General features: G+C 35.4%; 8 protein-coding genes across 8 annotated transcripts; 6 read left to right on the top strand and 2 right to left on the bottom strand.

The window, feature by feature from the left end:
* Window positions 1–9,375: 9,375 nt before the first annotated feature.
* Window positions 9,376–10,200, bottom strand: LOC129875675 (transcription factor MYBS3-like). Its single transcript, XM_055950949.1, has one exon. It carries the CDS (start codon window positions 10,121–10,123, stop codon window positions 9,524–9,526), a length of 600 nt encoding a protein of 199 aa, XP_055806924.1. The 5' UTR covers window positions 10,124–10,200; the 3' UTR covers window positions 9,376–9,523.
* Window positions 10,201–17,294: 7,094 nt separating this feature from the next.
* On the top strand, window positions 17,295–17,936 carry LOC129870426 (transcription factor MYB1R1-like). Its single transcript, XM_055945218.1, has one exon. It carries the CDS (start codon window positions 17,295–17,297, stop codon window positions 17,934–17,936), a length of 642 nt encoding a protein of 213 aa, XP_055801193.1.
* A 1,782-nt stretch (window positions 17,937–19,718) lies between these two features.
* On the top strand, window positions 19,719–20,342 carry LOC129875685 (probable transcription factor At5g61620). The gene has a single exon (XM_055950956.1). The coding sequence runs from the start codon at window positions 19,761–19,763 to the stop codon at window positions 20,265–20,267; it is 507 nt and encodes a 168-aa protein (XP_055806931.1). The 5' UTR covers window positions 19,719–19,760; the 3' UTR covers window positions 20,268–20,342.
* A 9,565-nt stretch (window positions 20,343–29,907) lies between these two features.
* LOC129870434 (uncharacterized) lies at window positions 29,908–34,472 on the top strand. Its single transcript, XM_055945231.1, has 5 exons — window positions 29,908–29,995; window positions 30,950–31,056; window positions 32,306–32,671; window positions 32,754–32,763; window positions 33,817–34,472. The coding sequence occupies exons 1-5, from the start codon at window positions 29,908–29,910 to the stop codon at window positions 34,470–34,472; spliced, it is 1,227 nt and encodes a 408-aa protein (XP_055801206.1).
* Window positions 34,473–36,254: 1,782 nt separating this feature from the next.
* Window positions 36,255–36,878, top strand: LOC129875692 (probable transcription factor At5g61620). The gene has a single exon (XM_055950962.1). It carries the CDS (start codon window positions 36,297–36,299, stop codon window positions 36,801–36,803), a length of 507 nt encoding a protein of 168 aa, XP_055806937.1. The 5' UTR covers window positions 36,255–36,296; the 3' UTR covers window positions 36,804–36,878.
* A 9,565-nt stretch (window positions 36,879–46,443) lies between these two features.
* Window positions 46,444–51,010, top strand: LOC129870442 (uncharacterized). The gene is made up of 5 exons (XM_055945244.1): window positions 46,444–46,531; window positions 47,486–47,592; window positions 48,842–49,207; window positions 49,290–49,299; window positions 50,355–51,010. The coding sequence occupies exons 1-5, from the start codon at window positions 46,444–46,446 to the stop codon at window positions 51,008–51,010; spliced, it is 1,227 nt and encodes a 408-aa protein (XP_055801219.1).
* Window positions 51,011–52,773: 1,763 nt separating this feature from the next.
* Window positions 52,774–53,416, top strand: LOC129875698 (probable transcription factor At5g61620). The gene has a single exon (XM_055950967.1). The coding sequence runs from the start codon at window positions 52,835–52,837 to the stop codon at window positions 53,339–53,341; it is 507 nt and encodes a 168-aa protein (XP_055806942.1). The 5' UTR covers window positions 52,774–52,834; the 3' UTR covers window positions 53,342–53,416.
* Window positions 53,417–63,636: 10,220 nt separating this feature from the next.
* On the bottom strand, window positions 63,637–69,256 carry LOC129880382 (F-box protein At1g70590). Its single transcript, XM_055954380.1, has 3 exons — window positions 68,545–69,256; window positions 65,422–65,555; window positions 63,637–64,145 (listed from the first exon to the last, which is right to left on the bottom strand). The coding sequence occupies exons 1-3, from the start codon at window positions 69,092–69,094 to the stop codon at window positions 63,792–63,794; spliced, it is 1,038 nt and encodes a 345-aa protein (XP_055810355.1). The 5' UTR covers window positions 69,095–69,256; the 3' UTR covers window positions 63,637–63,791.
* Window positions 69,257–72,089: the final 2,833 nt, after the last annotated feature.

Consider the following 72,089-nt stretch of genomic DNA (forward strand, 5'->3'; position numbering starts at 1 on the left):
GCCACTTATTTCTCAAAGATAGACCTAAGATCGGACTACCATCAGTTGAAGGTGAGGGAGTGTGATATCCCAAAAATAGCTTTTCGGACCCGTTATGGCCACTTTGAATTTTTGGTCATGTCCTTTGGGTTGACAAATACCCCCCGCAGCTTTTATGGATCTCATGAACTGAGTTTTTAAACCGTATCTTGATATGTTTGTGATTGTATTCATAGATGATATTTTGGTTTACTCCAAGAATGAGGAGGAACACGCCCATCATCTTAGAGTCATCTTGCAAACTTTGAAAGACCAGGTATTGTATGCAAAGTTCTCCAAATGTGAATTTTGGCTTGCATCAGTGGCTTTGCTAGGCCACATTGTATCTGGAGATGGTATTCAGGTTGATGCTCAGAAGATTGAAGTAGTGAAAAATTGGCCCAGACCCACATCCCCGACAGAGATAAGAAGCTTCTTGGGTTTGGCCGGCTATTATTGAAAGTTTGTAGAGGGATTCTCATCCATATCATCACCCTTGACCAAGCTGACCCAAAAGAAGACTAAGTTCCAATGGGCTGATGCTTGTGAGGAGAGTTTCTAAAAATTGAAGACCAAGCTAACCACTGCTCCTGTTCTAACTTTGCCCAATGGAATAGAGGGTTTTGTGATCTATTGTGATGCATTTAGAGTTGGTTTGGGCTATGTGTTGATGAAGAGGGGAAAGGTGATAGCCTATGCTTCAAGACAGCTTAAGATTCATGAGAGAAATTACCCAACTCATGACCTTGAACTGGCAGCTGTGGTATTTGCTCTTAAAATTTGGCGCCACTATTTGTATGGAGTGCACGTTAATGTGTCCACCAATCATAAGAGTTTACAATACGTCTTCAGCTAGAAGGAACTCAACCTGAGACAAATGAGATGACTTGAGTTACTCAAAGACTATGATATGAGCATCCTCTACCGTCCAGGTAATGTTGTTGCTGATGCTCTTAGTAGGTTGTCCATGGGTAGTACTGCCTATATAGAGGAGGGAAGGAAAGAATTGGCTAAAGAGGTGCATAGATTATCTCGATTGGGAGTTCGTCTTGAAGAGAATAATAAAGGTGGAGTTAATGTTCAGGATGGGTCTGCGTCCTCACTCGTGGAAGAAGTAAAAGAGAAGCAAGACCAAGATCCTATCCTTCTCCAATTGAAGGAAGTTGTTCACAAATAAGAGTTGATGATTTTTACCAAAGGGGGAGATAGTGTGTTGAGGTACCAAAATAGATTGTGTGTCCCAAATGTTGATGACGTTCGAGAAAGGATTATGGACGAAGTGCATAGTTCTAGGTACTTTATTCATCCTGGTCCTACAAAGATGTATCATGACTTGAGGGAAGTTTATTGGTGGAGTGGAATGAAGAGAGATATCGCATAATTTGTTTCCAAGTGCCCGAATTGCCAATAGGTTAAAGTTGAGCATCAAAGGCCATGTGGGTTAGCGCAAAACATTGAAATTCCGGAATGGAAGTGGGAGATGATCAATATGGACTTTATTATAGGTTTGCCGAGGTCCCGAAAACAACATGATTCGATTTGGGTGATTGTGGATAGGATGAAGAAATCAGCTCACTTCTTGGCAGTTAAGACCACTGACACTGCAGAAAATTATGCAAAATTATATATTCAGGAGATCGTCAGATTGCATGGAGTACCCTTGTCTATCATCTCAGATAGAGGAGCTCAATTCACTTCCCAATTTTGGAGATCCTTTCAGAAGGGACTGGGTTCAAAGGTGAATCTTAGTACGGCCTTTCATCCCCAAACAGATGGACAAGCGGAGCGCACCATCCAGACATTGGAGGATATTTTGAGGGCATGGTTACTTGACTTCAAAGGGAATTGGGATGCTCACTTACCTCTCATAGAGTTTGCATATAATAATAGCTATCATGCAAGCATTCGAATGGCTCCCTATGAACCTTTGTATGGGAGGAGGTGTAGATCACCAATTGGGTGGTTTGAAGTTAGTGAAGTTGAGTTGATTGGGCCCGATTTTGTTCACCAAGCTATGGAGAAGGTGAGAGTTATTCAAGATAGGCTAAATACAACCCAGAGCCGTCAAATATCTTACACCGATTTGAGGAGGAGAAACTTAGAGTTTGAGGTGGATGACTGGGTGTACTTGAAAGTGTCACCCATAAAGGGCTTCATGAGATTTGGAAGTAAGGGAAAGCTTAGTCCTCGATACGTTGGTCCTTACCAGGTTGTGAGGAGGATTGGGAGTGTCGCTTATGAGTTGGAGTTACCCTCGGAGCTAGCCGCTATTCATCCAGTATTTTAGGTCTCGATGTTGAAGAAGTGCTTGGGTGATCCCTCATTGCTAGTCCCCATTGATAGTATTGGAGTTAAGGATAACTTGTCCTATGAAGAGGTTCCAGTCCAAATTCTTGATCGCCAAATTCGCAAATTGAGGAACAAAGAGATTGCCTCGGTCAAAGTCTTGTGGAGAAATCAATTTGTTGATGAAGCCACATGGGAAGCTGAGGAAGATATGAAAACTAAATATCCGCATTTATTCGTGCCTATCGATGAGAATGTTGAAGGTAATGTCCACTTTCTTGATTTGAATTGGTATGTCCATTCTTGAGTTTGAATAGTAATTTATTTTAAGCATTTGATTGGTTGAATGATTGAGTCTTGATTGTTATTTATACCTCGATTCCATCTTTGTTTTACTCATCATTCGAGGATGAATGATCCCAAGGGGGGGATATTGTAACACCTCAAAATTTCTACGCTAAGATTTGAACCATTCTTCTTATGCGTATAGGCTTGAACTCGAAGGCTTCAAATTTGTATATATGAGTTAGGATCAATTCCTAAGTATTTAAAGTATATTATATATGATTTCGGGTCATGAGGGATCCCTAAAACCAAGCCAAGTCCAAAGAATTTCTCTTGGCTATGTTTCCGAATGAGTCCGTATAAGGGTCAACTTCAAATGACATATCTTCTAGAATATAATAAATTGGGTGTCCCATGACCCATCAAATTAAAGGTCTTTGAGTCTTCTTTCCAACGCCACCAAGATTGCATTTTTTTTAGTCTGGAGATAAAAGTTATGATGGGTCGAACAGAGAGGTCCGCGACAGGTCCGCGTCGCGGACCTGAAATGAACTTTGACGAATTATTTTTTTCAGATTTCATTTTGTCGACCAGAAAGGTCCGCGACACGTTTGCGTCGCGGACCTGAAGCGAACTTGCCCCAATTTCCAGATTTTAGAGGTGCATTTTGGGAAAATTTCCTAACACCTATATATACAACTTGGTCACGTTTTGGGATGATATTGTCAGTCTTTTGCCCCAATAAAGAACCCTAAACCCCATCCTTTTCTCTCTCAATTCATCTCCAATAAGAAATTGTCTCAAAAACTCAAGGATTCAAGTTTCCCATTGAAGACCTAACATCAAGGTTCCTTCAAAATCTACTTCCGAGGTTTGTAAGGCTACTCAAAACATGCGTTGAGTCCACCCATGTGCCCTACACTTTCTTGAGGTTAAATGTTCATAAGAATGAAGTTTCTTGATAGGTGTATGTTCAAATGAGTCTTGTCATCTATTAATTTGATTCTTATTGTGTTGATGTTGTTGAATCAAGGAATTTATAAACAGAACCTTCATGTTAGTATGAGTTAATGAAGATGAGTTGTTAAACATGCTTTATTTACTTCCTTAACTATGTGGATTATGACAAAAATGTTAACTCTTTTAAATAGGTTGTTCATCTTGAATTGTTGGTTTAAAACCTTGGAGTTGTAATGAGTTCCAAAGATGTGTTGAATGAATAGAGGAATGATTGGATATGTTTGTATGTTGCTATAAACGTATATTTAAATTTGCTCTTGAAAGATATGATTGGGATTGATCAAATAGTATGATTGGGAGATGTTTGATTGTGATAGAGTTGATGAGTTGACAAGGTTCTAAATGAGACTTGTCGATATGATTTGATTGAGTTGATTGGATGGAGTTTTATCAGCATTGAGTTTTGGAAGGAGTATCGAGCACCTAATTGGGTAAGAGTATAGTCCATACTCGAACCTAATAACTACGTCGCCAAACGTAGGAGGGGATTGAACCATTAAAGTCGGATGCTTCCCCAAAATTATTGTCCTGAAATTATAGGACTTGGTTGGATTGGATCCATGATTGGTTGATTCGTTCATACCCTGGCAAAGTATGAACGGACGCGGTAATAATATCGGTTTGTTGTATTGTCACTGGCTCATAAGTGATGGTTGTCGGATAAGAGAAACTCCCACATAGGTATTGATAGTACTCTGAGTCGGATTGAGTTGAATTGTATGTGATTTGGTCCTGTCTAAACTATATTCTTGCTTAGACTTAGGGCGCTTGTTGAGTTGTACTTCTTTCTGAGTTGAGATCCCTGAATTGATTTGGTCCTTTCTGATATTGTATCATTCGGCCATTTTACATACTCGTACATTCCATGTACTAACGCCATTTGGACTGCATCGTTTCATGATGCAGAGACAGGTACTAGAGATCATCAATCAGCGCACCATTGAAGATCCACACACTCCCAGCTAGTTGGTGAGTTATCCTAGTTTTCGGAGGATGTTGAGTTTCCTGTATAGTTTTGTGTTGTTTCCCTTATTTTGATTGTTGGTAGTCATGGACTTGTCATTGGCACCTCCTAGATTATTGATAGAGGCTTCATAGACCGGAGTGTAGAAATGTTGGATTGTTCTTTTGAGTAGTTCTTCTATAACTGTTTGTTGATTGGATAGTTATTTGGCCTTTGGCCCTAAATTATGAATATTATTTCATTGATTGAGTCTTCCATTGAGAGAATGTGATTGAATGAATGTGTGACTGGACCAGGTGGTTCGCTTGGAGGCCAGAAATGGCTTTCGAGTGCTGGCCACGCCTAGGGTACCCTTCCGGGGTGTGACATTTACGATGGACCACAAATAGTCATGATGAATTATAATTGTTCTTTTTTTTTGCAATTGTGGATATAGCGGTGACGAACAACACTTGGTATATCTTCTTTTGCAGTTGCGGCTTTAGCGATGAAGCACACTTAATGTATCTTCTTCTATGGTTACGGCTTTGGCGAGAACCACACTTAGTGCATCTTCCTCAAAATTGTGGCTTTGACGACGAATCACACTTTGTGTCTCTTCCTCTATAAATTTGGCTTTGGAAAAAACGAGATTGTGGTGTACACCATTTTAGTTTTGGATAGAAACTACTTGGCACATGATCAACTCCATAAATCAGACTTCAAAATATGCCTCCATGCCAAAGATAGAGGCTCGCTTATGGTTGCATTGATCCATAAAATTATTTGAAGTGATGATGTTTAATGAAGAGATGATGCAAACTTGACAAAGGAATTCAAAACGAGTAGGCAAGCTACTTCTTAGTGTCGAATTTATTCTCTCTCTTCTTTTTACTTAGGATTTTTGTATAGGATGATATGTCAGTATTTTTATCCCTTTCTTAGCATTCTTTATGTATAAAAACTTTTGCAATTTTGAAGCAATAAAATATATTTACTTTACACTTCAATGCAAAATATGTGAGTTTTTTCTACTTTGCATGGGCCACCTATATCAAAGTTTTCAACCTAGTGAATTTTCTTGGGCCATACAGATTTAAACTCATGCAGGACAAGGATAACAACTTGAAGATTTACTTATTTTCATGGAGTTTTTGTGACTTTAAGACTTAAATTCAAAATTTAAGAGCTTCAAGACTTGAAAACTTGGATCAAATTTGATGAGTTTCATTACATGCATTTTAGGCTCATGCGTTGAAGAGCATTTCCCTTCATGTGCTATCTTTAAATAGTCTTAGATCTCCTTGGTAGACTCACATGCCGAGATTCGGTTGTGCTCATCAAGTCCTATGCTGCACACCAGCAAATCTTTGCTTTATAGCTCTTCTCGATCTTCTTTCTATTAGTTTTGTTGTACTCCTTTTGTGGTTTAGGAAAAACTTTGGTGATTTCTCCTTCCTTCACTTTCTTCATATCCACATATGGTCCATTAAGAATGGTGTCCCATAGCTCACTATCTTCAGCCATGATGAAGTCATACATCCTAGTCTTCCAACACCTATAATAGTATCCATTAAAATAGGTGGGTCTAGTGATTGACCGGCCTTCTTCCAGATTTGGTGGAGCATCCATCTTAGCAGGATCCTCTCTAGGTGTTAACCGTATAGAGAATTCTAGATCTGATACCAATTTATAGCTTGTATGAGTCCACCATGAGTCAGGGGACTAGGTCCCTTGACCCAATCAGTTAACAAAATTCTCAAGTTAGATGCAGAAGGTAAAATGACACACAATGCTTACGTGGAAACCTTCTTGCTCAAGGAAAAAAAACTCATGACCTTTCACAAAGGATTTCAATGAAAATCTTCACTAATAAGAGAGTCAAGATTCACATAAACAACTCACACCAACTAACTCTAGTTGATATAGACTTCAACAATACACCACAACTAACTCTAGCCACAACTAAGCAATAGCTCTACTGCCCACTACACAAACTACCTCTAGCTGATATAGACTTTAACGGCTAACTCTAGCCACACCACACTCAGGCTACCTCTAGCTAATAACTCATATCTAAAAAGATAAGAGAAGAAATGATATACTATTCTTTGTAACATAGGAGTAGATTTACCATATAAAAGCACAAGATAGAAAACTCAAAATCCAATTGAAAATACTACAACACTGGATTAGGTCCCTATTGAGTGTGAGCAATGTTTCTTCCTTGAAAATGGCTTTTGCTTTGTGTATGAACTTAATTTGCAAAAGATTGATGTTTTTTGTCACAATATTCTCTTTATAAGAGAGACAAAAAACCTAAGAGCAACGCTATTGGTCAAGGCAGACTGCTGTTGCAGCACCTCTGCTGTAGTGCCACCAACCTCTGTCGCTTTACAACTGTACTACACATCCTTGTGCTGGATAGACATTACACTTGGGACCAGGTCCCTCTACCATGTCTCATAGTTTATTAAATCATCAAACACGAAAATCTACATCTGTTGCAGTGCCCATCAACCTCTGTAGCTTTTGTAGCTTTATAGTTGTACTCAATTTTCTTGTCCTGGACAGACATTATTCATGGGACCAGGTCCCCCTATCATGTCACATAGTTTGTTAAAACATCAAAACACGAATATAACATTTTCCCCCTTTTTGATGATGACAAACTATATTCAGTTTGTTCCCTTTTTTCGATTATTGTCATTACTTGCATATTTCCCCTGTCAATATGCTTCCCCTTGTCTCCCATGTTCCTTTTTGCACCATTCATTGTACGATAGTTTGTTAAATCATCAAAACCCAAGATATCACACAAATGTTTGTACTCAATAACCAAAGAAAACCTTGGACGTTAATTGATCTTTGCCTAGATAAACTAGAGCGCCACAAGAAAGGTTATCGTGAACAATATGGGATATATCAACCTCCCAGCTCCCTTTGATGGGTGGATCATCAAGAAAATGCATACTATCCACATAATCGAGATTGCCTGGATTATTTTGATCCTCTATTTCATGCTCGTAGTTCATCTTTAGGGTACCAGAACATCATCTGAAATCTGTACAAGTAATTGTCTACTGGTCTTGGGCAGATTTAAGTGTCCATTTGTCGTATTTTACCCATAGTTACCTTTTGTTTTAAGAGAATTCTTTGCTAAATTGTGTCGGTTTTGATTTGTACTGTGATATTATGCACTGAGACACATGATTAGACCGTGCAGAGAATGTGATGGGAAAATTAACCAGTGGGAGCTGAAATGGAAGAGCAGAGCTTGGAAGCAAATCAAGAGTAGAGTGCTCGGGAGAAAACTAACAAGAAAAACTGGGCTGGGGAGCACTGTTGTCACGCTACCCCAGACCCAGAACTTCAGAAGACCAACATTGGTGCTTTAGTGGGGCGCCACGCCAAAAGCAAAACTGTAGAAGGACAGTGGAGGCGCATTGCTGGCGTGACGCGCCAAGGCTATCCCGATGAAAATTTCCAGCTTTCTCCTAGTCCGACTACAAGAAGGAAAATGGATTATTTCCCAATCCCTTTAAATAGAACATTGTGCATCTTTTGTAAGGGTTCCGTCATATTTTCCAGAGAATAAGGCAGAGGATAGAATTCACCATTAGGTTTCTTTTCTTCTTCCTTTTCTTAGACATTACTATGAATGAAAACAATTATATTTGTGTTCTTGATTAGTATGGATGGCTACAAACCCTTGATCTGGGGTTACAGCTACAAACGCATGACTAGTAGCATAAAGTTGGATTGATTAGTTCGTTTGTCATTACTAGTTTTTCTTGTATTCCTGTATTTCGTATTTTGATGCTTGACCGCCATTAGAATAAATCTATAATCTCGTTGTGAACTCGGAAGAAGGATCAATAAGATAGAACAAGGAATATATGGAGCAAGATCTCTCTTTTGTAACGTAAAGAGCAGATTTGCTGCTAGGAAAGGAATATACCTAGAACGCCTTGCTTGGTTTGAACGGGAAGACATATGAATGCATTTGGAATAGGCTATCACATCCCCTGTCAATGATTGTAGTTGTGAGGCTATTCTAGATAGTTGATTAGAGGTTCAGGAGACCATAATCATGTAATTAACCCTGAGATCAACAACTAGGCAGACGGACAAGTCAATTCAATGGATACTACTTATGATTGCAAAATAAAGTTGTAACCCTGGAATTGTCACTATATATTGGAACAAGAATCTTGACTTCTTCGCTTCTAGTTTTCTCAACTTGCCCTTTGCTTTTAAGCTATTACACATTTCTATGGTTTTTAATTGTTTACTTAGCGGTACTAGTTTGATTTAGAAAAAGTTAATCAACAAGTCCCAGTGAATTCATTAAATTTCTTCTACGGCTTCATTATTCAAGTATTGACAACTTGATATTTTTTTTAAAAAAAATCTACAGGTACAGACTTTGAATTTTCAGCACACTGGCAAAGATTAAAGACTTAGTGGAGCCACACCCTGAACCCGAAAGATTGTTTCATCAGAGGAGAAGGGAGGCAGCCCTTTACCTGATTCCACAGGTTCAGGCGGTTGTTCTTGATCCATATCAGCAGGTTGAACAACTTGAAGTTGGGCGTATAGAAATGGCAGCACCAAGGGCAGTAAGAGACGTGAAAATCCCACTCATGACCAATGTCACGTCCAGTATTCAGAAACCAGCAGCGGGTGGTCGTTTTGAACTCAAGCAGAATATGTTAAGTTAGTCTTGATCATTTCTATAGCTTTGATATTTGTAAAGCTAGTTTAAAACACAAATCTTTCAGGATTAGAGTTGGGTGGGATCAATACATTACTATTAAAACTACTAGAAAATATACTGCAATTGATACCCCAAGTGAAAAGTAGTTTAATAGTTACAAGCATAAAGCTGACAACTTCTACATACAATCTTAATTCAAAATTGGCTACATCTTGTGAAAACAAAAATCATTGGTGTCGTATCTTGAGTAGCTAGAGAGCTAGATCTAAATCATCCACGGACGCAGAACTAGAATGGACTACTGGAGTTGCATTAGTTGATGATGAGACAAAATTAAACTGATAATTGTTCATGTGAAAATAGGTATAGGCATAGCTTCCATTAGGAGGAAGTATGTAGCTGATTGGCATTGGTGAAATTGGACTTTCTTCATTCAATACTTGTTTGCCTTTCTTCTTATTTTTCGACACCAATTCAGGACAAGTATTTGAGGATTCTTGGTCCAAATTAATGTCGAATACACTGGACTTGTTACGTTTGAGTGCTCTCTTCTCTTTTTGTCTGTCAAAATATTTTTGGGCATGGCTCGCTACTTGTGTTGATGTCCTGCTTTGCACAAACTCTCTAGCAATTCGAGTCCAATTTCCTTTTCCAAGTTTGTCCAATCCAATCAAGAACGCTCTATGTTCATCTTCACTCCATCTTCTTCCCTTACTACTACTACGACAACTACTACCGCTACTCATGATCCCTCCCGTACCACTTGTTGATTCTTCTCCAGAAGAAGAAACATTGTTCACACTAATTTCAACCCCAAACAATTTGATGGTTTCTTGGATTTTCTTTGTCATATTTTCTCACTAACTACTCTTTCTTTCTTTTTTTGAAAAAATAGAACGAGTAACAAGTGTAGTTGGAGAAGCAATTTCTTCCAATTATATATATTTATATAAGCACTATTGTATGTCGTTAACTCGCTTTCCGATTCCTAAACTGTTTCGGAGCGCAACTATATGTATTATATTGACACAAAAAGGGAAGTAGAAACCGTGTATCCAAGTACCAAATACGACTTTAAAATATTACCATAATATACTCCTATTATTAAGGCAACAGTACAAAAAAACAAACTGTAGCTTACTGAAAATATACTGCTCAAGGAAAGGAAATTAATAGTTTTTCCAAAAAAGTATTTTATTTTTTTAAAAAAAAATAATAATTTGTGTTTGGCTAATTCATTTGAAAAGTGCTTTTTCACAAGCAAATTGTGTTTGTCTTATATTTTAAAAAAAACGCTTTTGAGAGTCAAGTGACGAAAAAGAATAATTATCAATGTACTTTTAATATTAAGATGATTTTATAGAGAGAAACTATTTTAGGTTTCTATTATTATTAAATTAAAATGTACATATTCAAATTTTCAATCAATATTATACCTTTTTTGGGAGGGCTAAAATCTTTAATTGTTATTTTTTTTTATAATCTTGAAAAATATTGTTTTTTTCTAATTCTTCAAAATAATACATAAAATAATATATAAAATATAAATTAATATATATAAATTTATTATATAAAAATAAAAATAAAATTCTCAAATAAAACTTAACCAAATCTAAGAGATATGCTAATGCTAATTAATTAAGGATATATATATATGCTCCTCTTTCTACTTTTTTAAAAAGCAGAATTTTTTAGCTTCTTCCAAACAGCAGAAAACAATGCTTCTGCTTCTACTTAAAAATAATTTTAATGACTTGTCAACTGACTTAATTTTTCAAAAAAAAATATTTTTTTCTCAAAATAAGTGTTTTTGGCCTCCCAACTACAATGCCAAACAAACTCTTAAAAGTTTGGCTCTCCATTTTTATTTGAGAAAAAGGCTCATCCATGCCATTATGGGCTAACAGAAAACTCATCCGATTTTGCTAAACCATTTCGTCCACATGACGAATGATGATTCGTCCACATCAATATTTTATTTTTTAAATAAGCCAAAATTCTAAAATACATTCGATTTAAAAAAAAAAATTATAAACCCACTCGAAAAAAAATTCAAATACACATAACTTTTTAAATATTTTTGCATTGTATTTAAAATTTTCTCAAACAAACGATAATTTTTTTTCTATGATTTTATCAATCCTTTAATTTCCTCTGTCTTTTCTTTCACTTGATTTCAAATTTAATTTAAAATGTCTTGTATTTAAAATAGGTTAATTTTGAACAAATACCACAAATAAATTGAATGAAATCAAATAAGACATAAGAAAATTTTAAACGTTAAAAATAAAGAATACTTTAAAAAAAACAGGTTTGTTTGAGAAATTTTTAAATACAAGGCAAAGAAAATTTAAAAAGTTATATTTATTTGAGAAAATTTTCAGGTGGATTTATAATCTGGGTGTTTAATTTTAAAAAAAATTAAATGGATTTTAGAAATTTGGCTGATTTTAAAAAAATGACATTGCCAAATCCTCGTTATCCAAGTGTATAAAATAAGTTTGTAAAATCGGATGGGTTTTCAGTTAACCCATAATGACATGGATGGGCCTTTTTCTCCAACGAAAAATGACATTGATAAGCCAAACTTTTAACGGATGACATAAATAAGCTTTTTCTTAAATTTTGATGTCATATTTGAGCTTTTTTTATTAAGTAAACTAATTAAAGAAGGAAGATAAAATATAGAGAGGAGAAGACTCGGGGATTTAAGTTCAATGGGACACCTCTATCTTTAGATAGTAACTATCAGGACCGACTTAATTAAAGAGAAAATTACGCAAATTGACAAACATTACTAGTATATTATTTAATATAGCTATAGTTTCAAAAAATTATGTAAATTGGGTATAGTTTAATGAAATTTGTTGTTATACAAATCTGGGGGCTCATATACAAATCTGGAAGCGAATATTCAAATCTCTAAATCAAATTTATATTTTCTTTGATATTTGTATATTTTGGAGCTCATATACAAATTTGTGGGGCACATATACTAATCTCTAAATATTTGTATTTGTATACAAAGCAAATTTAGAGGTTTATATATAAATTTCTAAAGCAAATTTGTATTTGTATATAAATATAAATACAAATGCAGTATAATGCAGCGAGCTATACAAATAAAAAGCCTAATTTGTATAATACAGCGAGACATACAAACGGAAATTGACATAGCAACTGAAACTATAGCTATGGAATGTAATTAGGCAAACTATACCAAAGGAGCCTAATTATCTTTCAAATCTTTTCTATTTTTGAGAGTTCCCCTTAATTAAATAAGACACATGCATTAGCCCCCAGATTTTAAGGGCCTCCAGTTTTTAGCAAGAATAAATTATCATGTGTTGATATTTTTCATAGAGAAAAATAATTATTTATGATAAAAAGTACATTTAAATATATATATATATATATATATATATATATATATATATATATATATATATATATTATTGTATTCTCTTTAACTCCATCCAAATAGAAGAAATCAAGAAAATATTGTTTTGTTTTGTTACACTCTCTCCGTTAATATTCACATTTTTTAACTGCTTTTATACTCTCTTTTTAATTGCTTTTATACTCTCTTTTTTAATTTTTGATAAGTTAGAGTATTACTCCTTCAAGAATATGAATCAATAGTTGAAAAATGTTGAACAAAATGAATTGTAAATTCTTTTTCCATTTCTTTTTAGATTTCCAAGCATTACAACAAGCATAATAAAATATGGAGTATACCAAGTTATCAACTTCTTGAATCAGATTTTATAATTCTAGCTCTTATCTTTATTTGAAAGTTATCTACTTATTACTAATAGAATTATGTTAACAATTCATGTAACGATTGCCTCCGTGAAATGATGTTTTCAATGTTGAATTGACAAAATTATAATTAAAACTAATAATTAAAAAAAATTGAATAAATCATTTATATCTCAAGTAGAAAAGGAGTACGTCACTGACGCCTCGTAATCTCAAAATTTAGTAAGTCAATTGATCTAGGTGGTACGACTCCCATTAAAACCAATTTAGAATAAAAACGAGTAAAACAATATTTCATCATGAACGATAATTATGTCAATGCATGAGCCGAGATCGTATCATAAAATCTGTGAGAATGAACAAACAATGCAATGCATGCCATCACCAGCATTCAAACAAGACACTCAAAGTCAAATAAATATAAGTCCATCAAGCCACACCATTAAAGTAGAGAGTACTAACTTGGGATCCAACTAGTCCTCGTACATAGCCTGGGGCACAACAATAAATTCATAAGCTCAAATAAGATACAACAGGCGTTTCGCTAAAAAAGAAGAGAAGGGATCAAAAAGAGCTTTCAAATTAATAAAAGAGGGAGCTAAGCCAAGTCATACCACAAGCTAGGCCACAAGCCTAAACTAAGGATTTCTCGAGACTATGCTAGTTAAGGCTCAACCGGAGTCAAGAAAACAGAGTAGAGGGAAGCAAACTCAATACTCGGTCATTACCAACCTATATCACATGTAATTCATACTTAAACATTATTTAATAAAGCTCGATCAAAGTAGGAAATTGTAGCCTACTTCAAAACTGATCACGCGCACTTTAAATCCACCAAATTGAAGCTTTTCACATGTGAATCACCTCCAATTTCCATCGCTAACAAAAAATTGATCACGGCGTCAATACAAATGTTTTGACACCAAAATAGCATTAATCGGAGACAGACCCAAAATTGGATCTAAAACGAGATTGTGGACCCGTGTTGAAAATTCCAAAATTGACTCCATAAAAAGATTTATTTTACCTCCCAAACTTGTGTTCCAAAATAGAATACAATTTGAAGCTCGAAATAGCCAAAAATAAGCTCATGCAATAAAAGCTCCATTAAGCTAAAGAAGGATAGTTGGGAAGCCCCTTCAGGGTAAAAATTACCTCAAATGAGTAGTCCCCGATGATCCCGGAGCACTCCAATGTGCAGCCACGAACAATACAAACATGCCGGATTTCGAATCACCCAAAACAAAGCTTCATAGCTCAAGATATCGCAATTTGAAAATGAGGGCTAAAGCTGATTTTCGGAATTAAAATACCAGAAATTTTGGTCGCCAAAAGGTAATTCTGGTCTCTAAAAAGCCTAAATTCTTATCACTAAAAGTCTGCACTAGCAACACCAGATTTTGCTATTTTTTAAAGTCTCCGAATGGACCCTTGGGATTCATTCGGGACTCGATAAGAATAAATCATATATGCTACCCCACTAAATTCAACATTCCGGACTCAATAGAATCTTCAGACTTTTGGAAAAAAATTGTGACAAAAATACCTCTCAAAACCCTTTTATGCCTAAAACTCAACTTTTTGTCTAAACACCCAAAATAAAAAAAAAAGACCTCGAGACCCGAACAAAATATCCTACTAGACAAAATTCAACATTCCGGAGCTAATGGCGCTAGAATAATTCTCATACGACAACTATTGTTCTGAACGTTGACCAAACTTTACTCTTAGCATTTAAGTTTTTCAACATCTCGTCTAAATGCTCAAACTCACACCGGAAGCCTCGGGACCCAAACTTAAGGTCCTTCTAGACCAAACTCATTGTTTCAAAGTTTACTGCGTTGACGAAATTCTCATCTGAGCACGTTTAATAAGAATGTTGACCGAGGTCAAACTTAGGCCAAAACTTAAAAGCTAAAATGCCTAATGGCACAAACTCGCACCGAAAGCCTTGGGATTCGAGCCGACCATGCCCCTAGCCTAAACTGACCTCGAAGGTGCTGGAACTGTCAGAATTCCATTCTGAGGCCGTTTTAATGTAGTTTTGATCGAAGTTGACCATTCAAACTCCAAGAGCTCCAAAACACAGAAACTTGCACAGAACCTAGAAGAATGACCAGACGATCGAACTGTTAGTTCCAACAAGTCATAAATGACTTGAGGTCGCTACAGGAAATCTTTAAACGCTGAAATTATCGAGAAACGAAAGTAATGACCTGGAGGGTCATTACACTCCTTTAATTAGTTTGATTAATTAATCTCCATTCCAAGGAGTAGTATAATTTTAGTTACGCTTTGTTTTTTGTACTGTTGGCTTAATAGGAATATATCATAGTAGTAATATTTTAAAGTAGTATAATAATATATAAGTAGTCTTTATTTATTTCCTTATTTGTTACTTGGATACGTGGTTTCCTTATTTGTTGCGCTCCGAAACAGATTAGGAATCGGAAAGCAAGTTAGCGACATACCACATTGCTAATATATAATTGGACATTTTCTACTTTGCAATTTTTTTCATAAAAGAAAGAGTAGGTAGTGAGAAAATATGGCAAAAGAAACCATCAAATTGTTTGTCGTTGAAATTAGTGTGAACAATGTTTCTTCCTCTGGAGAAGAATGAACAAGTGACACCGGAGGGATGAGTTGTACTAGTAGTAGTCGTCCTAGTAGTAGTAAGGGAAGAAGATGGAGTGAAGATGAACAGAGGGCCTTGTTGATTGGATTGGACAAAGGGAAATTGGACTGAAATTGCTAAACATTTTGTGCAAAGCAGGACACCAACTCAAATTGCGAGTCATGCCCAGAAATATTTTGACAGACTAAAAGAGAAGAGTATCTTCGACATTAATTTGGACCAAGAATCCTCAAATACTTATCCTGAATTGGTGTCGAAAAAGAAGAAGAAAGGCAAACAAGTATTGAATGAAGAAAGTCCAATTTCACCAATGCCAATCAGCTACATACTTCCTTCTAATGGAAGTTATTCCTATGCCTATGTTCCCATGAACAATGATCAGTTTAATTTTGTCTCATCATCAACTAATGCAACTCCACTAGTCCACCGGGCTTCGTCTCAGTCTAGTTCTGCGTCCGTGGATGTTTTTTGTTTTGACAACATTTACCTAATTTTAAATAAAGCTTGTATGTAACAGTTGACACCTTTATGTTTGTCTCTCTCAGGTAAAAGCTTGTAACTATTTTCTACTTTTCACTTGTGGTATGAATAGCACTACATTTTCTAGTTGTCTTAGTATTATGTTGATCACAATTCACACCCAACTTTAATCCAGAAAAAGGATAATCAGTCGCTGCAAATATATTCGTTTAAAGAGTCATGTATCGACTCACCTTATTATGCCTTCGTGGCATGGACACAAATTGAGTAAGAAATTTTTGAGGAAATTCTCTGAGTTTGTGTTAATCATGAAGATTCAGGTTGTAGTATTGTATTCTATAAGATTTGGAATTATTCTCCTTCAATAGGAACTGCTACAATGATGTGTGTTGGGAAAAGGGTAATTAATTAGGTGTGTTTGGACGGTTTAAAAGAAGGTATCCGCTAATTTAATTTAAGAAAAAAGGGTCTGATATATATATATATTTCAATTTTATCATTTAGAGCTAATATACCTTTCGTTACAAAAAATACTAACATATGCCCCTACCGTTTTAAAAATGGAAATCCTACACAAATAAAACTTCATTTAACAAAGTATATTTAAGATAATTTTCTAGCAAAAGAACTCAAAAAAAATTGCTAATAGTTGGTATATCTTATTAAAAAAATTGTATTTATTTTCATAAATATGAGTTTCAAATAATGAACGTTATAACAAATATGCATATCTTTTTAATTAAAAGCATGATAAACTTTTCTGTTAAATTCCTATCTAAATTTTAAGATTTTCATAAAAGTAATTCGGGGAAGATGTCTTATTTATAGTTTTAATTTGTCTTTTAATAATAATAATTAAATATATTTATTGACGAATATACATCTTAGGGGTATATGTGTAGGAGTGTCATATTACAAGGGGTGTAAGTGTTGATTTTAAAATACATGGAGCCTATCCGTAACTTAATGATAGTTGAAGAGTGTTTTAGTGTAGTTAACCCATTTGTTTTTACTAATATCAGTTTATAATGACGACTAAAGCCTTTATCCTTGTTTAAATTTTAGAAAGCGTACTCTCTGTTTTCCTCAACTGTAACTTTTATTTCCTAAAAATGAAAAAACAAACAGGGCAAATCAAGAAAATGGGGGAGAGCAAGCATAGCATTAAGCTATTTGGTGTTGATATCAGTAGTGATGATAATGGGGATTCGGTTGTTTCAGGATCAAGAAACAAGAGAAGTGAAGATGAAGACAAGGGTATATCTGAAGTTGAAAAAACAGGGGATGCTTCAAGTTCAAGAACAGAGGAACTAGGGTGCAGCAGTAATAGCATTGAACTATTTGATGTTAAGATCAATTATGGGGATTCGATTGTTTTACGATCAAGAAACAAGAGAAGAATATGTAGTGAAGATGCACAGAAGTGTACATCTGAAGTTGAAGAAATTGAAAAAACAAGGGATGTTTCAAGTTCAAGAACCAAGGAAATAGGCTGTAGCAGTAACAACAATGAACTATTTGATGTTGAGATGTATACTGAGATTCATGATGATAATGGAGATTCGGTTGTTTTAGGATCAACAAAAAAGGAAGGAGATTGGACTAATGATGAACACAAGGCATTCTTGATTGGATTGGAGAGACTTGGAAAACCAAATTGGACTGGAATTGCCAAAGAATTTGTGCCAAGTAGAACGAATATACAAGTTTACAACCATGCCCAGAAATATTTTGCACGACTCGAGGCTAACAATAACAAAGCAGCAAGTCGACTAGTAATGTAAACATGGAACGAGCTAAATACAAGTTGTAGCAACGAACTATTAAAGAATGATTGTGTTGAACTTTCAAATATATAGCTTGGTATTTTTAATTTCATGATTGTATTTCAGATTGAGCACACCATCCTTATGCACCCATCTTAAATTAATTAGGTCTAGCTCGTAGAAAAGGCAGCTTCTACTCAATGTTATATATGCTTCCTTAGTTAACTTTTAATTTAATCACGGAAAGCATATAAAATGAATTTGCTAATGAAGCTACAAATTCAGTTAAGAGGAAGAAATTTGGAATAGCATAGCACTCGAGAATCGTACTTGGAACCCACATGATTAGGTGTATCGAATGTAGGGCTGTTCAAAACCGTCCGCTACCGATAACCCAACTGCAAAATTGGCTTATTGGCTTATTAGTATTGAGTTATCGGATTAACGGATGGAGAATGAATTTAAATTTTATAATTAACGGCTTATCGGTGTGGGGGACGGATTACTCAATTTTGTTAATGGGTAAACCGTTAATCCGTTAAGAATTTATTATATTTTATCCCTAAACATATAAAATATGTATAATATTGATAATTTTTATTTGTAAACCTAAAATAAAATAAGGGTCAAACCCATTTAATTAAACAGGCCTAACCAATTTAATTAAATAGGCAGGCCCATAACCCATTTAAACTTAAACTGTAGAAACCCTACTTACTAGTTACTAGTTACTACTTCAACTCTTCTACAAACTTCTTCCGCCTACTTTAGGTTTAGGAACTTCCGCCTAAACTTCTTCCGCCTAACTCTGCCTCAGAAATTCTAGTAGCATCCCAGAGTTGATTCTACATGCATGTCTGAAGTTGATTTTTGATGACCATATGCAGATACTTTGAAGGTAGATGCTGCTTGTGGACTGCTGTTTTCTTATTATTGTTTCCCACCCAACTGTTACTTGGAGCCGAAACGTGTTGAACTGTAATAGGTTAAAAACCGAGTCATAACCCAACTCACCCAAACTTTTACTAAGTTTTTCATTTTTTATTTGTTTTCTTATGATTTATTCGAGTACCTAATAAAACTGTTTTTCTTGATTATAAATACATACAACATATCAAACATGCCCTTAGAATTCGTCCTACGTGACGACCTACATGACAATTTTGTGTCCTACTTGGCGTTTTATGTGTATTATACCACGTAGGGTATGTGTGTCTGCTTGTTCAATGTTATACAAGTTTAAGTGTCTACTTGTGCATACTCAAAGTTGGAGGGCATAAATGTCAGTCAAAACCAAGTTAAATGGCATATTTTTATATTATGCCATTTGTTTTATAATCTAAAAGTATGGGTCGGATCGAATATTTTATTTGTTTTTATCTAACTCATTTTCGACCAGTCCGTATCTAACTCGATCCGCCCGTTTGTCATCCCTAAAATTTTGTACAAGAACCCTCACGTGCAGAAGATGAAAGTGGCGAAGAATTCTTTTTTGCGATGAATGTATGAGCATATTAGGAGAGATAAAATTAAAAACGAGGATTGTTTTATCATAAAGGGTGTAGGTGTGTAAGTGCTGATTTTACAATTACTGAGTGATATTAAGAAACTTTGGTTTACCGTTGATGAGAAATTTAGAAATAAGTAATAAGCCGTTATCCTTGTTTAATATTTAGAAAGCGTATTCTCTGTTTTCTTGAACTACAGGTTTTATTTCCTAATTCTGGTTTCCTAATCCTAACATGTCATTCCACTCGAAATTAGGAAAGATTACCTGTTATAAATAATTGGATAATTGTTCTGCAACTACATACATTCTAATTGCGAAAGAAAAAACAGAAAATGGTGGGGAGTAGTAATAGCATTAAACTATTTGGTGTTGTCATCAATACTGAGTCTTGGATGAATTTACACAAGGGAAGAAGATGGAGTGAAGATGAACATAAGGCATTCTTGGTTGGATTGGACAAACTTGGAAAAGGAAATTGGACTGGAATTGCTAAACATTTTGTGTCAAGCAGAACACCAACACAAGTAGCGAGCCATGCCCAAAAATATTTTGACAGACAAAAAGAGAAGAGAGCACTCAAACGCCACAAGTCCAGCGTCTTCGACATTAATTTGGACAAAGAATCCTCAAACACTTGTGTGGAATTGGTGTCGAAAAATAAGAAGAAAGGAAAACAAGTATTGAATGAAGAAAGTCCAATTTCACCAATGCCAATCAGTTACAGACTTCCTCCCAATGTTCCCATGGCAAATTATTCGTTGAATGCAACTCCACTAGTCCACGGGGCTACGTCTCAGTCTAGCTCTGTGTCCGTGGATAATTTAGATCTAACTCTCTAGCTATTCAAGATATAACAAGAATGATTTTTGTTTTGACAACATTTACCCAATTTTAAATAAAGCTTGTTTGTTGTAGTTGTTTTTAGCTTTATGTTTGTCTCTTATGTAAAAACTTTCGTTGAATTATTCTCCTCTGATCGTAAGCTTTCTACTTTCAGCAAATCGTATTAATATCCTAGAGTTATTCTCCCGAATTAATTCTAGTTAGCAATTCAAACGACTCGCGCCAAAGCTTCATTAATATGTGAATTCACTTTTAAATCTTCACTTAATTTCTCAAAAGTGACCTTGTCCAACAACAATCTAATCTTGTCATCATTTCTAAATAGAAAACCGAGGATCCTTCAAGGTTCAACAAATACAATTTATAAAACAATTTTTAATTTTAAAACACCTCAAGATTTTTGAAGAAAACTAAAGAATAAACACAGGAAAGAGATAAGTTTGTAAAATTTGATTATAGGGTTTATTACTCTCCCTTTGTTTCAATTTGTTTGTCATGTTGTTTTTTTAATCCTTTCAAAAAGAATCTGACAATTTTTTGTACAAGAAGCTAAAGTAAGTATTGATTTAAAAATACAAGGTTGTATCCATAACTAATTGATAATCGTACAAGAATTTTTAATGTAGTTAAAATTTCAAAAAATATTTAGCGGAGATACATAATATAAAGATAAAGTAATAGGCTAACAATGACAAAGCAGTGATCAAATAAGTCCAGTCATTTGGAAGAACCGTCCACTACTTGTTAGTGTTGTTGTAGTTCCTTTGAAGGAAAATAACAGCAAACCCAAAGAAGCTTTGATTTCACCAATGTCAATCAGCTATATGTTTGCTACAACTAATCAATTGGTTTCTTCTCAATCCCTGCACAATTTTCATCTAACTCTTTAGCTATTTATTTCAGATATGCCTTTTTTGTTTGACCAATTTTGTATCTCTATTACAATTTTGACTTATTGTAAGTAGATGCGAAGTCAGAATTTTAGATTTGAATTCTGAAATTTAAAACATACAACGACCTCAAATATAACATTATCATTATAATTGCACGCACGACTTAACATGTTTTGAAAATATTTAATAACTGCATCATTAGGTACACTTTGAAGTTATCACTTCACCTTTAGTATACTAAGGCATAAAATACAATTTTTCTTCCTCAACTCTTTCTTTATGTGAACTAAATATACGTATAATAAGTTAACAACTCACTTTGCAAAATAGAGAAAAATAATTAGAAATAAGGAATAGCCGAAAAGGTGTGATTAAGGGTCCAAATATTAGTGAAATCGTGTATTTTTTTATCATTTTTCTTATAAAATTCTATGGAAGATGTACACTTTAAAAAGAAGATTGATACTACTAAATAGAAATTTGAGCAATGCTAAACATAAAAATTTTATATCCCTAATTAAAATATTTTTGCCTTTATTAACCCATATAAATATATGTATTGCAAATTATGAAACTAAGAAAAAAAAATCAAACATAAAAAAGGAACCACATATTTATCTTCTTGTCGGAAGTTTTGGTGTCAAAATTTACAAAAGCAAAATAACAACTTGATAAATATAAAAGGACAAAATGGAACAACTCGAACAATTAAGATTTAAAAATTAACTTTTGACAATATTATTACACATTATAATAGCCAAACAAATTGAAGGAAAAAAATAAGAGGAGGAGAGGAGAATTTGGCTGTCCTCCTTATCACTGAGCCATCGCATAATTTTATTACTAGGTTCACACGTTAATATATTTATATATCTATTTAATTTTCTAATATAAATACAGTGTTTACGAAAATGTTATTGAATTTGACCGAACCCCCACATTATACTGTAGCTTCGCCCCTGATTATAAGGTAATTTTTGTTAGTAACTCTTTTAATTTGTGTTTTCACTTGTAGCAGTCTAGTTTTGGCACTGGAAAAATAGTCTTTTTTATGTCTGGAAAAATCTTTCCATCTAATTTGCATTAATTAACTCTATTTTTATTGTTTCTTTCTTTTTTTATCCTTCCCTTTGTTGGGGGGAGAGAGCACCACAACTAAAGTTTGATATGATGAAAATAATGAAAATAAATTGGACACGAGAATTTTACGTGGAAACCCCTCTAAATGATAGAAGGGAAAAACCACGGGGTAGAAGGATCTCACTATAAAAAATGGAGTACATTGTTCTCAAATACAAGGAGAAAACAACAATTAACACTTCTCTCTTGTAAAAGAAACAACTACTAAAGAGGACACTTAAGACTACAATATTTATCTTGGTGTATAACTCTCCTTGTATTCTTACTCTCTCTTTTTGGGATGATCTTAAATGAAGGCAGAATGTCCTCTATTTATAAGGGATGAAAACGCGTTGCTGCCAAACTTCTACGCGTTAATTTTCTTAAAGTCAAAAAGAAAAAGGGGCAACAACTTGCTGCCAAATTTTCGATGCTGGGCAACAACTTTTGACAAAGTTGCTGTCAAAAATTCGGTGCTTTCTTGCACTTTGTCAAAAATTTCGGTGCTTTCTTTCTTGCCAGCTTTCTTTGACTTTTCATTCTCCCACTTGAAGATTTAATTGAGGATTAATTAAGTCTTCACACCATTCTTTCTAACCAATTACTGCAATATTACGTTTCTGCTAGGCCAATAGAAGATCGACACCATATAAACTTGTTACTGTTGATCGGCTTCATAAACATATCTGCCAGGTTGTCATTGGTGTGAATTTTCTGAATATCCACACTGCCTTCTTTCACCTTCTCACGGACAAAGTGATACTGAACTCGTATGTGCTTTGTTCTTGAATGAAATGCCGGATTCTTTGCTAGATGCAAAGCGCTTTGACTGTCACAAACCAGAGCAACCTTCTCTTGTTTGTGCCCGAGCTCCTCCAGTAACATCTACATCCATATTGCCTCTTTGCTAGCTTGTGTAGCTGCTACATATTCTGCTTTCGTCGTAGATGTTGCCACGATAGATTGCAGTTTTGAAACCCAGCTTACAGCTCCTCCAGCAAGAGTAAACACATAACCTGTGGTGGACTTGCTTTTATCAAGATCACCTGCATAATCTGAATCAACATAACCTTTAACAGTAAAGTCTGATCCTCCATAACACATAGTAACATCTGAGGTACCCTTGATGTATCTCAGGATCCTCTTAACAGTATTCCAATGCTCTCTTCCAGGATTAGCCATGTATCGACTAACCACTCCCACTGCTTGTGCAATGTCAGGTCTTGTACATACCATGGCGAACATTAAACTTCCCACTGCTGATGCATACGGTACTCGAGACATCTCCATCCTCTCTGCTTCATTGCTAGGACTCATACTTGAGGATAACTTGAAATTAATGGGAAGTGGGGTAGAAATTGACTTACAGTCTTGCATCTTGAAGCGTCTCAAGATTTTCTTCAAGTAGTTCTTTTGAGAAAGCCAAATCTTCCTATTATTTCTGTCTCGGTGAATTTGCATCCCTAGAATTTTGTTTGCTGGTCCCAAGTCCTTCATTTCAAACTCCCTAGCCAACTGTGCCTTTTAAATTTGTGAGACGATCTTTGTTGGGGCCTGCTACCAACATGTTGTCAACATACAACAGCAAAATAATAAAATTTTCATCACCAAATCTCTTGTAATAAACACAAGGATCTGAACTATGTCTGTTGTATCCAAGGCTTATAATGAAGGAATCAAATCTCTTATACCAACATCTCGGCGCCTGTTTGAGACCGTATAGAGATTTGTTCAACCTGCAAACCAAGTTCTCTTTTTCTTGTTCTTCAAAACCTTCTGGTTGGAGCATATAAATTTCTTCTTCAAGCTCTCCATGAAGAAATGTAGTTTTGACATCTAACTGCTTCAAGTACAAGTCAAATGTAGCACACATCGCCAGGACCACTCGAATTGTTGTGAGTCGAACCACCGGAGAAAATATCTCATTGAAGTCTATACCTTCTTTCTGAGCGAATCCTTTCACCACCAATCTTGCACGATACTTCTCCACTTGATCATTACCATTGCGTTTGATCTTGTAGACCCATTTATTTCCAATGGCCTTCCTTCCTTGTGGTAATTGAACAAGATCCCTGTAATCATTTACAATTTATTAAATATAAATTTGTAAAATGGTTCAATTTATATTAAATTCAAGATATATTAGTCCAAATAAATATTTTAGATTAATAAAATTGGATCAATTATTTAAGCCCAATAAATGTGGATTTAATTAAAAAACCTAAATCCATTGATTTGGGCTATAAAGATGACTCCACTTTGTTAAGCTCAATATCATCTCATCCTAGAGGCCCAAAATCATGCCACATGTCAAAGTTAGGTGGCAATTCAAGTCAAATTAAATAAGCCACTAGAATTATGCCATGTGCCAAAGTTAGGTGGCAATCCAAATCAAATTAAATAAGCCACTAAAATCATGCCACATGTCAAAGTTAGGTGGCAATCCAGGTCAAATTAAATAAGCCACTAAAATCATGCCACATGTCAAAGTTATGTGGCAATCTAAGTCAAATTAAATGAGCCACTAAAATAATGCCACGTGTCCATGTGACATGTTCTGACCAATCAAATTAAAACTCTTCAACAAAGAAATCTGATTGGTCAGTTCAAACCAACCAATCAAATCACACCCTCATACCACTCCCTACAACTATAAATAAGGGTCCTCATTATTCTGAGAAAAGAGGTTTTTGGAAGAACAAGAAGCAAGAAGAGAGCTCGTGGATCAAAGACCGCAAATTCTCTACAAAGCTACAAAGTTCAAGTAATCAAATTCAAGTTCAAGTTCAAGATCAAGAACGAAAAAAGAAGAAGAATATCAAGAAGATCAAGATCAAGTTACTTGTTCACATTTACTGTTCGCCATAACCATACAAGTGTTCGTGACGAATAATTCAAATCCAAATTTGAAGAAGAAGATTCAAGATCAAGCTATTCAAGCCCTTGACTCTAAATCAAATTCAAGTTCAACATATTTCATATTATTTGAAGAATCAGAGGATTATTATAGAGATTGTAACCGCATTACATTTTGAAATCAAATATTATACTTTGTTACTCCAATTTTCCGGTCTTGATTATTTATTTTTCTCGGCTCGAAAATTTGTTGTTTATAAATTTTGGCACGCCCAGTGGGACCATCTCTACCTCTCATCTCTTCACATCGATCATCAAACTTCAAGAACACTTAAATGGCATCTAAGAAGTTTGACTCCAGGACTATTATTGCAAAGGCTACTGATTCCAAGTTTTCCTCTGAGGTGGAGAACATACTGGATGCTACTATGGGAAGTTTGGGACCCATCACTAGGAACAGAGCAAACTTGCTAGGACAACAAACACTTCAAGTGTCGTCCGCATCAGTTCCTATTTTTGATCTTCCATCTTCAAAGGGGGCAAGATTCTTTCTGAATAAATTGGAAGAAGGAGAGAATATAACTGATATTGTTGAAAAGACGTTGGCTCGACTTAGTCCTTTTAACACGAGGAATTGTACTATTCAAGATGAAGATGATGTCTTGATCACTAGATCTGCCTCAGTCACTCCACGTAACTTGTTTCAGACAGATTTCAGTTTGAGGGAAAATCCATGCTTTGCTCCATCATCCATAACGGCCATCCAAGCGATGATGACTAACACCTCAACTGTTGAAGAACAACTGGCGAGTTTGACGAAGGCAATTGAAGGTCTAACAAAATATGTGCAAGATCAGGATAATTGAATTGTCAAGTTGACAGACAGAGTTGAGAATGTTATGGAGGGAGACTCAAGTCATGCACCTAGAAAACGCCCGATGATAGAAGAAAAGGGAGATTTAGTTACAAAGCAAATAAATGTGGGTGATGAGCTGCAAGTATCTGCTAAAGGAGGAATTCCCATTCATCAACTGCAGGACTTCATTATGGGAACTATCAAAGATAAGTATGACGTGTTTTCAAAGTCATCATTCACATATTCAAAGTCATACACTTCAAGAATCGATGTTTTGAAGATGCCTGCAGGTTATCAACCTCCAAAATTTCAACAATTTGATGGAAAGGGAAATCCAAAACAACACATTGCCCATTTTGTTGAAACCTGCAATAACGCTGGAACATATGGAGATTATCTGGTCAAGCAATTTGTGCGCTCCTTACAAGGAAATGCTTTTGACTGGTATACGGATCTCGAGGCAGGCTCTATTGATAGTTGGGAATAACTTGAGCATGAATTTCTTAATCGCTTCTATAGCACAAGGCGTACTGTGAGCATGGTTGAACTCACAAATACACGTCAATGGGAAGATGAACCCGTCATTGAGTTCATCAACCGATTGAGAAATGCAAGCCTCAATTGTAAGGATAGGCTTAGTGAAACTTCCAGAATAGAAATGTGTATTCAAGGAATGCGTTGAGGACTTCGTTATATCCTACAGGGTATTAAACCCAAATCATTTGAGGAACTAGCCACACGTGCTCATGATATGGACTTGAGCATGTCTGCAAGCGGGATTGAAGGACCAATTATTTATGGGCCTCGCAAGGGAAAAGACAAAATGGAGGTAAAGAAAGGGGGAAAATCGGCACCTAAGTTTGGAAACAAGGAGTCGATGAGTGTTAAAGCCGTACCTTTGAAAGTGGCTACAAATCTAAGCAAGAATCAAAGGGTGAAGACCACAACTTTTCAGAATAACGCTGGTAGAAAGCTGACTTTGAAGGAAATGCAGGCAAAAGAGTATCCTTTCTTGGACTCAGATGTTCCAGCAATTTTCGAAGAGCTTCTGGCGTTAAAACTCTTTGAGCTACCTGAAATGAAGCGTCCAAATGAGGCTGGGAGGACTAATGATCCAAATTACTGCAAATATCACCGTTTGATGGGCCATCCTATTGAAAAGTGTTTTATCTTTAAGGAAAAGATTATGGACTTGGCCCGTGAAGGAAAGATATTGCTTGAAGATGAGAAGGAGAGTTAAAATCAAGTCTCTGTCACTTTTGGTTCACTTGACCCCATAGTTCTTTGCAACTTTGTCGAAATACATGATAGTGGTGATGACCTAGCCACATCACCATCAAAGATGATTAAATTTGGTGATTTCAAACCAATAAATGTTAACGTATCATCGCTTGTTCCTTTGATGAATGAAGTAATATGGGAAGATAAATCTCTAGAGGAAAACCAATCTTGCGGTGCTTATACTGATGATGAAGGATGGATTTTAGTGACACGATGAAGACGTCGTAAAATGAACTTGCAAAGAGAACCAAATAAGCAAGTGACTAGAGCGAAGATAAGAACAAAGTGGTGTCATCCACCTACCCCTAAAACTCAAAGGGTAAAGAAGAATGTGAAGAAGTCAAGAGTCGAGGGAAATTACTATCAAAAGCAACGTCCTCCGGTGACATTAGAGGAATTCTTGCCAAGTTGGTTTCGTGAAAAGATTTTTCATCGTGACACCAAGGCCTCGTGTTGTAACATTGATAGAGAAGAGACGATGGTAGAAATCTCATCACCATCATTACCTCCATTACATGAAGGCCCTATAAAGCCTCACTCTGAAGAAGTGGACACTTGTGATGCAAAGTTTACATTCACTAATGATGATCTTTTATTGGGTGAAGTGTTGCATAATTGTCCTTTATATATGGTAGGTTTTGTACGTGGACATAAAGTAAATAGGATCATGGTGGATGATGGATCTGGGGTCAATATTCTCCCTATTCGTACTATGAAAGAACTTGGAATACCGACAAATGAACTGTCTGAAAGTCGTCTGATGATTCAAGGTTTTAACCAAGGGGGGAAGAGAGTCATTGGTGCTGTCAAATTAGATATAACGATGGGGGATATGCGTTCGAGTGCATGGATGCATGTTATTGACTCAAAGACCTCGTATAACATCTTGTTAGGAAGACCATGGATACATGAGAACAAAGTAGTACCATCCACCTACCATCAATGTTTCAAATACTTTGAAGATGGGGTTCAAAAGAAGGTAGTTGCTGATGATGAACCTTTCACCGAGACGGAAGCGCACTTTGCTGATGCAAAATTCTACTTAAAGAATCATGTTTCAAAAGAAGTTAAAGTTGATAACGTGATACCTGCTGATATCACAAAAAGGGTTGATGTAGCACCTGTTAATGCGAGGGTCATGATTGAAAAGGATAAAACACTTTCAGATATGAGTAAAGTACCTAAGATAAGTGAGGCATCTTCAAGTAAGAGAATGATTCCTGTTTCTCACTATGTCCCAAAGACAAACAAAGTCAAGATCCCACCCTCTGAGTTGTAGAGTAGTAAGTTGACATTCCCTATCAAGCAAATTGATACGATCAAATCACCTTCAAAAATGATACAAGGATTTGTCAGACCATCGAATCATGATTCACATGAATCACTCCCTAAAAATCGTACAAATGAGGGTTTTGACCCGAATGCATATAAGTTGTTGGTGAAAGCAGGATACAATCCCAATGAAGCTTCTAAAGTAGGGAAGCTTCCAAATAAAGTTATTGAAAGGGCAAATCATGGCCTAAATCCAACTCAAAGGATGATGATAGAGAAAGGGTATGATGTCAAGCAATCGCGCGAAGGCCTGGGTTACAAACAACCGTCACCAATCCGAATCTCTATAAAACGGATGAGCATCAACTATATTACCCCTATGGAAGAATCGATGATGTTCAACAAAAAACCTTCTGTGTTTGATCTCCTAAGGTTTCTGCATCTGATCGACTAATAAAATCAACTCCAAAAATTTCAGTATTTGATCGATTGGGACCAATGAAGAAGAAATACAAGCGCCAAGGAGATTATAGAACAGTGGAAGAACGGGTATATGCCCGGGAGCATAATTCACCCAAGAATTGGCCCAGTTTGATCCCTTCTAGAATGAGGTGAGAAACAAAACTTGTAGTTTCATGTGGAGATGTTCTGAGAGCAAAAACTCATACCATAGTTCACACTAGGGAGCAAGATGAAGATGAAGAAAGTGTGGGATCATCAAATCACATCACAATTTGTGACAAAGAAAGTACTCCACTATATGCAAAAATTGATGATGGATTTGTTGATATTCATGCATGCCATCACATATCTTTTAATGATGGTGATCCTCAAGAAGATGAGGATGCTGAAGATGCGCCACCTGAACTCGAGGAAGGGATAAAAAATACTGTTGATGCATTGAAGGAAGTAAATCTTGGAGTTGATGATGATATAAGGCCTATATATGTGAGTGCTTCGCTGGATGACGATGAAGAGAAGAAATATATTGAACTGCTTATGGAATTTAGGGATGTATTTGCTTGGAGTTACAAAGAGATGTCAGGGTTAGACCCTAAAGTTGCAGTTCATCATCTTGCTGTAAAACGAGGTACTCATCCTGTTAAACAAGCACAACGTCGCTTTAGACCTGAATTGGTTTCTTTGATCGAAACTGAGGTTAACAAGCTCATTGAAGCAGGTTTTATTCGTGAAGTCAAATATCCTACATGGATTTCAAGCATTGTACCTGTAAGAAAGAAGAATGGCCAAATACGAGTTTGTGTTGACTTTAGAGACCTTAATAATGCATGCCCTAAGGATGAATTTCCTCTTCCAATCCCTGAGCTTATGATTGATGCTACAACTAGATATTAGGCAATGTCCTTCATGGATGGTTCATCTGGATACAATCAAATTCGCATGTCACCAAAGGATGAAGAATTTACTGCATTTCGCTCTCCTAAAGGTATATATTGCTACAAAGTGATGCCTTTTAGTTTATAAAATGCTGGAGCCACTTATCAACGAGCTATGCAGAATATTTTTGATGACATGCTTCATAAAAATATTGAGTGTTATGTCGATGACTTAGTAGTAAAATCAAAGAAGAGTGATGACCACTTGAAAGATTTGAGAGTGGTGTTTAAACGGCTTTGAAGATACCAACTCAAAATGAATCCTTTAAAATGTGCCTGTGGAGTTACTTCGGGAAATTTTCTCGGTTTTATTGTTCGACATCGAGGAATCGAGATTGATTAAGATAAGATAGATGCTATTTTGAAGATGCCTGAGCCAAAAAATATTCATGAGTTGAAAAGCTTACAAGGAAAATTAGCATATCTTAGGAGGTTTATCTCAAATCTGGCTGGGAGATGTCAACCATTCAGTCGCCTTATGAAGAAAGATGTTCCTTTTGAATGGGACCAAGCTTGTACCAATGCTTTTGAGAACATAAAGTCTTATCTGATGAAACCTCCAGTACTTGTAGCTCCTATACCTGGAAAACCATTGATTTTATACATTGCAGCACAAGAAAGGTCAGTAGGAGCACTTCTCGCACAAGAAAATGATGAAGGGAAAGAAAATGCCCTATATTACTTGAGTAGGATGATGACACAAAACGAGATCAAGTATTCACCTATTGAGAAGTTATGTCTGGCACTCGTGTTCTCAATTCAGAAGATGAAGCATTACTTCCAGGCTCATATTGTACAACTTGTCTCTAAAGCGAATCCTATCAAGTTTGTCATGTCCAAGCCTATCTTAAGTGATAGGCTAGCAAGGTGGTACCTCCAGTTTCAATAATTTGAGATTGTGTATATATCTCAGAAGGCAGTAAAAGGACAAGTGCTAGCAGATTTCTTGGCCAATCATCCAATTCTGAATGATTGGGAGTTATCTGATGAATTACCTGATGAAGACGTAACGCTAGTGGAAATTCAGCCACCTTGGAAGATGTATTTTGATGGTGCTGCACATCGTGAAGGGGCCGGTGCTGGAGTGGCATTTGTCACTTCCCATGGAGAAGTTTTGCCATACTCCTTCACTCTAACACAAAACTGCTCCAATAATATTGCTGAATATCAAGCACTCTTACTTGGGCTTGAGATGGCCATTGATATGAAACAATTGCAACTACAAGTTTTTGGGGATTCCAAGTTGGTGATCAATCAAGTCTTGGGTAATTATGAAGTAAGGAAGCCTGAGTTAATCCCATACTGTAATTACGCTCAAAAGATGATAGGGTGGCTTGGAGAGGTGACTATTCAACATGTCCCAAGAAAGGAAAATAAAAAGGCTGATGCATTGGCAGCTTTAGCTTCTGCATTGGTATCTCCTGATGAAATACAAGTTGTGGTTTGCCAAAGATGGATAACTCCTCCTCCAAATGAGCATGAAGAAGAATTTCGACAAGTTATCGCCACTTCGGAAGCTGAAATGACGATTGGCGACAACCAATAATAGATTATTTGTGTTATGGAATATTGCGAGAAAACCTTCGAAGAAGAACAGAAATACGACGACGAGCCCCTCATTTTCTTTATTATAAAAATACACTTTACAGGCGGTCGTTCGATGGAGTTCTCTTACGATGTTTGGGGGCAGATGAATCTACTCAAGCTATGCAAGAAACGCATTCTGGAGTATGTGGAGCGCATCAGTCTGGACCAAAACTTCATTTTCACATAAAAAGGATGGGATATTACTGGCAAACCATGGTGAAAGATTGCTTGGATTACGTCCGAAGATGTAAAGCTTGCCAATTCCATGCGAATTTTATACATCAACCCCCAGAAGTATTGCACCCAACTATTGCCTCATGGCCATTTGAAGCTTGGGGTTTGGATGTTGTTGGACCATTGCCTAAGTCCTCTGGTGGACATCTGTACATCCTGGCTGCAACTGACTACTTCTCAAAATGGGCAGAAGCTGTTTCTCTTAGAGAAGTAAAGAAAGAGAATGTCGCCAACTTCATTCGAGTTAATATTATCTACCGTTTTGGTATTCCTCGATACATATTGACAGATAATGGCAAGCCATTTGATAACAATTTAATGACGAAGATATGTGATCTTTTTGGCTTCAAGCAACGCAAAAGAAACCATCAAATTGTTTGTCGTTGAAATTAGTGTGAACAATGTTTCTTCCTCTGGAGAAGAATGAACAAGTGACACCGGAGGGATGAGTTGTACTAGTAGTAGTCGTCCTAGTAGTAGTAAGGGAAGAAGATGGAGTGAAGATGAACAGAGGGCCTTGTTGATTGGATTGGACAAAGGGAAATTGGACTGAAATTGCTAAACATTTTGTGCAAAGCAGGACACCAACTCAAATTGCGAGTCATGCCCAGAAATATTTTGACAGACTAAAAGAGAAGAGTATCTTCGACATTAATTTGGACCAAGAATCCTCAAATACTTATCCTGAATTGGTGTCGAAAAAGAAGAAGAAAGGCAAACAAGTATTGAATGAAGAAAGTCCAATTTCACCAATGCCAATCAGCTACATACTTCCTTCTAATGGAAGTTATTCCTATGCCTATGTTCCCATGAACAATGATCAGTTTAATTTTGTCTCATCATCAACTAATGCAACTCCACTAGTCCACCGGGCTTCGTCTCAGTCTAGTTCTGCGTCCGTGGATGTTTTTTGTTTTGACAACATTTACCTAATTTTAAATAAAGCTTGTATGTAACAGTTGACACCTTTATGTTTGTCTCTCTCAGGTAAAAGCTTGTAACTATTTTCTACTTTTCACTTGTGGTATGAATAGCACTACATTTTCTAGTTGTCTTAGTATTATGTTGATCACAATTCACACCCAACTTTAATCCAGAAAAAGGATAATCAGTCGCTGCAAATATATTCGTTTAAAGAGTCATGTATCGACTCACCTTATTATGCCTTCGTGGCATGGACACAAATTGAGTAAGAAATTTTTGAGGAAATTCTCTGAGTTTGTGTTAATCATGAAGATTCAGGTTGTAGTATTGTATTCTATAAGATTTGGAATTATTCTCCTTCAATAGGAACTGCTACAATGATGTGTGTTGGGAAAAGGGTAATTAATTAGGTGTGTTTGGACGGTTTAAAAGAAGGTATCCGCTAATTTAATTTAAGAAAAAAGGGTCTGATATATATATATATTTCAATTTTATCATTTAGAGCTAATATACCTTTCGTTACAAAAATTACTAACATATGCCCCTACCGTTTTAAAAATGGAAATCCTACACAAATAAAACTTCATTTAACAAAGTATATTTAAGATAATTTTCTAGCAAAAGAACTAAAAAAAAATTGCTAATAGTTGGTATATCTTATTAAAAAAATTGTATTTATTTTCATAAATATGAGTTTCAAATAATGAACGTTATAACAAATATGCATATCTTTTTAATTAAAAGCATGATAAACTTTTCTGTTAAATTCCTATCTAAATTTTAAGATTTTCATAAAAGTAATTCGGGGAAGATGTCTTATTTATAGTTTTAATTTGTCTTTTAATAATAATAATTAAATATATTTATTGACGAATATACATCTTAGGGGTATATGTGTAGGAGTGTCATATTACAAGGGGTGTAAGTGTTGATTTTAAAATACATGGAGCCTATCCGTAACTTAATGATAGTTGAAGAGTGTTTTAGTGTAGTTAACCCATTTGTTTTTACTAATATCAGTTTATAATGACGACTAAAGCCTTTATCCTTGTTTAAATTTTAGAAAGCGTACTCTCTGTTTTCCTCAACTGTAACTTTTATTTCCTAAAAATGAAAAAACAAACAGGGCAAATCAAGAAAATGGGGGAGAGCAAGCATAGCATTAAGCTATTTGGTGTTGATATCAGTAGTGATGATAATGGGGATTCGGTTGTTTCAGGATCAAGAAACAAGAGAAGTGAAGATGAAGACAAGGGTATATCTGAAGTTGAAAAAACAGGGGATGCTTCAAGTTCAAGAACAGAGGAACTAGGGTGCAGCAGTAATAGCATTGAACTATTTGATGTTAAGATCAATTATGGGGATTCGATTGTTTTACGATCAAGAAACAAGAGAAGAATATGTAGTGAAGATGCACAGAAGTGTACATCTGAAGTTGAAGAAATTGAAAAAACAAGGGATGTTTCAAGTTCAAGAACCAAGGAAATAGGCTGTAGCAGTAACAACAATGAACTATTTGATGTTGAGATGTATACTGAGATTCATGATGATAATGGAGATTCGGTTGTTTTAGGATCAACAAAAAAGGAAGGAGATTGGACTAATGATGAACACAAGGCATTCTTGATTGGATTGGAGAGACTTGGAAAACCAAATTGGACTGGAATTGCCAAAGAATTTGTGCCAAGTAGAACGAATATACAAGTTTACAACCATGCCCAGAAATATTTTGCACGACTCGAGGCTAACAATAACAAAGCAGCAAGTCGACTAGTAATGTAAACATGGAACGAGCTAAATACAAGTTGTAGCAACGAACTATTAAAGAATGATTGTGTTGAACTTTCAAATATATAGCTTGGTATTTTTAATTTCATGATTGTATTTCAGATTGAGCACACCATCCTTATGCACCCATCTTAAATTAATTAGGTCTAGCTCGTAGAAAAGGCAGCTTCTACTCAATGTTATATATGCTTCCTTAGTTAACTTTTAATTTAATCACGGAAAGCATATAAAATGAATTTGCTAATGAAGCTACAAATTCAGTTAAGAGGAAGAAATTTGGAATAGCATAGCACTCGAGAATCGTACTTGGAACCCACATGATTAGGTGTATCGAATGTAGGGCTGTTCAAAACCGTCCGCTACCGATAACCCAACTGCAAAATTGGCTTATTGGCTTATTAGTATTGAGTTATCGGATTAACGGATGGAGAATGAATTTAAATTTTATAATTAACGGCTTATCGGTGTGGGGGACGGATTACTCAATTTTGTTAATGGGTAAACCGTTAATCCGTTAAGAATTTATTATATTTTATCCCTAAACATATAAAATATGTATAATATTGATAATTTTTATTTGTAAACCTAAAATAAAATAAGGGTCAAACCCATTTAATTAAACAGGCCTAACCAATTTAATTAAATAGGCAGGCCCATAACCCATTTAAACTTAAACTGTAGAAACCCTACTTACTAGTTACTAGTTACTACTTCAACTCTTCTACAAACTTCTTCCGCCTACTTTAGGTTTAGGAACTTCCGCCTAAACTTCTTCCGCCTAACTCTGCCTCAGAAATTCTAGTAGCATCCCAGAGTTGATTCTACATGCATGTCTGAAGTTGATTTTTGATGACCATATGCAGATACTTTGAAGGTAGATGCTGCTTGTGGACTGCTGTTTTCTTATTATTGTTTCCCACCCAACTGTTACTTGGAACCGAAACGTGTTGAACTGTAATAGGTTAAAAACCGAGTCATAACCCAACTCACCCAAACTTTTACTAAGTTTTTCATTTTTTATTTGTTTTCTTATGATTTATTCGAGTACCTAATAAAACTGTTTTTCTTGATTATAAATACATACAACATATCAAACATGCCCTTAGAATTCGTCCTACGTGACGACCTACATGACAATTTTGTGTCCTACTTGGCGTTTTATGTGTATTATACCACGTAGGGTATGTGTGTCTGCTTGTTCAATGTTATACAAGTTTAAGTGTCTACTTGTGCATACTCAAAGTTGGAGGGCATAAATGTCAGTCAAAACCAAGTTAAATGGCATATTTTTATATTATGCCATTTGTTTTATAATCTAAAAGTATGGGTCGGATCGAATATTTTATTTGTTTTTATCTAACTCATTTTCGACCAGTCCGTATCTAACTCGATCCGCCCGTTTGTCATCCCTAAAATTTTGTACAAGAACCCTCACGTGCAGAAGATGAAAGTGGCGAAGAATTCTTTTTTGCGATGAATGTATGAGCATATTAGGAGAGATAAAATTAAAAACGAGGATTGTTTTATCATAAAGGGTGTAGGTGTGTAAGTGCTGATTTTACAATTACTGAGTGATATTAAGAAACTTTGGTTTACCGTTGATGAGAAATTTAGAAATAAGTAATAAGCCGTTATCCTTGTTTAATATTTAGAAAGCGTATTCTCTGTTTTCTTGAACTACAGGTTTTATTTCCTAATTCTGGTTTCCTAATCCTAACATGTCATTCCACTCGAAATTAGGAAAGATTACCTGTTATAAATAATTGGATAATTGTTCTGCAACTACATACATTCTAATTGCGAAAGAAAAAACAGAAAATGGTGGGGAGTAGTAATAGCATTAAACTATTTGGTGTTGTCATCAATACTGAGTCTTGGATGAATTTACACAAGGGAAGAAGATGGAGTGAAGATGAACATAAGGCATTCTTGGTTGGATTGGACAAACTTGGAAAAGGAAATTGGACTGGAATTGCTAAACATTTTGTGTCAAGCAGAACACCAACACAAGTAGCGAGCCATGCCCAAAAATATTTTGACAGACAAAAAGAGAAGAGAGCACTCAAACGCCACAAGTCCAGCGTCTTCGACATTAATTTGGACAAAGAATCCTCAAACACTTGTGTGGAATTGGTGTCGAAAAATAAGAAGAAAGGAAAACAAGTATTGAATGAAGAAAGTCCAATTTCACCAATGCCAATCAGTTACAGACTTCCTCCCAATGTTCCCATGGCAAATTATTCGTTGAATGCAACTCCACTAGTCCACGGGGCTACGTCTCAGTCTAGCTCTGTGTCCGTGGATAATTTAGATCTAACTCTCTAGCTATTCAAGATATAACAAGAATGATTTTTGTTTTGACAACATTTACCCAATTTTAAATAAAGCTTGTTTGTTGTAGTTGTTTTTAGCTTTATGTTTGTCTCTTATGTAAAAACTTTCGTTGAATTATTCTCCTCTGATCGTAAGCTTTCTACTTTCAGCAAATCGTATTAATATCCTAGAGTTATTCTCCCGAATTAATTCTAGTTAGCAATTCAAACGACTCGCGCCAAAGCTTCATTAATATGTGAATTCACTTTTAAATCTTCACTTAATTTCTCAAAAGTGACCTTGTCCAACAACAATCTAATCTTGTCATCATTTCTAAATAGAAAACCGAGGATCCTTCAAGGTTCAACAAATACAATTTATAAAACAATTTTTAATTTTAAAACACCTCAAGATTTTTGAAGAAAACTAAAGAATAAACACAGGAAAGAGATAAGTTTGTAAAATTTGATTATAGGGTTTATTACTCTCCCTTTGTTTCAATTTGTTTGTCATGTTGTTTTTTTAATCCTTTCAAAAAGAATCTGACAATTTTTTGTACAAGAAGCTAAAGTAAGTATTGATTTAAAAATACAAGGTTGTATCCATAACTAATTGATAATCGTACAAGAATTTTTAATGTAGTTAAAATTTCAAAAAATATTTAGCGGAGATACATAATATAAAGATAAAGTAATAGGCTAACAATGACAAAGCAGTGATCAAATAAGTCCAGTCATTTGGAAGAACCGTCCACTACTTGTTAGTGTTGTTGTAGTTCCTTTGAAGGAAAATAACAGCAAACCCAAAGAAGCTTTGATTTCACCAATGTCAATCAGCTATATGTTTGCTACAACTAATCAATTGGTTTCTTCTCAATCCCTGCACAATTTTCATCTAACTCTTTAGCTATTTATTTCAGATATGCCTTTTTTGTTTGACCAATTTTGTATCTCTATTACAATTTTGACTTATTGTAAGTAGATGCGAAGTCAGAATTTTAGATTTGAATTCTGAAATTTAAAACATACAACGACCTCAAATATAACATTATCATTATAATTGCACGCACGACTTAACATGTTTTGAAAATATTTAATAACTGCATCATTAGGTACACTTTGAAGTTATCACTTCACCTTTAGTATACTAAGGCATAAAATACAATTTTTCTTCCTCAACTCTTTCTTTATGTGAACTAAATATACGTATAATAAGTTAACAACTCACTTTGCAAAATAGAGAAAAATAATTAGAAATAAGGAATAGCCGAAAAGGTGTGATTAAGGGTCCAAATATTAGTGAAATCGTGTATTTTTTTATCATTTTTCTTATAAAATTCTATGGAAGATGTACACTTTAAAAAGAAGATTGATACTACTAAATAGAAATTTGAGCAATGCTAAACATAAAAATTTTATATCCCTAATTAAAATATTTTTGCCTTTATTAACCCATATAAATATATGTATTGCAAATTATGAAACTAAGAAAAAAAAATCAAACATAAAAAAGGAACCACATATTTATCTTCTTGTCGGAAGTTTTGGTGTCAAAATTTACAAAAGCAAAATAACAACTTGATAAATATAAAAGGACAAAATGGAACAACTCGAACAATTAAGATTTAAAAATTAACTTTTGACAATATTATTACACATTATAATAGCCAAACAAATTGAAGGAAAAAAATAAGAGGAGGAGAGGAGAATTTGGCTGTCCTCCTTATCACTGAGCCATCGCATAATTTTATTACTAGGTTCACACGTTAATATATTTATATATCTATTTAATTTTCTAATATAAATACAGTGTTTACGAAAATGTTATTGAATTTGACCGAACCCCCACATTATACTGTAGCTTCGCCCCTGATTATAAGGTAATTTTTGTTAGTAACTCTTTTAATTTGTGTTTTCACTTGTAGCAGTCTAGTTTTGGCACTGGAAAAATAGTCTTTTTTATGTCTGGAAAAATCTTTCCATCTAATTTGCATTAATTAACTCTATTTTTATTGTTTCTTTCTTTTTTTATCCTTCCCTTTGTTGGGGGGAGAGAGCACCACAACTAAAGTTTGATATGATGAAAATAATGAAAATAAATTGGACACGAGAATTTTACGTGGAAACCCCTCTAAATGATAGAAGGGAAAAACCACGGGGTAGAAGGATCTCACTATAAAAAATGGAGTACATTGTTCTCAAATACAAGGAGAAAACAACAATTAACACTTCTCTCTTGTAAAAGAAACAACTACTAAAGAGGACACTTAAGACTACAATATTTATCTTGGTGTATAACTCTCCTTGTATTCTTACTCTCTCTTTTTGGGATGATCTTAAATGAAGGCAGAATGTCCTCTATTTATAAGGGATGAAAACGCGTTGCTGCCAAACTTCTACGCGTTAATTTTCTTAAAGTCAAAAAGAAAAAGGGGCAACAACTTGCTGCCAAATTTTCGATGCTGGGCAACAACTTTTGACAAAGTTGCTGTCAAAAATTCGGTGCTTTCTTGCACTTTGTCAAAAATTTCGGTGCTTTCTTTCTTGCCAGCTTTCTTTGACTTTTCATTCTCCCACTTGAAGATTTAATTGAGGATTAATTAAGTCTTCACACCATTCTTTCTAACCAATTACTGCAATATTACGTTTCTGCTAGGCCAATAGAAGATCGACACCATATAAACTTGTTACTGTTGATCGGCTTCATAAACATATCTGCCAGGTTGTCATTGGTGTGAATTTTCTGAATATCCACACTGCCTTCTTTCACCATCTCACGGACAAAGTGATACTGAACTCGTATGTGCTTTGTTCTTGAATGAAATGCCGGATTCTTTGCTAGATGCAAAGCGCTTTGACTGTCACAAACCAGAGCAACCTTCTCTTGTTTGTGCCCGAGCTCCTCCAGTAACATCTACATCCATATTGCCTCTTTGCTAGCTTGTGTAGCTGCTACATATTCTGCTTTCGTCGTAGATGTTGCCACGATAGATTGCAGTTTTGAAACCCAGCTTACAGCTCCTCCAGCAAGAGTAAACACATAACCTGTGGTGGACTTGCTTTTATCAAGATCACCTGCATAATCTGAATCAACATAACCTTTAACAGTAAAGTCTGATCCTCCATAACACATAGTAACATCTGAGGTACCCTTGATGTATCTCAGGATCCTCTTAACAGTATTCCAATGCTCTCTTCCAGGATTAGCCATGTATCGACTAACCACTCCCACTGCTTGTGCAATGTCAGGTCTTGTACATACCATGGCGAACATTAAACTTCCCACTGCTGATGCATACGGTACTCGAGACATCTCCATCCTCTCTGCTTCATTGCTAGGACTCATACTTGAGGATAACTTGAAATTAATGGGAAGTGGGGTAGAAATTGACTTACAGTCTTGCATCTTGAAGCGTCTCAAGATTTTCTTCAAGTAGTTCTTTTGAGAAAGCCAAATCTTCCTATTATTTCTGTCTCGGTGAATTTGCATCCCTAGAATTTTGTTTGCTGGTCCCAAGTCCTTCATTTCAAACTCCCTAGCCAACTGTGCCTTTTAAATTTGTGAGACGATCTTTGTTGGGGCCTGCTACCAACATGTTGTCAACATACAACAGCAAAATAATAAAATTTTCATCACCAAATCTCTTGTAATAAACACAAGGATCTGAACTATGTCTGTTGTATCCAAGGCTTATAATGAAGGAATCAAATCTCTTATACCAACATCTCGGCGCCTGTTTGAGACCGTATAGAGATTTGTTCAACCTGCAAACCAAGTTCTCTTTTTCTTGTTCTTCAAAACCTTCTGGTTGGAGCATATAAATTTCTTCTTCAAGCTCTCCATGAAGAAATGTAGTTTTGACATCTAACTGCTTCAAGTACAAGTCAAATGTAGCACACATCGCCAGGACCACTCGAATTGTTGTGAGTCGAACCACCGGAGAAAATATCTCATTGAAGTCTATACCTTCTTTCTGAGCGAATCCTTTCACCACCAATCTTGCACGATACTTCTCCACTTGATCATTACCATTGCGTTTGATCTTGTAGACCCATTTATTTCCAATGGCCTTCCTTCCTTGTGGTAATTGAACAAGATCCCTGTAATCATTTACAATTTATTAAATATAAATTTGTAAAATGGTTCAATTTATATTAAATTCAAGATATATTAGTCCAAATAAATATTTTAGATTAATAAAATTGGATCAATTATTTAAGCCCAATAAATGTGGATTTAATTAAAAAACCTAAATCCATTGATTTGGGCTATAAAGATGACTCCACTTTGTTAAGCTCAATATCATCTCATCCTAGAGGCCCAAAATCATGCCACATGTCAAAGTTAGGTGGCAATTCAAGTCAAATTAAATAAGCCACTAGAATTATGCCATGTGCCAAAGTTAGGTGGCAATCCAAATCAAATTAAATAAGCCACTAAAATCATGCCACATGTCAAAGTTAGGTGGCAATCCAGGTCAAATTAAATAAGCCACTAAAATCATGCCACATGTCAAAGTTATGTGGCAATCTAAGTCAAATTAAATGAGCCACTAAAATAATGCCACGTGTCCATGTGACATGTTCTGACCAATCAAATTAAAACTCTTCAACAAAGAAATCTGATTGGTCAGTTCAAACCAACCAATCAAATCACACCCTCATACCACTCCCTACAACTATAAATAAGGGTCCTCATTATTCTGAGAAAAGAGGTTTTTGGAAGAACAAGAAGCAAGAAGAGAGCTCGTGGATCAAAGACCGCAAATTCTCTACAAAGCTACAAAGTTCAAGTAATCAAATTCAAGTTCAAGTTCAAGATCAAGAACGAAAAAAGAAGAAGAATATCAAGAAGATCAAGATCAAGTTACTTGTTCACATTTACTGTTCGCCATAACCATACAAGTGTTCGTGACGAATAATTCAAATCCAAATTTGAAGAAGAAGATTCAAGATCAAGCTATTCAAGCCCTTGACTCTAAATCAAATTCAAGTTCAACATATTTCATATTATTTGAAGAATCAGAGGATTATTATAGAGATTGTAACCGCATTACATTTTGAAATCAAATATTATACTTTGTTACTCCAATTTTCCGGTCTTGATTATTTATTTTTCTCGGCTCGAAAATTTGTTGTTTATAAATTTTGGCACGCCCAGTGGGACCATCTCTACCTCTCATCTCTTCACATCGATCATCAAACTTCAAGAACACTTAAATGGCATCTAAGAAGTTTGACTCCAGGACTATTATTGCAAAGGCTACTGATTCCAAGTTTTCCTCTGAGGTGGAGAACATACTGGATGCTACTATGGGAAGTTTGGGACCCATCACTAGGAACAGAGCAAACTTGCTAGGACAACAAACACTTCAAGTGTCGTCCGCATCAGTTCCTATTTTTGATCTTCCATCTTCAAAGGGGGCAAGATTCTTTCTGAATAAATTGGAAGAAGGAGAGAATATAACTGATATTGTTGAAAAGACGTTGGCTCGACTTAGTCCTTTTAACACGAGGAATTGTACTATTCAAGATGAAGATGATGTCTTGATCACTAGATCTGCCTCAGTCACTCCACGTAACTTGTTTCAGACAGATTTCAGTTTGAGGGAAAATCCATGCTTTGCTCCATCATCCATAACGGCCATCCAAGCGATGATGACTAACACCTCAACTGTTGAAGAACAACTGGCGAGTTTGACGAAGGCAATTGAAGGTCTAACAAAATATGTGCAAGATCAGGATAATTGAATTGTCAAGTTGACAGACAGAGTTGAGAATGTTATGGAGGGAGACTCAAGTCATGCACCTAGAAAACGCCCGATGATAGAAGAAAAGGGAGATTTAGTTACAAAGCAAATAAATGTGGGTGATGAGCTGCAAGTATCTGCTAAAGGAGGAATTCCCATTCATCAACTGCAGGACTTCATTATGGGAACTATCAAAGATAAGTATGACGTGTTTTCAAAGTCATCATTCACATATTCAAAGTCATACACTTCAAGAATCGATGTTTTGAAGATGCCTGCAGGTTATCAACCTCCAAAATTTCAACAATTTGATGGAAAGGGAAATCCAAAACAACACATTGCCCATTTTGTTGAAACCTGCAATAACGCTGGAACATATGGAGATTATCTGGTCAAGCAATTTGTGCGCTCCTTACAAGGAAATGCTTTTGACTGGTATACGGATCTCGAGGCAGGCTCTATTGATAGTTGGGAATAACTTGAGCATGAATTTCTTAATCGCTTCTATAGCACAAGGCGTACTGTGAGCATGGTTGAACTCACAAATACACGTCAATGGGAAGATGAACCCGTCATTGAGTTCATCAACCGATTGAGAAATGCAAGCCTCAATTGTAAGGATAGGCTTAGTGAAACTTCCGGAATAGAAATGTGTATTCAAGGAATGCGTTGAGGACTTCGTTATATCCTACAGGGTATTAAACCCAAATCATTTGAGGAACTAGCCACACGTGCTCATGATATGGACTTGAGCATGTCTGCAAGCGGGATTGAAGGACCAATTATTTATGGGCCTCGCAAGGGAAAAGACAAAATGGAGGTAAAGAAAGGGGGAAAATCGGCACCTAAGTTTGGAAACAAGGAGTCGATGAGTGTTAAAGCCGTACCTTTGAAAGTGGCTACAAATCTAAGCAAGAATCAAAGGGTGAAGACCACAACTTTTCAGAATAATGCTGGTAGAAAGCTGACTTTGAAGGAAATGCAGGCAAAAGAGTATCCTTTCTTGGACTCAGATGTTCCAGCAATTTTCGAAGAGCTTCTGGCGTTAAAACTCTTTGAGCTACCTGAAATGAAGCGTCCAAATGAGGCTGGGAGGACTAATGATCCAAATTACTGCAAATATCACCGTTTGATGGGCCATCCTATTGAAAAGTGTTTTATCTTTAAGGAAAAGATTATGGACTTGGCCCGTGAAGGAAAGATATTGCTTGAAGATGAGAAGGAGAGTTAAAATCAAGTCTCTGTCACTTTTGGTTCACTTGACCCCATAGTTCTTTGCAACTTTGTCGAAATACATGATAGTGGTGATGACCTAGCCACATCACCATCAAAGATGATTAAATTTGGTGATTTCAAACCAATAAATGTTAACGTATCATCGCTTGTTCCTTTGATGAATGAAGTAATATGGGAAGATAAATCTCTAGAGGAAAACCAATCTTGCGGTGCTTATACTGATGATGAAGGATGGATTTTAGTGACACGATGAAGACGTCGTAAAATGAACTTGCAAAGAGAACCAAATAAGCAAGTGACTAGAGCGAAGATAAGAACAAAGTGGTGTCATCCACCTACCCCTAAAACTCAAAGGGTAAAGAAGAATGTGAAGAAGTCAAGAGTCGAGGGAAATTACTATCAAAAGCAACGTCCTCCGGTGACATTAGAGGAATTCTTGCCAAGTTGGTTTCGTGAAAAGATTTTTCATCGTGACACCAAGGCCTCGTGTTGTAACATTGATAGAGAAGAGACGATGGTAGAAATCTCATCACCATCATTACCTCCATTACATGAAGGCCCTATAAAGCCTCACTCTGAAGAAGTGGACACTTGTGATGCAAAGTTTACATTCACTAATGATGATCTTTTATTGGGTGAAGTGTTGCATAATTGTCCTTTATATATGGTAGGTTTTGTACGTGGACATAAAGTAAATAGGATCATGGTGGATGATGGATCTGGGGTCAATATTCTCCCTATTCGTACTATGAAAGAACTTGGAATACCGACAAATGAACTGTCTGAAAGTCGTCTGATGATTCAAGGTTTTAACCAAGGGGGGAAGAGAGTCATTGGTGCTGTCAAATTAGATATAACGATGGGGGATATGCGTTCGAGTGCATGGATGCATGTTATTGACTCAAAGACCTCGTATAACATCTTGTTAGGAAGACCATGGATACATGAGAACAAAGTAGTACCATCCACCTACCATCAATGTTTCAAATACTTTGAAGATGGGGTTCAAAAGAAGGTAGTTGCTGATGATGAACCTTTCACCGAGACGGAAGCGCACTTTGCTGATGCAAAATTCTACTTAAAGAATCATGTTTCAAAAGAAGTTAAAGTTGATAACGTGATACCTGCTGATATCACAAAAAGGGTTGATGTAGCACCTGTTAATGCGAGGGTCATGATTGAAAAGGATAAAACACTTTCAGATATGAGTAAAGTACCTAAGATAAGTGAGGCATCTTCAAGTAAGAGAATGATTCCTGTTTCTCACTATGTCCCAAAGACAAACAAAGTCAAGATCCCACCCTCTGAGTTGTAGAGTAGTAAGTTGACATTCCCTATCAAGCAAATTGATACGATCAAATCACCTTCAAAAATGATACAAGGATTTGTCAGACCATCGAATCATGATTCACATGAATCACTCCCTAAAAATCGTACAAATGAGGGTTTTGACCCGAATGCATATAAGTTGTTGGTGAAAGCAGGATACAATCCCAATGAAGCTTCTAAAGTAGGGAAGCTTCCAAATAAAGTTATTGAAAGGGCAAATCATGGCCTAAATCCAACTCAAAGGATGATGATAGAGAAAGGGTATGATGTCAAGCAATCGCGCGAAGGCCTGGGTTACAAACAACCGTCACCAATCCGAATCTCTATAAAACGGATGAGCATCAACTATATTACCCCTATGGAAGAATCGATGATGTTCAACAAAAAACCTTCTGTGTTTGATCTCCTAAGGTTTCTGCATCTGATCGACTAATAAAATCAACTCCAAAAATTTCAGTATTTGATCGATTGGGACCAATGAAGAAGAAATACAAGCGCCAAGGAGATTATAGAACAGTGGAAGAACGGGTATATGCCCGGGAGCATAATTCACCCAAGAATTGGCCCAGTTTGATCCCTTCTAGAATGAGGTGAGAAACAAAACTTGTAGTTTCATGTGGAGATGTTCTGAGAGCAAAAACTCATACCATAGTTCACACTAGGGAGCAAGATGAAGATGAAGAAAGTGTGGGATCATCAAATCACATCACAATTTGTGACAAAGAAAGTACTCCACTATATGTAAAAATTGATGATGGATTTGTTGATATTCATGCATGCCATCACATATCTTTTAATGATGGTGATCCTCAAGAAGATGAGGATGCTGAAGATGCGCCACCTGAACTCGAGGAAGGGATAAAAAATACTGTTGATGCATTGAAGGAAGTAAATCTTGGAGTTGATGATGATATAAGGCCTATATATGTGAATGCTTCGCTGGATGACGATGAAGAGAAGAAATATATTGAACTGCTTATGGAATTTAGGGATGTATTTGCTTGGAGTTACAAAGAGATGTCAGGGTTAGACCCTAAAGTTGCAGTTCATCATCTTGCTGTAAAACGAGGTACTCATCCTGTTAAACAAGCACAACGTCGCTTTAGACCTGAATTGGTTTCTTTGATCGAAACTGAGGTTAACAAGCTCATTGAAGCAGGTTTTATTCGTGAAGTCAAATATCCTACATGGATTTCAAGCATTGTACCTGTAAGAAAGAAGAATGGCCAAATACGAGTTTGTGTTGACTTTAGAGACCTTAATAATGCATGCCCTAAGGATGAATTTCCTCTTCCAATCCCTGAGCTTATGATTGATGCTACAACTAGATATTAGGCAATGTCCTTCATGGATGGTTCATCTGGATACAATCAAATTCGCATGTCACCAAAGGATGAAGAATTTACTGCATTTCGCTCTCCTAAAGGTATATATTGCTACAAAGTGATGCCTTTTAGTTTATAAAATGCTGGAGCCACTTATCAACGAGCTATGCAGAATATTTTTGATGACATGCTTCATAAAAATATTGAGTGTTATGTCGATGACTTAGTAGTAAAATCAAAGAAGAGTGATGACCACTTGAAAGATTTGAGAGTGGTGTTTAAACGGCTTTGAAGATACCAACTCAAAATGAATCCTTTAAAATGTGCCTGTGGAGTTACTTCGGGAAATTTTCTCGGTTTTATTGTTCGACATCGAGGAATCGAGATTGATTAAGATAAGATAGATGCTATTTTGAAGATGCCTGAGCCAAAAAATATTCATGAGTTGAAAAGCTTACAAGGAAAATTAGCATATCTTAGGAGGTTTATCTCAAATCTGGCTGGGAGATGTCAACCATTCAGTCGCCTTATGAAGAAAGATGTTCCTTTTGAATGGGACCAAGCTTGTACCAATGCTTTTGAGAACATAAAGTCTTATCTGATGAAACCTCCAGTACTTGTAGCTCCTATACCTGGAAAACCATTGATTTTATACATTGCAGCACAAGAAAGGTCAGTAGGAGCACTTCTCGCACAAGAAAATGATGAAGGGAAAGAAAATGCCCTATATTACTTGAGTAGGATGATGACACAAAACGAGATCAAGTATTCACCTATTGAGAAGTTATGTCTGGCACTCGTGTTCTCAATTCAGAAGATGAAGCATTACTTCCAGGCTCATATTGTACAACTTGTCTCTAAAGCGAATCCTATTAAGTTTGTCATGTCCAAGCCTATCTTAAGTGATAGGCTAGCAAGGTGGTACCTCCAGTTTCAATAATTTGAGATTGTGTATATATCTCAGAAGGCAGTAAAAGGACAAGTGCTAGCAGATTTCTTGGCCAATCATCCAATTCTGAATGATTGGGAGTTATCTGATGAATTACCTGATGAAGACGTAACGCTAGTGGAAATTCAGCCACCTTGGAAGATGTATTTTGATGGTGCTGCACATCGTGAAGGGGCCGGTGCTGGAGTGGCATTTGTCACTTCCCATGGAGAAGTTTTGCCATACTCCTTCACTCTAACACAAAACTGCTCCAATAATATTGCTGAATATCAAGCACTCTTACTTGGGCTTGAGATGGCCATTGATATGAAACAATTGCAACTACAAGTTTTTGGGGATTCCAAGTTGGTGATCAATCAAGTCTTGGGTAATTATGAAGTAAGGAAGCCTGAGTTAATCCCATACTGTAATTACGCTCAAAAGATGATAGGGTGGCTTGGAGAGGTGACTATTCAACATGTCCCAAGAAAGGAAAATAAAAAGGCTGATGCATTGGCAGCTTTAGCTTCTGCATTGGTATCTCCTGATGAAATACAAGTTGTGGTTTGCCAAAGATGGATAACTCCTCCTCCAAATGAGCATGAAGAAGAATTTCGACAAGTTATCGCCACTTCGGAAGCTGAAATGACGATTGGCGACAACCAATAATAGATTATTTGTGTTATGGAATATTGCGAGAAAACCTTCGAAGAAGAACAGAAATACGACGACGAGCCCCTCATTTTCTTTATTATAAAAATACACTTTACAGGCGGTCGTTCGATGGAGTTCTCTTACGATGTTTGGGGGCAGATGAATCTACTCAAGCTATGCAAGAAACGCATTCTGGAGTATGTGGAGCGCATCAGTCTGGACCAAAACTTCATTTTCACATAAAAAGGATGGGATATTACTGGCAAACCATGGTGAAAGATTGCTTGGATTACGTCCGAAGATGTAAAGCTTGCCAATTCCATGCGAATTTTATACATCAACCCCCAGAAGTATTGCACCCAACTATTGCCTCATGGCCATTTGAAGCTTGGGGTTTGGATGTTGTTGGACCATTGCCTAAGTCCTCTGGTGGACATCTGTACATCCTGGCTGCAACTGACTACTTCTCAAAATGGGCAGAAGCTGTTTCTCTTAGAGAAGTAAAGAAAGAGAATGTCGCCAACTTCATTCGAGTTAATATTATCTACCGTTTTGGTATTCCTCGATACATATTGACAGATAATGGCAAGCCATTTGATAACAAGTTAATGACGAAGATATGTGATCTTTTTGGCTTCAAGCAACGCAAAAGAAACCATCAAATTGTTTGTCGTTGAAATTAGTGTGAACAATGTTTCTTCCTCTGGAGAAGAATGAACAAGTGACACCGGAGGGATGAGTTGTACTAGTAGTAGTCGTCCTAGTAGTAGTAAGGGAAGAAGATGGAGTGAAGATGAACAGAGGGCCTTGTTGATTGGATTGGACAAAGGGAAATTGGACTGAAATTGCTAAACATTTTGTGCAAAGCAGGACACCAACTCAAATTGCGAGTCATGCCCAGAAATATTTTGACAGACTAAAAGAGAAGAGTATCTTCGACATTAATTTGGACCAAGAATCCTCAAATACTTATCCTGAATTGGTGTCGAAAAAGAAGAAGAAAGGCAAACAAGTATTGAATGAAGAAAGTCCAATTTCACCAATGCCAATCAGCTACATACTTCCTTCTAATGGAAGTTATTCCTATGCCTATGTTCCCATGAACAATGATCAGTTTAATTTTGTCTCATCATCAACTAATGCAACTCCACTAGTCCACCGGGCTTCGTCTCAGTCTAGTTCTGCGTCCGTGGATGTTTTTTGTTTTGACAACATTTACCTAATTTTAAATAAAGCTTGTATGTAACAGTTGACACCTTTATGTTTGTCTCTCTCAGGTAAAAGCTTGTAACTATTTTCTACTTTTCACTTGTGGTATGAATAGCACTACATTTTCTAGTTGTCTTAGTATTATGTTGATCACAATTCACACCCAACTTTAATCCAGAAAAAGGATAATCAGTCGCTGCAAATATATTCGTTTAAAGAGTCATGTATCGACTCACCTTATTATGCCTTCGTGGCATGGACACAAATTGAGTAAGAAATTTTTGAGGAAATTCTCTGAGTTTGTGTTAATCATGAAGATTCAGGTTGTAGTATTGTATTCTATAAGATTTGGAATTATTCTCCTTCAATAGGAACTGCTACAATGATGTGTGTTGGGAAAAGGGTAATTAATTAGGTGTGTTTGGACGGTTTAAAAGAAGGTATCCGCTAATTTAATTTAAGAAAAAAGGGTCTGATATATATATATATATTTCAATTTTATCATTTAGAGCTAATATACCTTTCGTTACAAAAATTACTAACATATGCCCCTACCGTTTTAAAAATGGAAATCCTACACAAATAAAACTTCATTTAACAAAGTATATTTAAGATAATTTTCTAGCAAAAGAACTAAAAAAAAATTGCTAATAGTTGGTATATCTTATTAAAAAAATTGTATTTATTTTCATAAATATGAGTTTCAAATAATGAACGTTATAACAAATATGCATATCTTTTTAATTAAAAGCATGATAAACTTTTCTGTTAAATTCCTATCTAAATTTTAAGATTTTCATAAAAGTAATTCGGGGAAGATGTCTTATTTATAGTTTTAATTTGTCTTTTAATAATAATAATTAAATATATTTATTGACGAATATACATCTTAGGGGTATATGTGTAGGAGTGTCATATTACAAGGGGTGTAAGTGTTGATTTTAAAATACATGGAGCCTATCCGTAACTTAATGATAGTTGAAGAGTGTTTTAGTGTAATTAACCCATTTGTTTTTACTAATATCAGTTTATAATGACGACTAAAGCCTTTATCCTTGTTTAAATTTTAGAAAGCGTACTCTCTGTTTTCCTCAACTGTAACTTTTATTTCCTAAAAATGAAAAAACAAACAGGGCAAATCAAGAAAATGGGGGAGAGCAAGCATAGCATTAAGCTATTTGGTGTTGATATCAGTAGTGATGATAATGGGGATTCGGTTGTTTCAGGATCAAGAAACAAGAGAAGTGAAGATGAAGACAAGGGTATATCTGAAGTTGAAAAAACAGGGGATGCTTCAAGTTCAAGAACAGAGGAACTAGGGTGCAGCAGTAATAGCATTGAACTATTTGATGTTAAGATCAATTATGGGGATTCGATTGTTTTACGATCAAGAAACAAGAGAAGAATATGTAGTGAAGATGCACAGAAATGTACATCTGAAGTTGAAGAAATTGAAAAAACAAGGGATGTTTCAAGTTCAAGAACCAAGGAAATAGGCTGTAGCAGTAACAACAATGAACTATTTGATGTTGAGATGTATACTGAGATTCATGATGATAATGGAGATTCGGTTGTTTTAGGATCAACAAAAAAGGAAGGAGATTGGACTAATGATGAACACAAGGCATTCTTGATTGGATTGGAGAGACTTGGAAAACCAAATTGGACTGGAATTGCCAAAGAATTTGTGCCAAGTAGAACGAATATACAAGTTTACAACCATGCCCAGAAATATTTTGCACGACTCGAGGCTAACAATAACAAAGCAGCAAGTCGACTAGTAATGTAAACATGGAACGAGCTAAATACAAGTTGTAGCAACGAACTATTAAAGAATGATTGTGTTGAACTTTCAAATATATAGCTTGGTATTTTTAATTTCATGATTGTATTTCAGATTGAGCACACCATCCTTATGCACCCATCTTAAATTAATTAGGTCTAGCTCGTAGAAAAGGCAGCTTCTACTCAATGTTATATATGCTTCCTTAGTTAACTTTTAATTTAATCACGGAAAGCATATAAAATGAATTTGCTAATGAAGCTACAAATTCAGTTAAGAGGAAGAAATTTGGAATAGCATAGCACTCGAGAATCGTACTTGGAACCCACATGATTAGGTGTATCGAATGTAGGGCTGTTCAAAACCGTCCGCTACCGATAACCCAACTGCAAAATTGGCTTATTGGCTTATTAGTATTGAGTTATCGGATTAACGGATGGAGAATGAATTTAAATTTTATAATTAACGGCTTATCGGTGTGGGGGACGGATTACTCAATTTTGTTAATGGGTAAACCGTTAATCCGTTAAGAATTTATTATATTTTATCCCTAAACATATAAAATATGTATAATATTGATAATTTTTATTTGTAAACCTAAAATAAAATAAGGGTCAAACCCATTTAATTAAACAGGCCTAACCAATTTAATTAAATAGGCAGGCCCATAACCCATTTAAACTTAAACTGTAGAAACCCTACTTACTAGTTACTAGTTACTACTTCAACTCTTCTACAAACTTCTTCCGCCTACTTTAGGTTTAGGAACTTCCGCCTAAACTTCTTCCGCCTAACTCTGCCTCAGAAATTCTAGTAGCATCCCAGAGTTGATTCTACATGCATGTCTGAAGTTGATTTTTGATGACCATATGCAGATACTTTGAAGGTAGATGCTGCTTGTGGACTGCTGTTTTCTTATTATTGTTTCCCACCCAACTGTTACTTGGAGCCGAAACGTGTTGAACTGTAATAGGTTAAAAACCGAGTCATAACCCAACTCACCCAAACTTTTACTAAGTTTTTCATTTTTTATTTGTTTTCTTATGATTTATTCGAGTACCTAATAAAACTGTTTTTCTTGATTATAAATACATACAACATATCAAACATGCCCTTAGAATTCGTCCTACGTGACGACCTACATGACAATTTTGTGTCCTACTTGGCGTTTTATGTGTATTATACCACGTAGGGTATGTGTGTCTGCTTGTTCAATGTTATACAAGTTTAAGTGTCTACTTGTGCATACTCAAAGTTGGAGGGCATAAATGTCAGTCAAAACCAAGTTAAATGGCATATTTTTATATTATGCCATTTGTTTTATAATCTAAAAGTATGGGTCGGATCGAATATTTTATTTGTTTTTATCTAACTCATTTTCGACCAGTCCGTATCTAACTCGATCCGCCCGTTTGTCATCCCTAAAATTTTGTACAAGAACCCTCACGTGCAGAAGATGAAAGTGGCGAAGAATTCTTTTTTGCGATGAATGTATGAGCATATTAGGAGAGATAAAATTAAAAACGAGGATTGTTTTATCATAAAGGGTGTAGGTGTGTAAGTGCTGATTTTACAATTACTGAGTGATATTAAGAAACTTTGGTTTACCGTTGATGAGAAATTTAGAAATAAGTAATAAGCCGTTATCCTTGTTTAATATTTAGAAAGCGTATTCTCTGTTTTCTTGAACTACAGGTTTTATTTCCTAATTCTGGTTTCCTAATCCTAACATGTCATTCCACTCGAAATTAGGAAAGATTACCTGTTATAAATAATTGGATAATTGTTCTGCAACTACATACATTCTAATTGCGAAAGAAAAAACAGAAAATGGTGGGGAGTAGTAATAGCATTAAACTATTTGGTGTTGTCATCAATACTGAGTCTTGGATGAATTTACACAAGGGAAGAAGATGGAGTGAAGATGAACATAAGGCATTCTTGGTTGGATTGGACAAACTTGGAAAAAGAAATTGGACTGGAATTGCTAAACATTTTGTGTCAAGCAGAACACCAACACAAGTAGCGAGCCATGCCCAAAAATATTTTGACAGACAAAAAGAGAAGAGAGCACTCAAACGCCACAAGTCCAGCGTCTTCGACATTAATTTGGACAAAGAATCCTCAAACACTTGTGTGGAATTGGTGTCGAAAAATAAGAAGAAAGGAAAACAAGTATTGAATGAAGAAAGTCCAATTTCACCAATGCCAATCAGTTACAGACTTCCTCCCAATGTTCCCATGGCAAATTATTCGTTGAATGCAACTCCACTAGTCCACGGGGCTACGTCTCAGTCTAGCTCTGTGTCCGTGGATAATTTAGATCTAACTCTCTAGCTATTCAAGATATAACAAGAATGATTTTTGTTTTGACAACATTTACCCAATTTTAAATAAAGCTTGTTTGTTGTAGTTGTTTTTAGCTTTATGTTTGTCTCTTATGTAAAAACTTTCGTTGAATTATTCTCCTCTGATCGTAAGCTTTCTACTTTCAGCAAATCGTATTAATATCCTAGAGTTATTCTCCCGAATTAATTCTAGTTAGCAATTCAAACGACTCGCGCCAAAGCTTCATTAATATGTGAATTCACTTTTAAATCTTCACTTAATTTCTCAAAAGTGACCTTGTCCAACAACAATCTAATCTTGTCATCATTTCTAAATAGAAAACCGAGGATCCTTCAAGGTTCAACAAATACAATTTATAAAACAATTTTTAATTTTAAAACACCTCAAGATTTTTGAAGAAAACTAAAGAATAAACACAGGAAAGAGATAAGTTTGTAAAATTTGATTATAGGGTTTATTACTCTCCCTTTGTTTCAATTTGTTTGTCATGTTGTTTTTTTAATCCTTTCAAAAAGAATCTGACAATTTTTTGTACAAGAAGCTAAAGTAAGTATTGATTTAAAAATACAAGGTTGTATCCATAACTAATTGATAATCGTACAAGAATTTTTAATGTAGTTAAAATTTCAAAAAATATTTAGCGGAGATACATAATATAAAGATAAAGTAATAGGCTAACAATGACAAAGCAGTGATCAAATAAGTCCAGTCATTTGGAAGAACCGTCCACTACTTGTTAGTGTTGTTGTAGTTCCTTTGAAGGAAAATAACAGCAAACCCAAAGAAGCTTTGATTTCACCAATGTCAATCAGCTATATGTTTGCTACAACTAATCAATTGGTTTCTTCTCAATCCCTGCACAATTTTCATCTAACTCTTTAGCTATTTATTTCAGATATGCCTTTTTTGTTTGACCAATTTTGTATCTCTATTACAATTTTGACTTATTGTAAGTAGATGCGAAGTCAGAATTTTAGATTTGAATTCTGAAATTTAAAACATACAACGACCTCAAATATAACATTATCATTATAATTGCACGCACGACTTAACATGTTTTGAAAATATTTAATAACTGCATCATTAGGTACACTTTGAAGTTATCACTTCACCTTTAGTATACTAAGGCATAAAATACAATTTTTCTTCCTCAACTCTTTCTTTATGTGAACTAAATATACGTATAATAAGTTAACAACTCACTTTGCAAAATAGAGAAAAATAATTAGAAATAAGGAATAGCCGAAAAGGTGTGATTAAGGGTCCAAATATTAGTGAAATCGTGTATTTTTTTATCATTTTTCTTATAAAATTCTATGGAAGATGTACACTTTAAAAAGAAGATTGATACTACTAAATAGAAATTTGAGCAATGCTAAACATAAAAATTTTATATCCCTAATTAAAATATTTTTGCCTTTATTAACCCATATAAATATATGTATTGCAAATTATGAAACTAAGAAAAAAAAATCAAACATAAAAAAGGAACCACATATTTATCTTCTTGTCGGAAGTTTTGGTGTCAAAATTTACAAAAGCAAAATAACAACTTGATAAATATAAAAGGACAAAATGGAACAACTCGAACAATTAAGATTTAAAAATTAACTTTTGACAATATTATTACACATTATAATAGCCAAACAAATTGAAGGAAAAAAATAAGAGGAGGAGAGGAGAATTTGGCTGTCCTCCTTATCACTGAGCCATCGCATAATTTTATTACTAGGTTCACACGTTAATATATTTATATATCTATTTAATTTTCTAATATAAATACAGTGTTTACGAAAATGTTATTGAATTTGACCGAACCCCCACATTATACTGTAGCTTCGCCCCTGATTATAAGGTAATTTTTGTTAGTAACTCTTTTAATTTGTGTTTTCACTTGTAGCAGTCTAGTTTTGGCACTGGAAAAATAGTCTTTTTTATGTCTGGAAAAATCTTTCCATCTAATTTGCATTAATTAACTCTATTTTTATTGTTTCTTTCTTTTTTTATCCTTCCCTTTGTTGGGGGGAAGATTTTTCAAACTGTCATATGAGTACTGGTACTAGTAGAATCTCATAACAGAGCTATTGAAGCTACAACAGTCACATACCTATAGAACATCTTAATTTAATCCCATTGTGCAGTTAGTTAGTTAGTGAGCTATCAAGTTGGTTAAGCCAGCTATCAAATTAGTTAGTGAAGGTGCAAAGTGCATATATGCATAGAAGTAGCTTGTACTGATTCATTCATTCAATACAAAAGAAAATTTCCTAAATGGCAGTTATCAATTCTCTCTGCACTTCATTTATTTCTTCTTCTTTGATCCCTAGATTCATATTTTATCATGGTATCAGAGCTACAAATCGAAGTTTGCTTCAAGCTTATTTTGATCCTTTCTTCTTCAGCAACTCTAGTTGTTAATTGTTCAGAACTGTCTGAATTATAACGAACAAAGGCACAATTAAAACAGTTGAGAAACAACATAGACATCCCCTGCATCTTCACCAATCAGATACTCCAATATTACTACCGACAAGCATTAAGCTCATAGGCATGGAAAATAATGCAGTGTCAAGAAGATCGATGCTCCTCACATTCCGATCTAAGAACAAGCTATGTTTTATGTACGGAACCTGTTAAAAGAGTGACAATGGAGATGATCTACAAGAGTATTGTGTTTTATTCTAATGGAGTTAAATGAGTGTTATAACCAATAAAGGAGTCAAATACTGATGATGAAACATCCACCATCTTTGATAAACCCCTATTCAATGATCATCACTGATGAAAATGAAAGTCAACGAATGACAATTGATTCATATTCAAGGGTTGAATTGGGTGAATCATCAACTACTCTCTATGCCGGAAATATTAGTTCTAACAGACCTAGTTATAATTCACACGATAGTTTTACTGTTGGAAATGCTAACCTAGGTACTAGTGGTTATGATTAGCAACAAGCTGGGAACAACAGTTCTTCCAATAATGCTGGTTATAATTTCCAAAATACTAGTACTAATTCCAATTCATAGAGGCACAAGAAGAACTATGCCCTACAATGTGAGGTTTGTAAGATTAGAGTAATATACCAAGGAGCCTTGTTGCAGAGTGGTTAGGTATCTCCCAGGTAATCCCAAGTTCGGGAAGAAATATGGTGGGACTGCAAGATAGTCAAAACGCGTTTTGAACGCGTAGTCAACAAAACGCATTTTGAACGCGTAGTCAAAAAGGAACAAAACGCATTTTGAACGCGTAGTCAAAAAAGAAACAAAACGCGTTTTGAACGCGTAGTCAAAAAGGGAGGTTCAATACGCGGATTTTACGCATTTCTAGTTTCCTATAAATAGAAGACCTCTTGCCCTCATTTATCCCATCCCAGAAAGAGAGAGTAAGAATACAAAGAGAGTTATACACCAAGATAAATATTGTAGTCTTGAGTGTCCTCTTTAGTAGTTGTTCCTTTTACAAGAGAGAAGTGTTAATTGTTGTTTTCTCCTTGTATTTGAGAGCTGTGTACTCCATATTTTTATAGTGAGATTCTTCTACCCCGTGGTTTTTCCCTTCTATCAGATTAGAGGGGTTTCCACGTAATATTCTCGTGTCTAATTTATTTTCATTATTTTCATCATATCAAACTTTAGTTGTGGTGCTTCCTCCCCCCAACAGTGGTATCAGAGCCCTCGGTTATTCTTTCTATTTTATGCGAAGATACTATCCGTGAATAGTAACTTTTTGTGAATAGTAAAATTCGGTGAATAGTACTATTCACGTGAATAGTAAATTTTGGTGACGGTACAGTTTGTCACGATTGTTCACAAAAATATTCAGAAACGATCCAGAAGGGTGTGAAGCAAATAACAATGTCGAGTACAACAAAGTTTGATGTTGAGAAATTCAATGGGACTAATTTCTCATTGTGGAAAATGAAAATAAAAGCAATACTGAGAAAAGACAATTGCTTAGCTGCAATTGAAGGCAGGCCCACAGACTTTGTTGATGACAGCAAGTGGAACGACATAGACAGCAATGCAGTTGCTGATCTACACTTGGCACTAGCTGATCAAGTGTTGTCTAGTGTGGCGGAAAAGTGGACGGCGAAGGAAATATGGGATACTCTTACAGGATTGTATGAGGCCAAGTCTTTACATAATAAAATCTTCTTAAAAAGAAGATTGTATATTCTTCGAATGGCAGAGTCCATGTCAGTTACTGAACACATCAATACTTTGAATACTCTATTTTCGCAACTTACAATAATGGGTTGCAAAATAGAAGGGACTGAACGTGCAGAGCTTCTACTTTAAAGTCTGTCTGACTCGTATGATCAACTCATCATCAACCTGACGAACAATACAGATAGTCTAGTTTTCGATGAAATTGCAGCCGCTGTCTTGGAAGAAGAAAATAGGCGCAAAAATAAGGAAGACAGACAAGCAAGTTCGCAGCAAGCTGAAGCCTTGATGATGGTAAGAGGAAGACCAATGGAACGTGGCCCTAGTGGGAGTCACAATCATGGCAGATCTCAATCAAGAAGTAAGAAGAATATCAAGTGCTACAACTGTGGCAAGAAAGGGCACTTCAAGAAAGATTGTCGGTTCAAGAAGAAGAGTGAAAACCCTGAGCCATCAAATGCTCAAGGGAATATTGCATGTACCTCGGATGATGGCGATATTTTATGTAGTGAGGCAATATCAAATAATGAAGGCAGAAAACGTTTCGCTGATGTCTGGATCATGGACACAGGAGCAACATGGCACATGACTTCCAGGAGAGAATGGTTCCATCAATATAATCCTATCTCAGGAGGGTCTGTGTTCATGGAAAATGATCATGCTTTGGATGTTATTGGTATTGGGTCCATCAAAATAAAGATGTATGATGGCACGGTTCGCACCATCCAGGAGGTACGACATGTAAAAGACTTGAAGAAGAATCTATTGTCTTTAGGACAACTAGATGAAAATGGATGTTCATATAATACTCATGGTGGAGTCATGAGAATATCCAAAGGAGCGCTTGTAGTAATGAAAGCGGAAAAACTTGCGGCAAATCTATATGTGCTTAAAGGTGAAACACACCAAGAAGGAGAAGCATCAACCGCGTCAGCAAGTTCATTTGAAGAATCAACGATGATGTGGCATCGTAAACTTGGCCATATGTCGGAACGAGGTTTGAAGATTCTTGCTGAGCAAAAACTTCTTCCAGGGCTCAAAAAGGTTTCACTACCCTTTTATGAGCATTGTGTTACCAACAAGCAAAATAGACTGAAGTTTAGCAGTTCCTCTGCTAAAAGCAAGGAAATACTAGATCTGGTTCACTCTGATGTCTGGCAAGCACCGGTGGAGTCTCTAGGAGGAGCGAAATATTTCGTGTCATTCATCGATAATTACTCCAGAAGAAGTTGGGTGTATCCAATCAAGAGGAAGACAGATGTTTTTCCAGTTTTCAAAGAGTTCAAAGCGCGGGTGGAACTTGAATCTGAGAAAAAGATCAAGTGTTTGAGGACAGATAATGGAGGAGAATACACTGGTGATGAATTTAATAACTTCTGTAAAAAAGAAGGTATTAAACGGCAATTCACGGTGGCATATACTCCACAACAAAATGGAGTAGCAGAGCGGATGAACAGAACCTTGTTGGAACGGACAAGAGCTATGTTGGCAACTGCAGGGTTGGAAAAACCATTCTGGGCAGAAGTAGTCAAAACCGCTTGTTATGTGATCAATCGGTCACCATCAACCACAATTGATCTGAAAACGCCAATGGAGATGTGGACAGGAAAACCAGCTGATTATTCTCACTTACATATATTCGGAAGTCCTGCTTATGTTATGTACAACACCCAAGAAAAATCGAAGTTGGATCCAAAATCTAGAGAATGCATTTTTTTAGGGTATGCTGATGGAGTCAAGGGGTATTGCTTGTGGGATCCCACAGCCCGCAAGGTGGTAATCAGCAGGGATGTTGTATTTGTTGAAAACAAGATACAAGCAAAAGAAGGTAGCACTTCAAAAGAAAAATCAGAGACTACTACAGTTGAAGTTGAAAAAATAGAAGAAGTTCCAGTTTCTTCTGAAGCAGCACCAGAGCACGAAGAACAAGAGCAAGTTGAGATCGAAACTCCAAAAGTTCGACGGTCAACTAGGGAGAGACGAGAACCATCTTGGCACTCAGATTATTCTATGGAGAGTAATATTGCATACTGTCTATTAACAGAAGATGGAGAGCCTTCAACCTTTCAAGAAGCTATGAAAGGCCAAGAATCATCTCTGTGGGTGGCAGCAATGCAAGAAGAAATTGAAGCTCTTCATAAAAATAAAACATGGAATCTTGTTCAATTACCACAAGGAAGGAAGGCCATTGGAAACAAATGGGTCTACAAGATAAAACGCAATAGTAATGATCAAGTGGAGAAGTATCGTGCAAGATTGGTGGTGAAAGGATTCGCTCAGAAAGAAGGTATAGACTTCAATGAGATATTTTCTCCGGTGGTTCGACTCACAACAATTCGAGTGGTCCTGGAGATGTGTGCTACATTTGACTTGTACTTGGAGCAGTTAGATGTCAAAACTACATTTCTTCATGGAGAACTTGAAGAAGAAATTTATATGCTCCAACCAGAAGGTTTTGAAAAACAGGACAAAGAGAACTTGGTTTGCAGGTTGAACAAATCTCTATACGGTCTCAAACAGGCGCCGAGATGTTGGTATAAGAGATTTGATTCCTTCATTATAAGCCTTGGATACAACATACATAGTTCAGATCCTTGTGTTTATTACAAGAGATTTGGTGATGAAGATTTTGTTATTTTGTTTTTGTATGTTGACGACATGTTGGTAGCAGGCCCCAACAAAGATCGTCTTACAAAATTAAAGGCACAGTTGGCTAGGGAGTTTGAAATGAAGGACTTGGGACCAACAAACAAGATTCTAGGGATGCAAATTCACCGAGACAGAAATAATAGGAAGATTTGGCTTTCTCAAAAGAACTACTTGAAGAAAATCTTGAGACGCTTCAAGATGCAAGACTGTAAGTCAATTTCTACCCTACTTCCTATTAATTTCAAGTTATCCTCAAGTATGTGTCCTAGCAATGAAGCAGAGAGGATGGAGATGTCTCGAGTACCGTATGCATCAGCAGTGGGAAGTTTAATGTTCGCCATGGTATGTACAAGACCTGACATTGCACAAGCAGTGGGAGTGGTTAGTCGGTACATGGCTAATCCTGGAAGAGAGCATTGGAATACTGTTAAGAGGATCCTGAGATACATCAAGGGTACCTCAGATGTTACAATGTGTTATGGAGGATCAGACTTTACTGTTAAAGGTTATGTTGATTCAGATTATGCAGGTGATCTTGATAAAAGCAAGTCCACCACAGGTTATGTGTTTACTCTTGCTGGAGGAGCTGTAAGCTGGGTTTCAAAACTGCAGTCTATCGTGGCTACATCTACGACGGAAGCAGAATATGTAGCATCTACACAAGCTAGCTTAGAGGCAATATGGATGCAGATGTTATTGGAGGAGCTCGGGCACAAACAAGAGAAGATTGCTTTGTTTTGTGACAGTCAGAGCGCTTTGTATCTTGCAAAAAATCCGGCATTTCATTCAAGGACAAAGCACATACGAGTTCAGTATCACTTTGTTCATGAGAAGGTGGAAGAAGGCAGTGTGGATATTCAGAAAATTCACACTAATGACAACCTGACAGATATGTTTACGAAGCCGATCAACAGTAATAAGTTTATATGGTGTCGATCTTCTATTGGCCTAGCAGAAACGTAACATTGCAGTAATTGGGTAGAAAGGATGGTGTGAAGACTTAATTGATTCTCAATTAAATCTTCAAGTGGGAGAATGCAAGATAGTCAAAATGCGTTTTGAACGCGTAGTCAAAAAAGAAACAAAACGCATTTTGAACGCGTAGTCAAAAAGGAACAAAACGCGTTTTGAACGCGTAGTCAAAAAAGAAACAAAACGCGTTTTGAACGCGTAGTCAAAAAGGGAGGTTCAATACGCGGATTTTACGCGTTTCTAGTTTCCTATAAATAGAAGACCTCTTGCCCTCATTTATCCCATCCCAGAAAGAGAGAGTAAGAATACAAAGAGAGTTATACACCAAGATAAATATTGTAGTCTTGAGTGTCCTCTTTAGTAGTTGTTCCTTTTACAAGAGAGAAGTGTTAATTGTTGTTTTCTCCTTGTATTTGAGAGCTGTGTACTCCATATTTTTATAGTGAGATTCTTCTACCCCGTGGTTTTTCCCTTCTATCAGATTAGAGGGGTTTTCACGTAATATTCTCGTGTCTAATTTATTTTCATTATTTTCATTCTTTTCATCATATCAAACTTTAGTTGTGGTGCTTCCTCCCCCCAACAGGGACAAGGATGGCAAATGCGGTAGATTATGATGATCATTTTAGTCCTTTACTGAGCTGAGGGAAACAGTTGTCCTACCTTCGTACACTCTACCCTTCCTAGACCCACGTTCTAGGATTGCACTGGATCGTTGTTGTTGTTGTAGTGCATGTGTGAGCACCCAAGGCATGCAAGACATATAACTTATGGAATAACCAGCATTCACACAAGAACAGTATGGGCAGATACTCATACGGCTTAGCAAGGAGAAAAATATTGAAGAACCAACAACGACTCTGAATTCAATTTCTTTCGTCTTTCAATTCTTAAATTTTAGGGTTTCCCTAATTTAAGGTAGGATTTTCTTAATTTACTTTCATGGCTACCATCGATTTTATAACCATTGAAGGTTGTATCAAAAATATATGTATCATAATGTCTCAACAATACAATAATTTTCACCATTGCTAAAATTGTATTTAGTTAAGAGTTCATGCATCTGAGTTAAGATTATATGTATCTATGAGAAAAAATTACTGATGCTAAAAGAAGGGAAGAATTTTGATTTTTTTGGATTAATGATACGACAGATAGTCTATAGTCGTGATTTGTTCCTAAATTCATGCGTTTCAGTTATATGTCATATTTAGATACACATAATTAGATGTATCTGGATACATGTTTTTGGATATAACGTATGAAATTGATACTTGATACATGAAATTAATACTAGATACATATAAATAAAAACCTGAAATTAATACTAAATCATATAAATAGATACATGAAATTAATACTAAATACATATAGCAGATACATCAAATTAATAAATTTATTATTTTAAGAGTAATAAAATAAAAATAATCAAATTACATAATCAAGATATACATGTTTTTGTCTTATTAATAATATTATTAATGAATTTATTATTTTAGAAAGTAAAAAATGAAATTAATTAAACATAGATATATTTCTTGATTTCCGTGTTATATTAAGGAATTTGATTAATTTAAATTTTCAAAAATAATTATATGTATCTGATTAAGCTTTCATATGTGTCACCATCTCATTATTTATGAGATTTTATGTAATAAGGCAAAGTTGTGGAAAAAGAAGTAATTAGCTTCTAAAATAATAGAATTGTGTAAGTTACCCAATAAAATGAGCGAGTTATTAACCCGCCCAAATCTAATTAGATAGGATGAGTCATAATTTTATGGGCTGAATTTGCCGCTTCTTTACATAGATATACTATATTAAGAAAATATTTATCATCTATATCAATAACTTTTTTTTCACTAAACACTTATAATATATTTATTATATAGTTTTAATATATATTACATAGAACAATTTATAAAACATATATAATACAAGTTTTATTGATGAAAAATACATTTATCACATACTTTAATAATTTTAATACAGTTATGATTATTGTGTCAATTTTTTACCAAACAAGCATAATATATGTTAAAATATTTATAATACATTTATATTATATGCATAATTCACTTTTAATACAAGTGCAAATTTATCATAATATTGTTATGTATTATTATAAATGATAATAAATAAAAAATATCGCTAAAATCGATAATTATTTATTAAAAAGTAGTCAGCCAAATAATTTTTCCTTCTTAGTTTACGCCCTTGAGATTTTAATTGCCCTTGAGGAAATATGCAAGAATCATTTTTGACACAATAACTTTCATTTTTGGTTTTTAAGGTTTCACTTCCGGAAATTTGCCAGAAAATAAGCTAGTTCCATAATAAGTGAAAAGCTTTTAAGAATCAATGAGAGCTCGTTTGCAAATTTGTATAATTTTTGGAACTATATAATAAAATGCCCTTGTTCAACAATAATCAATGGTAATATATTTTGGAACTTCTTATTCGAGTCACTCACCCAAATTCAGCAAAAAAACATAAAGAAATGATTAACTTTTAAAGCGAAAAATTATTTACAAGAAAAACTATGTATATTTACACTTTGTACTTGAACAAGTTCAAAACTAGCATGCCAGAGAAATATGCCTAGGCAGCATTAAAGCTGGAAAAAAAAAAACAAGAAGGAAACTCGATCAACGGGATGAAGAAGGCAAAGGACACCAATTATCAGCAAGAAGCATAGCTCTGTCACGACAAGAAGTGGACATCTCTTGAAGTATAACATACTTGACGTGATCAGCTGCTGTCTCACCAGCACGAGTGGCGAGCTCCAAATACACCACAGCTTTCTTCATGTTCCCTTCGGAAAATAGACCGAGTCCATGCTCAAACTGGGCTTTGCTATGCCCTCGATCAGCTGCTCTCTTCATCCATTTCCTTGCTAACTTGTGACATTGAACTACACCTTCTCCAACTGAGTAGCATATTGCTATATTGTACATAGCACGGACATATCCACCTTCTGCTGCCTTCAGATACCACCTTACCTGCATTTCACAAGCAAAAGTTGTCATTCAAACAATCCAGTCATTTGCATAGAAAGTCAAATACGAACAAGTTTTTATTTAACCATAATCGTGAATTTTAAGTGCCATGGGGCCAAGTTCAGGACCACTTTTCACAATGCTGCTTCTTTTTTCTTTGGGGATAATGTTTTCAAAATTTCCAGTTTGTATATGATAAAGAATTCCGTTATATTTTCTACGAAAAAGGATCAAAATTACCCTCGAACTATTCAAAATAGCTCAAATATACCTTTCAACTATTTTTGGGATCAAATATACCCTCGCCGTTATCAAAAGAGACCACAAATACCCTTCCACTTAACGGTTGTCCGTTAAAGCTGACATGACAATGCCACATGAAAAACAATATCCACATGGACAGTCATGTCAGCCTCTCTCCCTCTTACTCTTTAGTACAAGGGTATTTTTGACCCCTTTGTTATAATTTTATTTACCACCCAACCCTCCATGACCCCTCTCCCACACCCCACCATCCCCTCCAAAATTTTAAATTTTTAACCACTCAAACTTTTAATGTTTATAATTTTTGTTATAAAAATTAAATTAAATATGAAGTAGATTGAATTTTTATTTTATTTTTTAACCCACAACCCCCGTCCTCCAAGATCGATAACCCCCACCCCTTCCAAAAAAATATTGAAAAGTTTCCATTTTTGATTCTCTATACCCACTTTCTGAAAAAATGTAAAAACCTTCAAAAACAGTTTTTTGGGGGAGGGTTGGGGGGGGGGGGGGGTAGGGGAGTATGTGGTGTTGTAGAAATTTGTTTTTGAAAAAAATTAATAATTAAAAAAAAGTGGGTGGGGTTGTGGAGGGAGGGGGTATGTGGTGGTGTAGAAAAATTAGAAAAAAAATTAAAATTATAAAAAAGGGGTCAAAAATACCCCTGAACTAAAGAGGAAGAGGGAGAGAGGCTGATGTGGCTATCCATGTGGATTTTTTTTTTCATTAGCATTGTCAGCTTTAACGGTCAACCGTTAAGTGAAAGGGTATTTGTGGTCTCTTTTGGTAACAGTGAGGGTATATTTGATCCCAAAAATATTAGAAGGATATATTTGAGCTATTTCGAATAGTTCGAGGGTAATTTTGACCATTTTCCGTATTTTCTAACTGATAATGCTATCTGCATTCCAGAAGTTATAGTATGATTTGATCTAAAATTTGAACAATGTTAATCAAAGTGATATTGTACGTCTACTATACAAAGATAATGGTTAAGCAAATAAAATTTGCATACCGCTTCATGAAGATTCCTACTCGGGCCACGATTTTTATGTAAACAAAGGGCAAGCTGGTACTGAGCTCGAACATAACCTGCAACGGAAGCTTTGTGCAGCCATTTAATAGCCTCCTCATTGTCCGTAGGATTAGCTGCATAGAAATAATTTATAAAGAGGTCATTACTGCATAGAGACACAATGACCAAAAGTAATGAAAGCTAATGCTAAAACTTGTAAAACAAATGCTTCCATTTGTGGTCATTAAGCCTTCACATAGAACTCTGCGAGCGCAAATCAAACACAGAGTTGGCAAAACAGATTTGAAAAACAACTAAACAAGTATCCATCCATGAACCAACCCGCCCAATTAAAAATGGTTGGATAATGATCAAATATGGATAATATCCATATTACCCATTTAAAAATGGATATTAGATGGATACAATATGGGTTTTAAGATCCAATCCTTCCAAACCCATACAACCTACTGCAAAAAGGGACTTGCTCGTCGCTACCCAAAGATTACTCCAAGTTCTGTAAAGGCATAATACATAAATATACCCCTTTTAACTTGGCTTCACCTGGCATCTATGCCCTCCACTTTTGAATGTGCACAAGTAGGCAATTTAACTTGTATAAAATTGAACAAGTAGACACACGTCTCCTACGTGGCATGATACACGTAGGACACTAATTGTCATGTAGGACGGATGTGTCTATTTGTTGAAGTTTTGGATAGTTAAAGTGCCTACTTGTGCACTAGTAAAGTTAGAGGTCATAGTTATCAGCTGAAGCCAAGTTAAGGTACATATTTATGTATTATGCCTTCTGTAAACAAGATCTAGCATTTCATGTTTTACCATTAATGTCTACTTTTGTATTTTTTTTTCTTTCAGCTTCAATTAAGTGTGATCATATCGGGTGTAAGTGTAAGTTGTATTTGACAATATCTTGCTTCTGATGTTACTTTTTGTCTCTCACTATCTTGAATAAACCTAGTATTACTATACTAAAACTAACTTATGCCATCCAAAATATTGGAACCAATATGAATATCAAAACTAACTTAATACCTATACCAGACAAAACTATTTAACTTTAAGCACTGCCATTGCTTGTATCCTGTTTAGATACTTAATCCTTTCTTCAATTTCATTTTTCTCTTAGCTAGTCTTGAAATTTAAATTTTATTTTCTCATATTTAATTACTAGTCTCATCTTTTCCCCCCGTTGTATGTGCTGGCTTAAAATGACTTGCAAGTTATGATTATAAAAAGTTCAATCCTTTCCTATATCCCGCTACAGCTCTTTAAACTATTTTCATCTTTTCAGTTACTATTTAAAAGTCCCCTGTTTCACCCACAAGATGACAAGAACCATCCAAAGTTAGAGACTTTCTGTTCCAGAAAACACTCCCCCGCCCCTCCCCCACAACTAACCCAAAAAACAAATAGCTTCTTGAGCGTTTCTCTTTTTGATTGTTAAAGGTAGGTAGCTTCCTGAGCAAATAGTGAAATACATATAACCATCACTCAACCCCTTTTTTGTCTGTACTAAAATGGGAAGGTCGGATATTTTCTTTTCTAAGCCATGTTCACCCATATCCGATCCTGCCCACCATTTGCGAGCACTAATGGTGGGTGCTTAGCAATCACATGACTTCACATGCATATGTAGACTTACAATGATTTTAAAGAAGTAGCATTTCACCATAGTTTATGCATAACGGACACAGCAAACACACTATTGGTAGAAGCAGAACCTACTCTTGTTCACAGATACAATCACCAGAGGAATCATATAAGGAAAGGAGACATAAAATGTGTTGAAAGGGAAATTAGCAACCAATTAAATTTTATGAGGGGCTCCACATAACCTCTCCCAACTATTAGTACTACTTTTATCCCCCCCCCCCCCAAACGATATTTCAACAACAACAAAAACCTAGAGTGATCCCACAACTGGGGTGTGAGCAGGACGAGATGTACACATACCTTAGCACTACCTTGTGAGACAGAGAGGTTGTTTCCAATAGACCCTCGGCTCAAGAAAACCGTTATCAAACACAGGCTTGACAATACAAAAGTAAAGGCAATGGTGAACAAAAGTACCACAAAAAATAGTGCTGACAGCAAAAATAGCAAAGATAATCCAAGTAAAAGAAACAACAGTAGTAATACAATTGAGCCGCTAAAATTTATTCCTTTTGAATGAATTTACTCCTATGAACATGATGCATACAAGTCTTTTTGTTTGTCGGAAGGCTTATACATAATACATAACCAAGGGAATGATTATAGTGTATCCATTACCTGTTAAAATGATTTTTTAGGGAAAACAGATAAAATTCGCGGATAGAAAATGAACAACTTGGATCACCTCACCCTCCTACACCAAATCACTCAATGTTGGACAACACACCTCAATTACTGGTAATGATTAGATGGGGCATCACAACAAGATTTGAATGTTAAGTCAATAAATAAATCAAGCCAAATTCAGAAGCACAAAGACTCTTAAGTCTTAACGCTGAACACGAATCAAAAAGGGACATAGCATAAGAAGCAAAAGCATAGACCTCTAGACACTGAAAACACAGATTGGTGAATCGAGCCCACAGTTAGTAATTTACTGATACAATTAAGGTTGCCAAATCTCATATAGACCAAAGAAATTGAGCTCATTTCAATACAAAAATTTACTATTGTATTTTTTTCGGGAACAAAGTGAGGTATTCATTTCATTGATTGCACCAAGAAAGTGCCAAATTTGTATAACATTTACTATTACTTACTAATATACATGTTTTATACCACAAACCGCCATTCTTTCAACCACAGACTATATTCTATGCATTCACCTCTCGCAGTCTGGGATACAGTCACTTCACTGGTAGGATCGCCCGCCCAATTTGTTTTTTTTTGCTAAAAGTTTAGACTTTGTCAACAACTCGACCACGACTATACACTATGCCAAGTATAAGCAAAATTAAAATTATGTCATCTTGCTAAATAATGAAGATAAATGGTGACATATCGACCTAGATTCTATCATAAGATTTATACGGGGAAAGTGTTAGATAGAAATGACTGGCTATTAAATCAATACCGGGATCTAACGATGAAACTGAGAAAAGGTACCTTGCAAGAGGCAAATCCCCAAGTTACACTGACCAGCAGGGTCACCAAGTGCAGCTGCTTTTCTATAGAAAGCAATCCCTTGTTCCTTCCTCCCCATTTCCCAATAAACCAATCCAGCATCAACCATAGCCAATGTAGACCCAAGAGCCGCACCTTTAAGAAACGATTCAAGAGCCTTATTCAAATTAGGTTTCACCCCTCCACGCCCATGCTTAAACCGCTTCCCATATTTGAGAAACAGCATAGCTTCTCTTAAGGGTCTTAACCCATCACACCAAGACTTACATACTTGTGAAGCCGCACGTAAATTAGACAAAGTGAAATTGGCAGCAATTTTCAATAGCACATCGTCAGGGAGTTGTGAGAAATCTTGATTGTTTGGATTAGATTGGAAATGATTGATTGTGGGGTTTATTAATCTTTGGTTATTATTATTATTATTATCGGTATATTTTCCGATGAATGAAAAGGCGGTGAAACGAGGGCCACCGTCCGATTTACACGGCCATGTTCTTTGATTCATCTGGGATTCAGGGGAAACAGCTGCCATTGAAATCAATTATCCCTTTACCACAAGATTTCAAATTTGTGAAGGTGACTGCTATTGAAATCAACCTGCCAAACAATTAATGGAGAAATGAGGTAGAGGGGTTTTCAGTTTCTTGAAATAAGAAGAAAAGGAGAAAGACAAGTTGGAGCTTGCTTAGCACAATGTTTTGGTTTGTTCAAAATTGAGACAGGGATATATATGGCCAAAAATACTTATTCCATTTGGTTTTCCGTGGTATAATATGATATGATTACTAAAAAAATTATTTAATTATTTTTTTAATTATATGTTATTGTATAGCTTGATTTCTTAATTTTGTAATTATGAAAACTTTACTTTTTGAAATCACTAATTTGATGATATTTCATTATTTTATTTTATTTTTAATTATACCCATACTTAAATTTACTACATACAAAAAATGACTTAGCCAAATTCTGTAAAAGCCTCATCAGATAAAAATGTATTTTTTGATTGGATGAAACTCAACACAGTGTTTTTCTTCTTTTATGATAAATTCGATTACAACAACTGTCAATTTTTAACTAGTCAAAAATAGAGAAAAATATCCTTGCATGATACTTAAAATAATTTATTTTTCCTGTTCATATTTTTGAAACATTAAATTGAATTGGAGCTGAAAAATGATAAATTTAATACTTATAATAATTAAGGGTATTTTTATAAATTTTCAATGATGATAATGTATCATACCATCAAATCAAACAATAAAATTATCATTAAACAGTAGCAAATCATATCGTCTATCCAAACATAATATTATACTATACAATATAGTATCATATCATACCATATAATATCGTACATTATAAAATTATGAAAAATCATCATTCAAACAAAGTGTTATATTCACCGTTGACAATGCTAATAACTCATAAATTACATAAAAAAATAAAATTATATTAAATAAATATATGCGATCAGCTGATAGCTAAGTAATAGAAGGGAGCCGTGTGGGAAGTTTTCGGTTTTATTTGTCTGGTCATAGAAAACGCGTATTTATGATGTAACCTCTGATGAACTCACGAAAGTGTCGTGTTCATCATTTAGAGTAAGCAGTTAAATGCACATATTTGGCTTTTTCTCCATTTTCTTTTTTGGAGGAAGTTGTGATGGAACTTCTCAATTGAAAGAAGACAAATAAGAAAAGAATGCTTCATGTCTTGTTTTTTTAATTATTTTTTCATAAAGAGAAAAAAAAGAATGACTATATACGGAATAAAATGGGAGTAGTTTCTGTGGTGAATAAAATGAGAAAAGTGAATTTGAGATAATTTTTAGACATGTGAAGAAGAGATAGACAAGTTGGGATCAATGTTTTAAACAACTTTATTGGGATTCACCTCGGGACTCATCCTAGAGTGGGGCTCTAGCCAATGACGGATCCAAGATTTGAAGGTTATGGGTGCTCATTTCTTTTAACGTAAAGTTGCTAGTTAAGAAGAGTTTCTTTCTAGAAGTTTACTAATATTTTTATAGTTAAGTTAGTAAATAAATTACTAAAATAGAAAAATAAAAAAATAATAAAGAAAAAAAATATAGCCGTGAAAAAGTATAAAAAGAAGAGTAAAAAAAGTAAGAAAACATTGTAGTCACCAGGATTCAAACCCTCGCCAGAGGGCATTAGAATACTATAACTTCAACGTCAGAACAAAAGCACCCATCAAATCTTTTGGTTTATGGGTGCTCATGAGTAGCTTATATCAATTTTTTAGTATTTTTTATATACGTATATCAAGTTTCCATTGGGATTAATGGGTGCTCGAGCACCCGATATGGTATATATGAGTCCGTCCCTGGCTCTAGCAAAACGCCCCAATACTCAAGTGTGTGATTTAGTTCTGTAAGACTTACGCCCTAAGCGCCCGATTGTACGCCTTAAGCACGCCCAACGCTCGGAGCTCGCATAACAAATCTTACACAAATTGTGTGTTAAAATCTTTAGTTAGCATTGTTGGCCCTCATAATTCTTGAATAAATGAATGATACCTAATAATTTTTAATCTATAGAGATAAGAAGATTGAGAGTAACTCAAATAATAAGTTGTAGTATCACATCTTTACTATTTAGTAAGACTATGAATGTGATTATAAATTACATAACATTTCTTTTAAAAATACATAGCGAAATTTTTACTTTTTCACTTATCATTGGTTTTCATGATTTTGTCATATGTCTCAAAATTATCATATTTTCTTTAGCTATTTGAAAGTAATTTTATTTTTATTCATGATAGAGTGATGTTTTTATTATAATACTAGTAAGTTTTATTGATTATTTTTTTTGGAAGGGAGGGGGGGGGGGGAGTAAACTGTATACTATGATAAAAAATATTTTGAGAAATAATTATTAGAAAGTTAAGATATTAGATTATTTATACTTGTATAGTCATGTTAGAAATTTTATTTTCTATGAGTTTCCTTAATCATATTTGTAATTATTTCAAACTATTGATTTTTTTTTTATAATTTTGTGTTATTATATTGATTATACCATATTGTAAATTAAAATTTTAAAGATCCATAGTACTTACGCCCCACGTCTCGAGGCTTACGCCTCGTCCTATACTAAGTAAAACGTCTCGCCTCACGCCCTCGCCTTTTAAAACACTGACAGAGATAAACTCAAGTGTCTCCAAAAGAGTTAAAATGAACCCGCTTCATTGAAAAATTACACCGTAAGCTTTTAAAATAGTGAAATGTTCATAAATAAATAATTTGAATCCCCTTGAAACTTCTATGGTTACTGCTCAAGTAGGTTTATTTTCGCTTCTTGATCAGGAGTTCGAAATCCCAATGTACTTTTTATGCCTCTTTTTTTCCTCAAATAATTTATTACTTTTATTGAATTTAATGTTTATCAAACTTCAACAAATTGATCGAAAGTGAATTCGATTTCTCCTTCATAATTTGCCAAGCATGCAGGTATTATTACTATTTAGAAGAACCTAGGAAGCAGGTAGGGGTATTTATG

This window comes from Solanum dulcamara, chromosome 2, assembly GCF_947179165.1.
Source record: "Solanum dulcamara chromosome 2, daSolDulc1.2, whole genome shotgun sequence".
Lineage (NCBI taxonomy): Eukaryota > Viridiplantae > Streptophyta > Magnoliopsida > Solanales > Solanaceae > Solanum > Solanum dulcamara.

Coding starts and splice junctions, on each gene's coding strand:
- LOC129875675 (XM_055950949.1), bottom strand. CDS start 10,123: ATGACAAAGAAAATCCAAGAAACCATCAAATTGTTTGGGGTTGAAATT.
- LOC129875685 (XM_055950956.1), top strand. CDS start 19,761: ATGGTGGGGAGTAGTAATAGCATTAAACTATTTGGTGTTGTCATCAAT.
- LOC129875692 (XM_055950962.1), top strand. CDS start 36,297: ATGGTGGGGAGTAGTAATAGCATTAAACTATTTGGTGTTGTCATCAAT.
- LOC129870434 (XM_055945231.1), top strand. CDS start 29,908: ATGTCCTTCATGGATGGTTCATCTGGATACAATCAAATTCGCATGTCA. Junction 29,996..30,949: donor TGCATTTCGCTCTCCTAAAG/GTATATATTGCT, acceptor TACCTGATGAAG/ACGTAACGCTAGTGGAAATT. Junction 31,057..32,305: donor TTGTCACTTCCCATGGAGAA/GTTTTGCCATAC, acceptor GATTGGACAAAG/GGAAATTGGACTGAAATTGC.
- LOC129875698 (XM_055950967.1), top strand. CDS start 52,835: ATGGTGGGGAGTAGTAATAGCATTAAACTATTTGGTGTTGTCATCAAT.
- LOC129880382 (XM_055954380.1), bottom strand. CDS start 69,094: ATGGCAGCTGTTTCCCCTGAATCCCAGATGAATCAAAGAACATGGCCG. Junction 65,556..68,544: donor GGGGATTTGCCTCTTGCAAG/GTACCTTTTCTC, acceptor ATTTCTATGCAG/CTAATCCTACGGACAATGAG. Junction 64,146..65,421: donor GTAGGAATCTTCATGAAGCG/GTATGCAAATTT, acceptor TGTGAAATGCAG/GTAAGGTGGTATCTGAAGGC.
- LOC129870442 (XM_055945244.1), top strand. CDS start 46,444: ATGTCCTTCATGGATGGTTCATCTGGATACAATCAAATTCGCATGTCA. Junction 46,532..47,485: donor TGCATTTCGCTCTCCTAAAG/GTATATATTGCT, acceptor TACCTGATGAAG/ACGTAACGCTAGTGGAAATT. Junction 47,593..48,841: donor TTGTCACTTCCCATGGAGAA/GTTTTGCCATAC, acceptor GATTGGACAAAG/GGAAATTGGACTGAAATTGC.
- LOC129870426 (XM_055945218.1), top strand. CDS start 17,295: ATGGGGGAGAGCAAGCATAGCATTAAGCTATTTGGTGTTGATATCAGT.